This window comes from Heloderma suspectum, chromosome 1 (assembly GCF_057233095.1).
Source record: "Heloderma suspectum isolate Gila_16-S chromosome 1, 16-S_ref, whole genome shotgun sequence".
NCBI classification, from domain to species: Eukaryota; Metazoa; Chordata; class Lepidosauria; order Squamata; family Helodermatidae; genus Heloderma; species Heloderma suspectum.
Window position 1 is genome coordinate 326,076,021 of NC_139458.1, and position 72,089 is coordinate 326,148,109.

The following is a 72,089-nucleotide window of genomic DNA, read 5'->3' on the forward strand; positions in this document are numbered from 1 at the left end:
TGAGTGGGCGGGAAGCTTCAGTCTGTTTCCCGCCTCCCAGCTGAGCAGAGCAGAGCAGAGCAAGCTGCTCCAGCTGGTCCAGGGACTACAGAAGCAAGCAAGCTCCCAGAGAGCGAGCATCCAGAGCGAGCGCACAGGGGGAGCAAACAGGAGTTGGCCAGGGGAGTTCGGCAGGGGAGGCCCAAGGGGAGGCCCCTAACATTTTTTTTTCATTTTTCATCTTATTTTATTTTTTAACTAACTTTTTCCCATTTATTTGTCTTGTAACACACACTTTCACACAAGTGGGACTCTGCTTTTAACCTCTACTGAGTAGAGGAGCAGGCACAGGCTAGTCTAGAACAATCACAAAGCTAGACACAAAAAGGGGAAAGAGGCTATGGAAGGACAAGACTCTCCAGTGGTGGTGACCTGCAAGGTGTGTGCAATGTTTGTTTTCTTGCCTGAGAACAACATGGCCTACACCTGCAACAAGTGCAAGTTGATCACACTGCTGGAAGAAAAAGTAAGTGGACTGGAGCGGCGACTGTCGACCCTCCGGGGAATAAGAGAACACGAAGGATTCTTGGACAGAATGGGGGAACTACAGCAGCAAAGGAAAGACCAGAAGCTTGAAGAGCAACAGCAAGATGAGGCAGTGGGAAATGCTGAGGTGAAGAAAAATGGACTGGAGGATACTCCTTGGAAAAGGGTGACAGTTAGGAGAAGAAGAGCTAGACGCCACTCTGCACCAGTGGAAGCAGTGGAACTGTGGAACTGATTCCAGGTACTTGCGGATGAGACTGGAGACAGCCTGCAGAGGAAGAATCACAAGGGAACCTACATGAGAGTGAGCAATAGGGATGGGGGAGAATTTCTCCCCGAAACTTCGGGGGGCCGAGTGCCAACGTATTCTCCACCCCTCCGCCCCCTGCCCCCCCCGGGATGGGACTTACCTTTCCCGAATGTCCCTCCTGGCGGCGGGTCCCAGCAGCGGTTCGGCAGGTCTTCGACAGGGGCAGAGACGGCAGCCGGTCTTTCGACCGGCTGCCGCCGCCGCCATTCCAATAAAAGTAAAAAAAAACAAAACGCCCCCGTGATAGGCTACGTGACGATTAATGTAGCCTATCACGGCTAGATTTGCAAAGTCAGCCGTGATAGGCTACGTAAATCGTCACGTAGCCTATCACGGGTGACTTAAAAAAAAAAAGCGCGTACGGCTAATGGCGGCCCCCATAGGGAGCCGCCATTCGCGTTCCTTATTTGGTCGCCGTAGTCTACGTAAAGATTTACGTAGACTACAGCGACCAAATAAGGAACGCGAATGGTGGCTCCCTATGGGGGCTGCCATTTGCGTACGCGCTTTTTTTTTTTTTTAAGTCACCCGTGATAGGCTACGTGATGATTAACGTAGCCTATCACGGCTGACTTTGCAGATCTAGCCGTGATAGGCTACGTTAATCGTCACGTAGCCTATCACGGGGGCGTTTTTTTTTTTAACTTTTTATTTCGCGGCCGGGCAAGGCGAGGAGCCTCCCCCCCGGCCTGAATTTCGGCCGGGCGAGGAGGGAAGCCTCCCCCCCCGGCCTGAACTTCGGGGGGAGCAGCGAAGCACCTCCCCCCCACCGCGAAGCAAGCTGCGAGACTAGGTAAGTGGCTTTCGTGCACCCCTAGTGAGCAAGAGGCTGAAGGTCAGTCAGACAGAGGCGATGAAACCCAGGCCTACAGCAACAGGAAGAGAAGAGTGGTAGTAGTGGGAGACTCCTTGCTGCGTGGGATCGAGACCTAAGTATGTCGCGAAGACCCGTGGACTCGCCAGGTATATTGTCTCCTGGGAGGACGAATTAGAGATGTGACTGAAAGGTTGCCTGCACTCATAAAGCCCACTGACAGGTATCCCTTTCTTCTCATCCATGTGGGAACAAATGATACCGCCAAGCGGAGCTACGAAGAAATCATGTCAGACTTTGAAGCTTTGGGAAGGAAACTCAAGAACTTTGGGGCCCAAATAGTTTTCTCAGTAGTTAGAAGAGGGATAGAAAGGGAACGAAAAATACTCCGGGTGAATGGCTACGAAGGTGGTGCCGACGAGAGAGATTTGGATTCTGGGACCATGGGCTATACTTCCTGGAAGATGGGCTGTTGGCAAGGGACGGGTTGCACCTCACAAAGGATGGGAAGCATGTGTTTGGCCACAGCATGAAGAACTTCATCAGGAGGGCTTTAAACTGAATCCTATGGGGAAGGGAGATGTAATGTTGGGGGTAACAATGGACATAGGTGCATGCACTGCAACGGAGAGAACAGCTCTGATAGCACCCAATAATAGTCTTCAGACACATGTAGGAAGAAAGCCAGACTATGAAGCACATGGTCTTCGATGTCTATATACTAATGCCCAGAGTATGGGAAACAAACAGAACGAACTTGAACTCTTAATACAGGAGGGAAATTATGACTTGATAGGTATAACTGAGACTTGGTGGGATGACTCTCATGACTGGAATACAGCAACTGAAGGATATAACTTGTTCAAAAAGAACAGGAGGAACAGAAAGGGAGGTGGGGTTGCACTGTATGTGAAAAATACGTATCTCTGCACAGAAATACAGGAGGATGAGCTTGGTAACCCCATTGAGAGCATCTGGATCAAAATAAATGGAGCAAAGAATAAAAGGAACCTGTTGGTCGGAGTCTACTACCAGCCACCCAACCAAAGAGAAGACGAGGATGAAACGTTTGAAAAGCAAATAGCCAATGTTTTAAGGAAGCATGATGTAGTAGTAATGGGGGACTTCAATTTCCCCGATATTTGTTGGGAGACAAATTCTGCAAAACATGGCCCCTCCAGGAAATTCCTGACTTGTGTGGCAGATAACTTCCTCCTACAGAAAGTAGAGGAAGGAACTAGAGGATCAGCTATCCTTGACTTGATCCCAACCAACAGAGATGACTTAGTGGATAAAGTAGCAGTTACAGGAACTCTGGGGGAAAGCGGCCATATTGCACTTGAGTTCTTGGTTCTAAGGGAAGCAAAAGCCGAGGGTAGTCAAACGCGTACCCTGGATTTTAGGAAAGCTGATTTTAATAAACTCAGAATAATGATCAGTAAGGTCCCATGGCAAGCGATGCTAATGAGAAAAGGAGTCCAAGATGGGTGGGAGCTTTTAAAAAAGGAAATTCTCAAGGCACAATCACAAACAATTCCAACAAGAAGAAAAGGTGGAAGACAACAGAAGAAGCCAATGTGGCTTCACAAAAAACTTAGGGGTGACCTGAAAACAAAAAAGGACACATATAGGAAGTGGAAAGAAGGCCAAGTAACAAAGGAAGAGTACAGGCAGGTAGCACAGAATTGCAGGGATGGTGTCAGGAAGGCTAAAGCTGAGAATGAGCTGAGGTTAGCGAGGGATGCTAAAAACAACAAAAAGGCTTTCTTCAGCTATGTGCATAGTAAAAGGCAGAGGAAAGAAATGGTGGTTCAGCTATTAAATAAGGATGGCAAAACGATAACAGATGACAAAGAAAAGGCAGAGGTGCTCAATTCCTACTTTGGCTCAGTCTTCTCCCAAAAGAGGGTCTATGACCCCCCTGGCAAAGGCGAAGTACAGGCTGAAGGGGCAGGATTGCAGCTTGAGATCGACAGGCATATGGTCAAGGAACACCTAATTACTTTGAATGAGTTCAAATCTCCAGGGCCTGATGAACTGCATCCTAGAGTCATAAAGGAACTGGCAGAAGAACTCTCAGAACCGCTGTCTATTCTCATTGAGAAATCATGAAGGATGGGGGAAGTGCCAGAGGACTGGAGGAGGGCTAATGTTGTCCCTATCTTCAAAAAGGGTAAGAAGGAGGAACCTGGGAAATACAGACCAGTCAGTCTGACATCAATCCCAGGGAAAATTCTGGAGCAGATGATAAAGCAATCCATCTGGAAGCACCTTGAAAACAATGTCGTGATTACTCGAAGCCAACATGGATTTGTCAAAAACAAGTCCTGCCAGACAAATCTGATCTCATTTTTTGATCAAGTAAACTCCCTTGTAGACCGTGGGAATGCTGTAGACATCATATCTCGACTTCAGCAAAGCTTTCGACAAAGTGCCCCATGATATCCTGATGAGCAAACTAGCTCAAAGTGGGCTAGATGAAACAACAATCTGGTGGATCCACAGTTGGCTACAGAATCGGACTCAAAGAGTGCTTATCAGTGGGACCTTCTCAAACTGGGGAGAGGTAACGAGTGGGGTACCGCAGGGCTCAGTCCTGGGCCCAGTGCTCTTCAACATTTTTATTAATGACTTGAAGGAGGAGGTGCAGGGAATGCTGATCAGATTTGCAGATGACACAAAATTGGGCGGGATAGCTAATACTTTGGAAGACAGAAACAAAATTCAAAGTGATCTGGATAGACTGGAGTGCTGGGCAGAAAACAACAGAATGACATTTAATAGGGACAAATGCCAAGTTCTGCACCTAGGATAAAGAAACCAAATGCACAGTTACAAGATGGGGGATATGTGGCTCAACAACACTACAAGCGAGAAAGATCTTGGAATTGTTGTCGATCACCAGCTGAATATGAGCCAACAATGTGATGTGGCTGCAAAAAAGGCAAATGCTATTTTGGGCTGCATTCATAGAAGCATAGCTTCCAAATCCCGGGAAGTACTAGTTCCCCTCTATTCAGCACTGGTTAGGCCTCATCTGGAGTACTATGTCCAGTTCTGGGCACCACACTTTAAGAAGGATGCAGACAAACTGGAGAGAGTTCAGAGGAGGGCAATGAAGATGATCAGAGGACTGGAAACAAAGCCCTATGAAGAGAGACTGAAAGAACTGGGCATGTTTAGCCTTGAGAAGAGAAGACTGAGGGGAGATATGATAGCACTCTTCAAGTACTTGAAAGGTTGTCACAGAGAAGAAGGCCAGGATCTCTTCTTGATCATCCCAGAGTGCAGGACATGGAATAATGGGCTCAAGTTACAGGAAGCCAGATTCCGGCTGAACATCAGGAAAAACTTCCTAACTGTTAGAGCAATACGACAATGGAACCAATTCCCTAGGGAGGTGGTGGGCTCTCCCACACTGGAGGCATTCAAGATGAGCCATCTGTCAGGGATGCTCTGACTTGGATTCCTGCAATGAGCAGGGGGTTGGACTTGATGGCCTTGTAGGCCCCTTCCAACCCTACTATTCTATGATTCTATGAAAGACTTACCCCTCTGTTCTATATTACTGTGATGATGCTGGCTACAACCTTGCTTTTTGTTTGTTCCTGCTTGGGAATGCCCCAGACTAGTGTTTCCAATTGGGGCTCCAGGTTTGTTTTGGGGCTGCTGTCAATAAGGGGGGGGGGAACCTTCCACAGTGCCCCCTCTTATTTTTTGATTGCAGGGTTGGTGGCATGGCTTAGTCAGATGTTGGGCAGGGTAATTCAAGATAACTTTGTCAGGCTTCCTGTCGAGGGAGACCTAGCCCTGCAGTTTCTGCTTTTTACTGAAGAAGATGTGCCTCTAGAGAGTTTGAGTTTCTCCCCCCTGCTCAACTGATGCTAGGGAGGGAGCTTTGGGGCTCATTAGATTTGTTAAGGGCTAGGTTGCTTTCCTCTCCTCACTGTTATTCACGCAGCTGTGCCAACTATGGGAATTGGCTAAGGACCATCACACTGTGACCTTTTTCTGGCCTGACCGAGCCTCAGATTCAGTCCTGATCAAGAACCTTTTTGTGAACCACCCAGAGAGCTTCGGCTATTGGGCAGTATAGAAATGAAATAAATAAATAAAATAAAACCTTATGTTTTTGTTTTGATTTTGGCCCAGTAGACCTCTTTTTGTTGTGTGTTAGAGCAAAATGTTTCTTTTAATCTGGAGAAACTCTAGTTATTACTAAGGGAGAGTTTTAGTTAAAATGGTTTTTTTTCCCCCTTCCCCTTAGGTTGGTTAAAGAAATAAAATATTTTTTATTGAACTAAGAAAGGAATGATTTTAACTAGTGTGTTCATGAAAAACTGTAATGTTAGTGATTGGTGTATGCCTTGTACATGTTTTTCATTTTTATTGTTGTTTTATTGTTTTATTAGTTTTAGTTGGTTTAAGTTTTGGGGTTGAGCTTATTTAGATGAAGATGGAAAAACTGGGGTACGCACCCCAAGATTTCATCTTCCTAAATGGGAGGGTGTCAAGGATAACGGCCTGCTTTCCGCCATAAGATCAGGTCGGGCTGTCACAGCGGATGTAACCACTTGGAATTGTTTGTAATCTAGAGGCTCCTCGGCCCTTTGCCCAAGGCCAGACGCAGCCCCTGCTCACTAGAAAATGCCAACAGCTGGAGGTGGTGGGGACTTCCAGCCTCTCGAAGGCCAGGGCGGCCCACCTCTGGGTTGCCAGAGCTGGGCTTTAAAAGTGGCCCTTCATCCTGGTGGTCCTGGACCTGCAGATGGCTGGTTGCTATCCAGGGAGATCCATACTTAGGTATGCAAGGATAGGCCAGGTAGATTTATTATTTTGCTTGGGTGCGCATTCATGAAGCTCTCTGTATATGGTTAAGTGATTTAGCTTTGTACCCTCTGTGTAACTTGCTATTTCCATTCTTCCCTTTCCTTCTACCCCTTTATTTTGATCTTGGTAAACCTTGATCCAACTTTTAGTTGGTGTGAGCTCTCTGCATAACCTCAGGGCTAATTCCAGTGCGTCTTGGCTTAAGAGGGTGGCTACTGGGTATTTTGGGGGACTGAAAGGCCAGGTTTGGCCAGTCCTGTTTTGGGGAAAGGGGTCCCAGGATTGGGTCCTGGGCAGTCCTCCCTCACAAGGAGGTTGGGGCCAGTCCCGGCAGCTGGGATCCCCCTTCCATCTCCTTCCTTGACAGTGCTATTTCGCAATAGAGTGATAGCAAGACACTGAGATAGGGGGTATGCATACTGATGGCAAAAATGTGCAATATTGTAATGAGATAGTGGAGGGTGGGTAGATGTGCTGCTGGAGAACTGGGACTTTTTTCATTGTGAAGTAGGGATATCAGAGAATTCCGCGACGGATCTCAGTGAGGCCGAATGCCAGTGCATTCAGCCCCCTGAAATCCGTCGCAGAACGAAGCCCCCACCCCACCAACCCATGAAAGGCGCACGGGACAAAGTCCCCGCCGCCCCCACCACACGAAAGGCGCATGAAACGGAGCACTTACCTGCTCCCATCCACGCTGCTTTGTGAATGGCGGCCGTCCTGCGGCCGCCATTCGCTTCCTCCTCTTCATAGCTGTGATAGGCTACGTAAATACTTACGTAGCCTATCAAGGCTAATGCAGGGATGCCATTTTCGTCCCTGCGGAGGCCATGATAGGCTATGTAAGTATTTACGTAGCCTATCACGGCGGGGGGGGGGGGACCCAGCATGCGCAAATGGCAGAGGCTACAGCCATTTGCGTATGCTGAGGTTTTCCTCCCTGCCGTGATAGACTATGTAAATATTTACGTAGTCTATCATGGCTCAATACAGGGACGCAAATGGCAGCGGCTACGACAGCCACCATTTGTGTCCCTGCAGGGCTGCCCAGCGGCTGGATGTCCAGCTGCGGGCGGCTGGAGCCGGCTGGCGGCTCCGCGGCTTGGCCGTGGAGCGGAGCCGGCCGGGCAGGATTCCGGGGGGAAGGACGGAGCGCCTCCCCCCTATCGAGGATTCCAGGGGGAGGGACGGAGTGCCTCCCCCCCACTGCGGATTGCCCGGCGCGGAGCCAGGTAGGTGTTTCGTACATCCCTACTGTGAAGTAATAGTGATGCCTTCTAAATGCGCAACTGATGGTTCAGCAGTAACTACCTCTAGCTGTAGACCTGCAACCTGGCCAGGAACTTCGATATGCACTCCTCACCCAACAGCTCTTTTAGTAGTGTAAGCCTCAGCCCCTGATAGAGTAATGACTTTAAATGTTCAACATCAGTTCTGTTGGTGGTGGCTGGCGGGTGAGCGGGGAGTGCTTGCTTCTGGTTCGCAACATAGCGCTAAAGCACTGTTTCATTTTAATCCTTTACTGTTTAAAAAAAGAACTCTGGTGGCCAGCAGGGAAATGGCAGAAACATCAGGAAACGCAGGTGGCGAAAACACTAGGGAAACACCCCCTGACTAGGGTCACGGTGAAGGGCACACCCCTGGGCAAAGCTAGCATATGCGGGAGTTGGGGCACACAGCAACTATCTTGGGGAGACCCCGACTTGAGGAAAAGAATCTGACTTTAAGCAGTCTTAGAAAATCCATTTTTTCCACGATAAACTCCGAGGTGGCTGCTGGATGGCCACAATGTCATGTATCCCTAACAACCTCCACATGCAGCCAGTTCGGGGTAAATGGAAACATGACCTAGGATGAAGTCACAGTCAATACATTTTCAAAATGAATAAATAAAACAGGCCTGAATTCTATACACACTTTCCGGAGAGTGAAAACCATTAAACTCTGCAAGACCTATTTCTAATTAAACATGCATAAAATTGGTCTGTCCAGGTATTACAGCTCTTGTCTCCCACCTCCCCTAATGCCTGGCCTTTTATGCTGGACACTAGATACAATTTATCTGCCTATTGATAATCAAATGGTCCTCCATAATTGCTTGTCAAGAAGTTAGCAAGCTAGTAATGTAACACCACTGCAGAATAGATGGTTGTTATTGGCTGCTCACATTTCCTTTGTCAACAGTATTGATGTTCCAGTGTTTTCTTGGTCTTCACTCCTTCACTAATGCATTTTCTAAGTTAAAAATTGAAGCACAGAAATGCCTTGCTCATCCAAAGCTCACTTAAGGAGAAAAAAATAATCCTTTGCTTCAGACAAAATCAATGGAGGAGGAGAATATTACTGAGGCTTAAAGAAAAACAATGAAGTAATGCACAAAGGGCGGGGGGGGGGATTGAGATTTTAAAATCATAGAAAAGTTCTGTGAATCATACTGAATGCCTGGTACAGACAAATATTATCAAAAAAGTTGCCAGTATTTCAAGACTGGTGACCAACACTGAACTGTGGTGCTGTAGAAGACTCTTACGAGTCCCCTGGACTGCAAGGAGGTCAAATCAGTCCATCCTAAAGGAAATCAACCCTGAGTGCTCATTGGAAGGACAGATACTGAAGCTGAGGCTCAAATATTTTGGCCACCTAATGCAAAGAGAAAACTCCCTGGAAAAGACCCTGATGCTGGGCAAGATTGAAGGCAAAAGGAGAAGGGGACGGCAGAGGATGAGATGGCTAGATAGCATCACCGATGCAATGAATATGAATTTGAGCACCCTCTGGGAGAGAGCGGAGGACAGGAAGGCCTGGCGTGCTATGGCCCATGGGATCACGAAGAGTCGGACACGACTTAACGACTGAACAATAACAAACCAACATTGAAGAATATTGCTGTTGAGGGGAGATTTGGCAATACTCCAGTCCAATACTCCAAAGGCTTTCTATTTGTGGTCTGGGGAGGTTGAGGATGCTTTCCACTGTTTGTTTGTTTATAGCATTTTTACCCCACTCTTTGGCCGAAAAAGGTTCCCAGAGTGGCTTACAAAGGCTAATATTAAGACAGTCCCTGTCCTCAGGCTTACAATCTAAAAGACAAGATACAAAAGGAAAAGGGATTGGGAGGGAAGAGGGGACTAAGATGTTCCCTCAATGAACATGCTAGGCATACATTTCTTGCTATTATTCTCTGGTCCCTGTCAAACAGACCTCTCTTAGACCAGATATGTGCTCTCCTTTCTGGCACTGATGTTTTTACCACTGTCCAGGTAGAAAAAATTGCCTTGGCAGCAAGGAAAATATATGCCAAATCCCAAATGGCATGGGGGGGGGGGTGTTTCTGTTGGATATGTGTATGTATGTTTATATACATATGTGGTTTTGCTGTTGTTATTCTTTTTCTGTATATTGCGGTGGCCTATGGCTCCAAGCAATAAAGTTGATCTGACATGAATGTTGTTGTACTGCACTCAGTTCCCTTGAATACTGCTCTTTTCCACTAATTATACAGGTAGGGATGCACCTATGGAGTTAAGCCATATAGGTCCAACTGCATGTGACCATTATTAAAACTGCACACTGTAAGTGTTAATAAAATGAAGATGATTTCTCCAAAACCCCTGAAAATTAGCACAGAATATAGACACAATGGGCACCATAACTGGACCAAATGTCATACCCATATATTGCAAAATGACTGTTACAGCTGCTTTAAGAATTTTCCTCCTTGCACAAATTTCTGTGGCTTACATCTGTCCCTCCTGCCCCACCCTATATCTTCCTCCTTTTTTTATGCCCCTGAGATGCATACAGACGTTTCAAGACATAGCAACGGTCTTGCCTTCTCTATCTTTGTGAAAGTATAATGGCTTGTCTCGCTGGAGAGTTTGTATTTCAGGTGAACTTGGGACTTACATCATTCAAATGCTAAGTCACTGCACTAGCCTTGTTCCCATATTTATATTTATCCTATTGGATATTCTCTTTAAGACTTCACTACTAAGCATATTTAGTAGGGGAATAAATTCTGTTGGAAAAATATTGGATTAACTTCCAAATTAAAAGGTGTAGGTTTGTGCTGTTCTTTACTTATTTGCCATTGACCTTCGGAGACTGTAAATACAATTAGAGTGGCAAAGCGTGATTTAATCTAAACATTAAAGGGAAGAAAGTTTGCAAGGGGGCAAACGGTTCATCTGAGTGCATTTAAACAAATCATTCAATGGGAGAACTTCTTTGAACTCCCATTTAAAGTCCCCTCCCAAAAACATTTTAAATGGCAACAGATTATTAATTGCAATTCCAGAACTTGGCTTATTGTAGAAAAGTATGTTAATGATCTGCTCTTATATACTGCATGAAATATCAAGGCCATTTAATTTGACAACAGCTTCAACCTATTCTGGTAGGGGCTACAACCCCCCTGAAGGCACAGGTCTGTAGTTTGGGAATGTTGCTTCATCCTACACTGTCCTTGGATCTTCAGATGGGGGCAGTGGCAAAGAATGCATAACTGAATCAGGCCGATTTGGCAACAGTTGCCTTGCTTACATCACATATAGACTACTGAAGTGTGCTCTACATGAAGCTACCCCTGAAGGGTGTCCAGAAGCTTTAATTGGTTCAAAATGCAGCAGCTAGCCTGCTAGTCAGTGCAAGATATCAGGACCACATGACACCTGTCCTGAAAGACCTGCACTGGCTGCCAATTGCTTTTGGGCACAATTCAAGAAGTTGGAGTTTTAAAACCCCGAACAGCTTAGGACCTGGGTATCTAAGCAGACTACCTGTATTGCTTTGAACCTGCCTGGGTATTCAGATCTACAGCAGAGACCATTTTGATGGTACCATTATCTACAGATGCCCGTTTGTTGGGCACTCGTGAAAGGGCTTTTTTTCTGTGCTGCGCCCAAATTATGGAATGTGCTCCTTCAAGAACTATGATTAACCTGCATTTCTTGGCTTTTAGAAAGGATGTGAAGACCCTATTGGTAGGTGGAAAATTTGACTTAGGATTGGATGTGTTTGCCAAAATGGCATTTCCCTAGAAGACGAGGATTGTAGATCAGGGGTACTCCTTGACCTAGCTAAATGATGTTGGTAACCAGGGCTGTGTTTCCACCAGCGATTTACTCCAACCTGGTTGCGTGGTGAGGTCTCTGTGTTTCCATGATATCGTGGCCATTCAGCACCAGCCCCGCATTTTATCACTGGAAAACCATTTCTTCAGAGACTGCTTATAGTCCGACTTTTCCAGCTTACCACGGCTCCATTACTTACTGGGTCCGGTATCACAGTCGTGCCCATGGGGCATGTAGCCCAGCCTTTGTGGGTGTGTTGCTCTGACCTCAGTGACCGAACCCTTTCCTTTCCTGTTTTCTGGAAGTTTCATCGCCATTTTGGAGCAGGATGCTGAAGGACCAACTTTTAAAACATAATTGAAAATAAGCACCAGAACAGTCCATGACACCAGTCAGGCCAGTCGGGTGTGTGTATGTGTGTGTGTGTGTGTGTGTGTGTGTGTGTCTCCCATTGTGCTGAATGAGGCTTTCCCTCTCAATGACCACAGAAATAACAGAGAAGCCCCTCAATTGACACGGCACATATCAAAGCCCAATTCCTTAAATGCTATTAAGAATGATCAAGGCTTCAGTCCATTGCCTGAGGACTTACAGCTTCCATGTAGAGATCCTGTGTGTTAAAATGGGGGCTGGTTTCGCTCTCTTTCCCACAACAAATCCATTAGTGTCTTGTCAGAAGTAATTCCCATTGTGGTCAATGAGTCCTCTGGGTTAAAATGGGGACTTGTTTCCCTCTTTGTGTCCCCCCCTTTCCCAGCACAAGCATGTGTATTTCTACTCGGAAGTAACTCCCATTGTGCTCAATGAGGCTTGCTCCTGAAATGCAGGTGCATCTAGACTTTCATGGGAAAGGAGAAAGGGGGGAAGAGGGGGAGAGCCTCTCTTCACAGCAAAGCTGATTCCTTTTTTAAAATCCCATACTCCTCCATTAGCTTCTCCTTCCATTGTCCTGGTAACACGCCCAAGGAGGGGGGAACACTGATGAGGTAATCAGACCCAACCTAGACTCCACCCAGCCATCAAGAAAATAATTTGATTAGAGCTCAGTGGAAACAGCACAGAGCCCCATGCTACAGCAATGATAAGCCAAGACTTTAAGCACTGTGGAAACTGGAAAAGGAGAAGATGCAATTGGGAAAACATTGCAACAAAGTTGCAAACAAAGTGAAGCCGAGAGCGTGGAAACACGCCCCTGCAGCACCTTTTTCCAACTTCCACCTACAACCCTTCCTGACAAAATTGAACCTTGCTATAGACATTCATGCTCTGGTTGCTGTTACCAGTCTATTGGCTGATCTGAAACTTGCATTGATTGACTGACTGTTTAAACATTTGATTGGACCTCAGTGACACTGAGTTGTATACAACACTGGCTGTCCACCAGCAGAATGGAAACTGCTAGCGGAACAGATTTCTCTTCCCAGCTGCAGTCCTCTGTGCATGCCGCAGATCTGCTCTGGATGGGCCTTCTGGAGCAGATTTGGGGGTGCGCCAGGGGCTGCAAGCGGGAGGAAAGACATGGGAAATCTACTCACACGACGGGTGGATTTAACACACTGTCTGTAAGTGAATAAAGTTAGCTATATTACTGGATGGGCTTCTTTAATATCCAGGAATGTGGACTGAGGTGCCATCGAGATGCTGATGACACCCAACTCTACGTCTCCTTTTCATCAAACCCAGGGGAGGCAGTGGATGTCCTGAACTGGTGCCTGAGCAGGGAAATGGACTGGATGAGGGCCTGAAGTTCAATCCAGACAAGATGGAGGTACTGTTAGCACCCTTAGTGGTTTGTCTGCCTGGTTGAATGGCATTCAGCATGCCCTGGAGGGGGTTGCACTCCCCCTGAAAGATCAGGCACACAGCTTGGGGGTGCTCCTGGATTCATCACTGTCACCTGAGGCCTAGGTGGCCTCAGTGGCCAGGAAAGCCTTTTATCAGTTTAGGGTGATATTCCAGCTATGTCCCTATCTGGACAGAGATAGCCTGACAACAGTTATCCATGTTCTGCTAACCTCCTGATTGATTACTGCAATGCATTGTATGTGGAACTATCTTTGAAGATGGTTCAGAAACGTCAGTGAGTGCAAAACAGAGCTTCTAGGTTACTAACTGGGACTGGCTGATTCAGCAGTGTGATGCCAGTGCTTTATGAGTTGCACTGGCTTCCAGTCCATTTCCAAGCACAATTTGAAATGTTGGTGTTGACCTTTAAAGCCCTAAATACTTGGGACCAGAGTATCTTAGGTACAGGTACCTGCATGTACCTGCTCAGACCCCTAGGTCATCTTGAGGGGCCCTCCTCCATTTGCCCCCACCAAAGGAAGCTAGGCAGGTGACTACAAGAGAGAAGGCCTTCTCAGAACTCCCAAAGAAGTTCACCTGGTACCTACATTTTCTTTTTGGCACCATGCAAATACCTTTCTTTTCTCACAGACATTTTAGAGACCAGGTTCTAGGTTATTATGGTTGTTTTATCAATTCCTGTGCTGTCTATTGTTTATTATATTGTATTTTATTCTTTTAAATATTTGTATTGTATTTTATATTTTAACTGCTTTTTAAAATAGCATTTTAGTTTTTAACTGTTTGTAATCTATCAGAGAACATTAGTTATTGAGCGGATTAGAAGTGTACTCAATAAATATAATAACCAGCTCTGGTTGCATATTGATTTGTCTTTGTGTGACCCTTCAGGCTTCCACTGTTGAATCTCAGCTCTCTTCCCATTTCTACCCATTTTCTACACGTGGTTCTGAGCAGGCTTAATATGGTAGTTTTTCAGTTTGAAGGGTAGTGTTGATGATGTGGCCTATATGAAAGCTCATACTCTGCTTCAAGATTATTTCATAGCTGATGTACATGTTCCATCTCTCCATCAATTCCTTGTATTGCAGGGACAAACACTATCAGTCAACAGCAGATGATGCCATTGACTAAAGGTCAGCCTGCCATTTTACTGTTTCAGTGCTGTGCAAATATTAATATCAAATGAGAAAGTACTATAAATAAGTACCCTTTTTAGAGGAGCTATCTCTAAACATCAGCCTTGATCGTTAAGGTGAACTATTCCATGGACAGAAGAGTTCTTCTCTGACTCTTTTAAAAACAAACTCAGAAGGTAAGCTCTCTGTTGAGAGAACTCTCTGGGTAGAGATGGCTTACTGGGTGACAAAAATTATTCCAAGTCTACCTTTTGTGGCATGGGTTTGGGGGGGCATCATCCAACTTTGTCAGAGGCATGAAAACTCATGTTCTCATAAAGGTTGTTCCTTAATGGTACCAGAGGGTGCACTATTTTTTACTATAACAGACAAATGCAACTATTCTTTGAGAACTGAAAGACAAGAATTCCAAGTAAACTAGTTCCTCTACTGAGACCTTGATTTATTCTTTGGAAAAGCAAATGGAATACTGTTCCTGTTAATATTTATATTATTGTTGGGATTGTACATTCAAAGTGTTCTGCCATATGGTTGTTGCAGTTCTTAGTAGTTGTGCTGGCCTTCTACGTAACTGATAGAGAATTCAATAGAAGTGATTGCCTGTCTGGGTTAATACTTTAGTTCTGTTATCAATAGAAATGTGACACATCTTCACTAGTCTCAGGTACTCTATCCTTCCCATCTGGATTTGTACCTGAAAAAGTAAGGAAAAGTGTGGGTGCATGGCGATTAAGTTGTAAGTAAGAACAATTAATTACTTCACAACATCATTACTGATCACCGGGCATACCTGTTAAGGCATCAACCTTTGCTTCCAGTTTCCTAACTTTGTGGAGACTACATGAGATAGCCTTAAACCTGGTCTTAAACTGGCAGGCTTTTCTTTTTAATCACTGAGTTTCCTGGGTATTAAAAAAAGAAAATGTATCATTACAGTGGGCAATTTCATCTCCTACCAATGTATTTGCTTCTGCTTTCTTGAAAGACAACCTGTTTGATACATGGGATTATAAATTCTTAACTAATGGTAATCATACATTCATTTCAAAGTGCACACTTAACCTTAGCTTAACTCAATCATCAACTGCAGGTAACCATTATTTGCTACGTAGAATAAATAAAAATAATAACGGTAGAGTAATATGTTGGTTAGAAATAACCAAATGACACAAACCAATAGCCAATATTTGAGTTATCCTTTAGACTTGTTTGTGCAGGATTAAAAGCAAAAGGGTCTAGTGCTGTTTATAAACTCTCAAGCAGTTTATAAGGAAGAATATGGATTACAAATGGAGTCTACAATTGTATTCTTGCTTACTAAACAGTACATCCCATTAAACAAAATCCAACGTACATTTGAATAAGAAAATATGGGGTGGGAGGCAGCTCCACAAACTTATTTATCCCTGTCAAATCCTTACAGCTGAGTAACCTACATAGGACTATAATTTCTTGCAACTCCAGTTCTAACCTCCCATCCTTTTATCCCAATATATGTCATTCCCACATATATTTTTTAACAAGGGCATGTGATGGCATATATCACTCCTCTAGTGTCACAGATAAAGAAACCTCATATGGATATTGTACACTATCTATAGGGTTAACAAAGCTTCTGCCTCTATAGCAGTTGACACAAATCCTGCAATGGCCACAGGGAAAGTTCCCTTTTATTTCTTTCCCTAAAACTGTTCTATCTTTAACTACAATACTAGAGGTGTGATATATGCCATTACATGCTGTTCAACATCTATATGAAGCCATTGGGAGAGGTCATTAGGAGTTCTGGGGCGGGGTGTCACCAGTACGCTGATGATAGTTAGCTCTATTTCTCCTTGTTGTCGGAGTCGGCTGAGGCAGTGAAGGTGCTGGACCTGTGCCGGGAGGCTATAATAGGCTGGATGAGGGCCAGTAAACTGAAGCTAAATCCTGACAAGACGGATACTCTGTAATTGGTGATTCCTGAGTCTGGGAATTGGGTAAGCGACCTGTTCTGGACGGGGTTGCACTACCCCTGAAGGAGCAGGTGCATAGCTTGGGACTCTGAGATCCATCCCTGTCACTGGAGTCCCAGGTGGACTCCTTGGCCCGGAGTACTTGGGGCCAGCTTTGGCTGATCTGCCAGCTATGGCCTTTCCTGGACAGGGATAACCTAGCCACAGTAGTACATGTGCTGGTAACTTCCCGATTAGACTATCGCAATGCAATTTACGTGGGGCTGCCCTTGAAGATGACTTGGAAGTTGCAGCTAGTGCAAAATGCAGCAGCTACATTGCTGACCGGAACACCTCATAAAAAACATATAACACCGGTTTTAAAGGAATTGCACTGGCTGCCAATACGCTTCTGGTTGGAACTCAAGGTTTTGGTGATAACATTTAAAGCCTTAAGCGGCTTGGGATCTCAATATTTGAGAGAGCGCCTCTCCCGTTATATGCCTGCCTGAGAACTGAGATCTGTTGGAGGGGCCCTACTCTGCATCCCACCAGTACAAGACATACACTATGTCTCGTACTGCTATTCTTCTGAAACCAAATCCAATACAGTGGGCCCTGGTGATATCACAGGGGCTCACTGGAGGTGGACGCAAGGACATCTATTTTGCTATACACAAATCTTTTGCTACGCAGTTCAACCTACCAATCCCTGCTCTCAGAGATTTCTCCAGAATAACTACATAGAGACAGCAATTTGTGCCAGAGCCCACCTATTGAAAGCAACTGGTGGGGGGGAAGAAACCCATTTCACACACAGGCAGACTGAGGCAGCAGACAATTAAAGTCAATGACTGAGAGAGAGAGAGAAAGAGAGAGAGAGAGAGAGAGAGTTTGGGTTATATAATTGCAGCATACTAAGTTCACAGAACCAACAAAAAGCAGGCTTCTTTCTTTTTTAAAAAGTAGCTTAAAAAACCCCTCAATTTATCTTGAGTATGTCACAACACAGACAAAGGCATTTGTAGACAAGCCTACTTCTCCAAGATTTAAATGAAAGGGAGATGGGAGACCAGGAAACCTATTTCACCCACAAGCAAACTGAGGCAGCAAGCAGTTAAGAGTCAATTACTGTAAGTGAGAGGGTTTGGGTTACATAATCACAGGGGTTTTGTTTTGTTTTGTTAAGTGTGGCCCAGCAAACATTGAACAGGAAGAATTTAGCCAGAAATATGTGTTAACTTGCACCACCAAAAGGAAAGAAAGGATTGTTAAAACCACATGTTCACAATGTGACTCAGGTGCATTATACAGCAAAACAAAATGGATTTCAGGCCCACATTTAGAAACAGTTCAAGCCAGCAACCTCATCACCTGCAAATGTATCCAGAGTAACAACACAGATAAAGCAATTTCTAGCAGAGCTGGCTTCCCCAACATTGAAAGCAAAGGAGGGGGAGAGAAGGGGGGGGGGACATTTATCACACACATACACATGCTTACATAGGAGTAAGCCCCATCGAATTCAGTGAGACTTACTTCTGAGTAGACCTTCATAGGATTGCTGAAGATATCCCATCAATCAAAAGCATGTGGCACACACAAGCAAATAATGCCAATGTATATTCTGTCACATTATTATTATTATTAATAATAATTGTGATGTTAAGCTGCAGCACCATAAATTAAAAAGGATTTATACTAAGGATAGAATCCACCCACAATTCATATATGCCATTATTGCTAAAGTGTATTAAGTGACACAGCCCTCAAGTCATTATTCCAGCAGCTCCGGCTGGGAGATCCAGGCAAGGTCCTCTCTCTGTCACAGATGCAGCAGGAGAGAACCCACCATGTCATTTATTTTTTAAAAGGGTGCCAGGTCACTCAAGCTTTTCTGGATAAAAGCCAGCCTGTCATCTGGAAACCCTTCATCTTGAAGTAGTAGTAGGTGAGGCTGCAGTTGGGGGGGGGGTAGTTGAAGGGAGGAAGCCTTCTGTTCTCAGAGACATGCTGGAGGGATTTCTGCTTTCCTTGTGGCTTCCCATGAACGATGCTAAGCTCTGTCCTTGAAAAAACAAGAGCTGGGGCTCAACGGTCTCTCAAAATGAACTCTGGAGGGTAGCCTTCCTGGGCCTCGTCCTGGCCATTTTTTCTCGTTGTGTCTTCCACCCTTTTCTTCCTCCCACTCTTGCTTTTTTCTCCGTTTTCCCTACTTCCCTTCCCCGCTCTTTTTTTTCCTCTTTCTCTCGCTCTTTCCTTCCTGCTCTTTCCCTTCCTGCTCTTCCCTTTCTCTCCATCCCCAGCTTTATTGCTGAATGACCCAGGCCAGGTCAGGCCAAGCCAGGCCCCACTTTAACTTTGCCACGGCCCTGCTGTGGTTCCTGGCTTTCCCTTTCGCCCCATCACAATCCCGGGCCACCCTCCCCACGACCGAGACTGGAGTGGCAAGAGGAAGGTGCATTCCTGTAGATGCTCTCAGCAGGGATGAGACAGGAGGAGAATGGAGAGGAGCTGCCATCCCCCTTTCTCACCTTGTGCAGCCCTCCCTCCATTCCCTTTTAAGGTACTGGTGCCTCCTCCTGCTCGGAAAAAACTCAGCACCTGGCGGAGAGCTCTCGCATGGAGATTTCCCCCATTCCTGCCCAGAGACTCAGGGCGAGGCCTGGAGACCTGGCAAGCCTACAGCGATAGGTTTTCGTGGACCAGAAAACCCTTACTAACTTCTGGACCACTGCTCAGAACATCACCGAACTGATAAAAGTGTTGCTTTCCTCAACAAGCCTGAATAAAGAACATCAGTAGTTTTCACTAGAATTCCAAACAAATGTATGATAGGCCCCTTTGAATATTGGAGTAAGAAGGGTAAATGTGTTAATTTTCAGAACTTTTTAGCATCAAGTAGATCATGGATGCCATGGTTCCAGTTATTAGCTGAACAGGCATCTTTTTATAAACAGTAAAATTTGGAGGCTTAGAATAGCAGAACTTCTGTGTGTGTGTGTGACTCAAGTTAACTAAAGGGGCTCTACTGTGCTATTTAAATAATATGTTCATTTCCTGCTTTGCACTTCTCCTTCTCCCCGTGGCACATTATCACATTATCGTTATTACTGTGGAAAAGCTGTATTATTACTGTGGATCATGGAAAAGCTACAGGATTTCATCAAGTGTTCTAAATCAATTAATTACTTTCTGTATATATTGGCACAGCTTATTTATTTGTGACTCACCTCACTTTTAATAATTTTCTGCTTGGCACTTCTTCTTTTCCTTCTCTGTTTCCCCCTGCTTGGAACATGACCATTATTATATTGTTATTTGTTGTTATCACTGGAGGATTGGAGAAGCAGCAGGAACGTGTGCATTCACAAAGTGTATTAAACAGCTGAATTAATTTCTATATATTACTCCGTTGTGTCTCATTGTACTATAATAGTGGGAACTGATATGAATTTCCATATTGTGCCAGCAGTGCCAGCAATGGAGCCATCAGAGAAACACCTGTTTGAACACAAAGGATTCTATTTCTTAGCCGATGTGGTTACACTAGAATACCTAGATTCACTGGAGGGTTTTGAAATCAGAGACAGTGATGCATTTGTAGTCACTTATCCTAAATCAAGTAAGATTTGAAGTGTTTTCCTAGCAAAAGCCTTTTATCAGACTTAAGTATTCATGCTTTTAGTATTAACTTGTCACAACTGAACAGTAGCAGGATTTTAGCTCATTATTTCATGAATTAGCAGGAGGACATAAAGGACAGAGGGATATTGTTTGGGAGGAAATGTAGCAATGAAAAAACATCAGATAATGCTATTGGGACGTATGTGTATTAACCGCCCCCATTGGCATGTTTACGGAGCTGCTTTGGGTATTCTCCATTTCTGAGAAACTGCCTTGAATAAACGGCCAGTAGAAGACTACAGTCCAGCGAAACTAAATTTACCACTGAAGAAGTGTTTCACTCGTTATTCAAGTACACTCAAGGTTGCACTTCTAATTTTGTTGATTATAGAAATTCATCCCTGTCTTCCAATACTGCATTTGATGTATTACTAAAACATTTGTAGCCTGAGCTGAACATCTTAGCACAATAGTGCCCTTGTAGTGGGATACAAGTTTGTTGTGTGGATCACAACAAACTGGCAAATTCTGAAAGAGATGGGAGTACCAGACCACCTTACCTATCTCCTGAGAAACCTGTACGAGGGTCAAGAAGCAACAGTAAGAACCAGACATGGTTCAATAACATGGTTAAACCAGACATGGTTCAATAACCAGTCTGTTTCCCGCCTCCCAGCTGAGCAGAGCAGAGCAGAGCAAGCTGCTCCAGCTGGTCCAGGGACTACAGAAGCAGGCAAGCTCCCAGAGAGCGAGCGAACAGAGCGAGCGAACAGGGGGAGCAAACAGGAGTTGGCCAGGGGAGTTGCAGTGGTTGAAGAGACAAAGGAGACAAAGGAGACAGAGGCTAAGAGGTAAGTGGGTTGCAGGAAGCCCAGGGCGCTGCCCTTTATCCTTCTGACTGGCTGTGAGCTCACCAGGAGCTTCTGAGAGCTCCAACTGAATTGGAGGGGTGTGGCCTGAGTACTCCCAGCAGCTGACTGGGCGGGAAGCTTCAGTCTGTTTCCCGCCTCCCAGCTGAGCAGAGCAGAGCAGAGCAAGCTGCTCCAGCTGGTCCAGGGACTACAGAAGCAGGCAAGCTCCCAGAGAGCGAGCGAACAGAGCGAGCGAACAGGGGGAGCAAACAGGAGTTGGCCAGGGGAGTTGCAGTGGTTGAAGAGACAAAGGAGACAAAGGAGACAGAGGCTAAGAGGTAAGTGGGTTGCAGGAAGCCCAGGGCGCTGCCCTTTATCCTTCTGACTGGCTGTGAGCTCACCAGGAGCTTCTGAGAGCTCCAACTGAATTGGAGGGGTGTGGCCTGAGTACTCCCAGCAGCTGACTGGGCGGGAAGCTTCAGTCTGTTTCCCGCCTCCCAGCTGAGCAGAGCAGAGCAGAGCAAGCTGCTCCAGCTGGTCCAGGGACTACAGAAGCAAGCAAGCTCCCAGAGAGCAAGCGACCAGAGCGAGCGAACAGGGGGAGCAAACAGGAGTTGGCCAGGGGAGTTCGGCAGGGGAGGTCAAGGGGGAGGCCCCTAACATTTTTTTTTTAACTAACTTTTTCCCATTTATTTGTCTTGTAACACACACTTCCACACCAGTGGGACTCTGCTTTTAACCTCTACTGAGTAGAGGAGCAGGCACAGGCTAGTCTAGAACAATCACAAAGCTAGACACAAAAAGGGAAAAGGGGCTATGGAAGGACAAGAATCTCCAGTGGTGGTGACCTGCAAGGTGTGTGCCATGTTTGTTTTCTTGCCTGAGAACAACATGGCCTACACCTGCAACAAGTGCAAGTTGATCACGCTGCTGGAGGAAAAAGTAAGTGGACTGGAGCGGCGACTGTCAACCCTCTGGGGAATAAGAGAACACGAAGAGTTCTTGGACAGAATGGGGGAACTACAGCAGCAAAGGGCAGACCAGAAGCTTGAAGAGCAACAGCAAGATGAGGCAGTGGGAAATGCTGAGGAGAAGAAAAATGGAGTAGAGGATACTCCTTGGAAAACGGTGACAGTTAGGAGAAGAAGAACTAGACGCCACTCTGCACCAGTGGAAGCGGTGGAGCTGTGGAACCGATTCCAGGTACTTGCAGATGAGACTGGAGGACAGCCTGCAGAGGAAGAATCACAGGGGAACCTGCATGAGAGTGAGCAAGAGGCTAAAGGTCAGTCAAACAGAGGCGATGAAACCCAGGCCTACAAGAAGAAGAAGAGAAGAGTGGTAGTAGTGGGAGACTCCTTGCTGCGTGGGATCGAGACCCAAGTATGTCGCGAAGACCCGTGGACTCGCCAGGTATGTTGTCTCCCGGGAGGACAGATTAGAGACGTGACTGAAAGGTTGCCTGCACTCATAAAGCCCACTGACAGGTATCCCTTTCTTCTCATCCATGTGGGAACAAATGATACCGCCAAGCGGAGCTACGAAGAGATCACGTCAGACTTTGAAGCTTTGGGAAGGAAACTCAAGAACTTTGGGGCCCAGATAGTTTTCTCATCCATCCTTCCAGTAGTTAGAAGAGGGATAGAAAGGGAACGAAAAATACTCCGGGTGAATGACTGGCTACGAAGGTGGTGCCGACGAGAGAGATTTGGATTCTGGGACCACGGGCTATACTTCCTGGAAGATGGGCTGTTGGCTAGGGATGGGTTGCACCTCACAAAGGATGGGAAGAATGTGTTTGGCCACAGCATGAAGAACTTCATCAGGAGGGCTTTAAACTGAATCCTACGGGAAAGGGAGATGTAATGTTGGGGGTAACAATGGACGTAGGCGCATGCACTGCAATGGAGAGAACAGCGCTGATAGCGCCCAATAATAGTCTTCAGACACATGTAGGAAGAAAGCCAGACTATGAAGCACATGGTCTTCGATGTCTATATACTAATGCCCAGAGTATGGGAAACAAACAGAACGAACTTGAACTCTTAATACAGGAGGGAAATTATGACTTAATAGGTATAACTGAGACTTGGTGGGATGACTCTCATGACTGGAATACAGCAGTTGAAGGATATAACTTGTTCAAAAAGAACAGGAGGAACAGAAAGGGAGGCGGGGTTGCACTGTATGTGAAAAATACATATCTCTGCACAGAAATACAGGAGGAGGAGCTTGGTAGCCCCATCGAGAGCATCTGGGTTGAAATAAATGGAGCAAAGAATAAAAGGAACCTGGTGGTCGGAGTCTACTACCGGCCACCCAATCAAGGAGAAGCCAAGGATGAAACTTTTGAAAAGCAAATAGCCAATGTTTTAAGGAAGCATGATGTAGTAGTAATGGGGGACTTCAATTTCCCCGATATTTGTTGGGAGACAAATTCTGCAAAACATGGCCCCTCCAGGAAATTCCTGACTTGTGTGGCGGATAACTTCCTCCTACAGAAAGTAGAGGAAGGAACTAGAGGATCGGCTATCCTTGACTTGATCCTAACCAACAGAGATGACTTAGTGGATAAAGTAGCAGTTACAGGAACTCTGGGGGAAAGCGACCATGTTGTACTTGAGTTCTTGGTTCTAAGGGAAGCAAAAGCCGAGTGTACTCAAACGCGTACCCTGGATTTTAGGAAAGCTGATTTTAATAAACTCAGAACAATGATCAGTAAGGTCCCATGGCAAACAATGCTAGCGAGAAAAGGAGTCCAAGATGGGTGGGAACTTTTAAAAAAGGAAATTCTCAAGGCACAATCACAAACAATTCCAACAAGAAGAAAAGGTGGAAGACAACAGAAGAAGCCAATGTGGCTTCACAAAAAGCTTAGGGATGACCTGAAAACAAAAAAGGACACATATAGGAAGTGGAAAGAAGGCCAAGTAACAAAGGAAGAGTACAGGCAGGTAGCACAGAATTGCAGGGATGGCGTCAGGAAGGCTAAAGCGGAGAACGAGGTGAGGTTAGCGAGGGATGCTAAAAACAACAAAAAGGCTTTCTTCAGCTACGTGCATAGTAAAAGGCAGAGGAAAGAAATGGTTGTTCAGCTATTAAATAAGGATGGCAAAATGATAACAGATGACAAAGAAAAGGCAGAGGTGCTCAATTCCTACTTTGGCTCAGTCTTCTCCCAAAAGAGGGTCTATGACCCCCCTGGCAAAGGCGAAGTACAGGCTGAAGGGGCAGGATTGCAGCTTGAGATCGACAGGCATATGGTCAAGGAACACCTCATTACTGTGAATGAGTTCAAATCTCCAGGGCCAGATGAACTGCATCCTAGAGTAATAAAGGAACTGGCAGAAGAACTCTCAGAACCGCTGTCTATTCTCTTTGAGAAATCATGGAGGACGGGGGAAGTGCCAGATGACTGGAGGAGGGCTAACGTTGTCCCTATCTTCAAAAAGGGTAAAAAGGAGGAACCTGGGAACTACAGACCAGTCAGTCTGACATCAATCCCTGGGAAAATTCTGGAGCAGATCATAAAGCAATCCATCTGGAAGCACCTTGACAACAATGCCGTGATTACTCGAAGCCAACATGGATTTGTCAAAAACAAGTCCTGCCAGACAAATCTGATCTCATTTTTTGATCAAGTCACCTCCCTTGTAGACCGTGGGAATGCTGTAGACATCATATACCTCGACTTCAGCAAAGCTTTCGACAAAGTGCCCCATGATATCCTGATGAGCAAACTTGCTCGAAGTGGGCTAGATGAAACAACGATCCGGTGGATCCACAGTTGGCTACAGAATCGGACTCAAAGAGTGCTTATCAATGGGACCTTCTCAAGCTGGGGAGAGGTAACGAGTGGGGTACCGCAGGGCTCAGTCCTGGGCCCAGTGCTCTTCAACATTTTTATTAATGACTTGGAGGAGGAGGTGCAGGGAATGCTGATCAAATTTGCAGATGACACAAAATTGGGAGGGATAGCTAATACTTTGGAAGACAGAAACAAAATTCAAAGTGATTGGATAGACTGGAGTGCTGGGCAGAAAACAACAGAATGGCATTTAATAGGGACAAATGCCAAGTTCTGCACCTAGGAAAAAGAAACCAAATGCACAGTTACAAGATGGGGGATACGTGGCTCAACCACACTACGAGCGAGAAGGATCTTGGAATTGTCATCGATCACAAGCTGAATATGAGCCAACAATGTGATGTGGCTGCAAAAAAAGGCAAATGCTATTTTGGGCTGCATTAATAGAAGCATCGCTTCCAAATCCCGGGAAGTACTAGTTCCCCTCTACTCAGCACTGGTTAGGCCTCATCTGGAGTACTGTGTCCAGTTCTGGGCACCACACTTTAAGAAGGATGCAGACAAGCTGGAGAGGGTTCAAAGGAGGGCAACAAAGATGATCAGGGGACTGGAAACAAAGCCCTATGAAGAGAGACTGAAAGAACTGGGCATGTTTAGCCTTGAGAAGAGAAGACTGAGGGGAGATATGATAGCACTCTTCAAGTACTTGAAAGGTTGTCACAGAGAAGAAGGCCAGGATCTCTTCTTGATCATCCCAGAGTGCAGGACACGGAATAATGGGCTCAAGTTACAGGAAGCCAGATTCCGGCTGAACATCAGGAAAAAACTTCCTGAGTGTCAGAGCAATACGGCAATGGAACCAATTACCTGGGGAGGTGGTGGGCTCTCCCACACTGGAGGCCTTTAAGACGAGGCTGGACAGCCATTTGTCAGGGATGCTCTGACTTGGATTCCTGCGTTGAGCAGGGGGTTGGACTCGATGGCCTTGTAGGCCCCTTCCAACCCTACTATTCTATGATTCTATGATTCTATGATTCTATGGAACAACCGATTGGTTCAACATTGGGAAAGGAGTACGACAAGGCTGCATATTGTCGCCCTGTTTATTTAACTTATATGCATCATGAGAAACGCTGGGTTGGATGAACCACAGGTCGGAATTAAGATTGCTGGGAGAATTATCAACAACCTCAGATATGCAGACGATACCACCCTAATGGCAGAAAGCGAAGAGGATCTAAAGAGCCTCTTGTTGAGGGTGAAAGAGGAGAGTGCAAAAGCTGGTTTGAAACTCAACATTAAAAAAACAAAGATCATGGCATCTGGCCCCATCACTTCCTGGCATATAGAAGGGGAAGAAATGGAAGCAGTGACAGATTTTATTTTCTTGGGCTCCAAGATCACCGCAGACGGTGACTGTAGCCATGAAATTAAAAGACGCTTGCTCCTTGGGAGGAAAGCTATGGGAAACCTAGACAGCATAGTAAGAAGCAGAGACATCACCTTGCCGACAAGGTCAGTATAATCAAAGCTATGGTTTTCCCAGTAGCAATGTATGGCTGTGAGAGCTGGACTATAGGGAAGGCTGAGCACCGAAGAATTGATGCCTTCAAACTGAGGTGCTGGAGAAGACTCTTACGAGTCCCCTGGACTGCAAGGAGGTCAAATCAGTCCATCCTAAAGGAAATCAACCCTGAGTGCTCATTGGAAGGACAGATACTGAAGCTGAAGCTCAAATATTTTGGCTACCTAATGCAAAGAGAAAAACTCCCTGGAAAAGACCCTGATGCTGGGAAAGACTGAAGGCAAAAGGAGAAGGGGACGGCAGAGGATGAAATGGCTAGATAGCATCACCAATGCAATGAATATGGACTTGAGCACACTGGGGGAGAGAGCGCAGGACAGGAAGGCCTGGCGTGCTATGGTCCATGGGGTCACGAAGAGTTGGACACAATTGAGTGACTGAACAACACACAAGTGGGATACAGATAAAAAAAACTCAGACTAAATAAAAGTGCCTCTTCTTTTCTCACAACCAGTACACCAAGTGTCCAAGTCAAGGTCATTTGCGGCAGTAAAAAACTGGAGCCAGATCTCAGTTCCATCCTTGCGCTTCATAAACTGTACATGAAGGAATGTCAAGGAAGAGTGGACAAGCACAGATATACTCAGTAGCTCACTCACAAGAACAGGTTCTTGCTAAAGCTGAGCAACAAAGGGTAAAATCCAACATAAGTCCGATTTAAAGTAGACCAATTGAAATGAATGGAATTTAAGTTAGTCATGACTAATATAACTCTTAAGTAGGACTCATGTTGGATTTGACCCCAAATCTACAATTCACTGTATGCCCTCAAATTCACTAATTCACTGGTACATCAGCAGAATCAGGGAAATCTCAAACTCCGGCATGTATATAGCATAGCAGCAACCTCTTCAGTAATCAGCCTCCAATCTTCTGTTACTCAGGGTCCCCCCTCTGCCAAAAACCAGGTGTAGCAAAATCAACTTCTGCTTTTCGAGTTCATCCATCTACCTCCACCACCCAATTACCAATAGCTCCCTTGTACAATTGAGCCCGGATAGCTGCAGTTGTCAGCCATGGTGTAGAAACGCCTTCCCCAACCTGTTTCCTCCAGATGTTTTACACAACTCCCAGCACTTCTGTCCATTGGCCATGCTGGTTAGGGCTGATGGAACATTGAAGTCCAAAACATATGGAGGGCACCCTGTTGTGGAAAACTATTGTAGAACAATCACGTAAGCTTATGACAGTCCAGAAGCCTAAAAAAATGGGGAATACATAACTGTAAGTATTGTAATAAGGTTTGTGCCAAGCCCAGCATCCTCTTAAAGGGCATCTGCACTTACACAAATGAACAACCATATCCTTGTAAGTCAGCATTTTGTAGGAGTTGGAGACTTAGGCAATATGAAGAAAAGCTGCTACATCTGGATTGAGTCCAGGATCTGCCTTACATAGGTGGAACAGCTCAATTCCCAGACGGTCCTCAGACCAATTTTTAGGGATGCCTGTTTCTACTCGCCACCAGAGCTCACCCCATTCAGCAGGGTCCTCAGTCCTTAACTTTTCCAGGGGCAAGAGGGGCTGCTGTGGAAGGATGGGGCAGGGAAGTCTACTTCAACCAGCCCAGTTACATGCACCTAAATCTGGATCCAACCTTCTGTATGTTGCCTATTTTATTTACCTCATTGCAGCTTATTATTATCTCAACCATCAGCTGTCAAAAACCCTATTCCCAGAATAAAGCAATGCAAATAATCATGACAAGAAGTGAAACAGCTTAATCAAAGTTCTTTGGAGGGCTGACTTATTTGTATTTTTCTCTGAATTTTTACCATTATCTGTATTTATTCTGCGGTGGGAAGAATTTACAATACATTTTTTGGTAGCATTGTTTCAGAAATGAAGCATCCCCGTGGTGTTTGAAACATTTTTCTCCTTCCAAATCACTCCTCTGCAGTCACCATTTCTAAAACATTTTTGGCTAAGGGCGGAATCCTATGGCCGCTAGACAGCATCTAGATAGCCATAGGGGTTTTCATTTTCTGGGAACCGAGGTTGGACCCAGGGCTCCGAACTTGGTTCCCGGAAACCTCGCTCCCGCCCCCTCAACTGCCGCCTCGTAGGTAGCGCAGTTTGTCCCCATCTCCGTGCTTGTAAAAGCAGCAGGGAGCAGGCCAAAAGGGCATGTTTCCGGGGGAGGCAAGGAGACCACAGAAGCGTTATTACTATGCTTCCTTTGTGCCATCTGGCCTCCCCACACCCGAAGTGCCCCAGTTAGACAGCTGAAATCGGCTATCTAGCTGCAAATGCAGGGCAACAAGAGTGTGGAGGAGAGGATCCCCTCTGTGCTCTGCCCACACTGCATTGGATAGTTGGCCACCTCTTCAGAGGCGGCCAACTATTCCTATAGAAATTGTGCCTTAAACCTCCTATTCCTTATTCACAACTGACAGAAGCCTAAGTACATCTTTTCAAATACATACATACATACATACATACAATTAGAAATACAAAGACACTAAATATTACGTAAATAATACAAAATGTTTAAAAATTGAGCTCTCAATATAGAAGTGTTCCTAAATTTACTTCTTTCCAAATCCACGTATCAAATCACATTACTTCCACAGCCTCTATCTTCACATTTTGATAAGTAATTCTCCTGTTCCAGTTTTCTAAAATTCTGGTAAAAGAGTCCTTTTCCACTTGCTGAACAGTTCACTTTTTTAAATAATAAGTTTTATTATACATTAACAATCTATACCAAATGTTGTTCTTCCAATCCTCTGTAGAAGGTGGCTGTTGTTTCTTCCAGATCTTAGCAACCCGAATATGTGCAGCTATTAACATATTTCCTACCAATTTAACTAACATGGAGTGCAATCCTATGCTTGTTTAGAGTAGACAGAAAAAACTCCTACAATTCCCAGCATGTCCTAGCCAGCATGGCTAGCTGGAGGGATGCTTGGAGTTGTATGCCCTTTTGCTGTCTAAACATGCATAGAATTGTACCCTTATTAGGTTTTATTGTTTCAAGTCCTGCTAAGAGGAGAACTAAAGGATCAAAAGGTAATTTATATCATGGGTTCTCTTCAGTAATATCAAAGTTTGCCGAAAACTTTCCAGTAGGTTTACATGCCTACCAGATATGCCTGAAGTCTGCTTTATCATACATACATCTCTAAGAGTAAGCATGTGTCAAATGATACTGCTTTTGTAATTTATAAGCAGCATGAATTCCTTAAGCAGTGATATCCAAAGCATAATTTGGGCCTTCCAGACAACTTCCCTTCCATCGTTCTCAAATATTAATCTCCAACATTTCCACCACCTATTCTTAATACCTCCTTCCAACTCTTGTACAACAGATAATTATTGGTGCATCTTTGGAAATAACCCCCTTTGACCCTTATAATTAATTTATATTCAAATTTTGTGACTGATCTAAACAAATCACCTCCTATTCCTCATTCACAACTGGAATGGAGCCTAAGTACCGCTTAATTTTGGTGGGTCTCATTCAATCCTTCTTGCCCTTGCCTTGCAATTCCATCCCCTTTGCTGTCTCCACCATCCTTTGTTCATCCTTTGCTGTCTCCACCAATGCTGCCATTTAAGTGGTAAGCTTCTCAAGAAAGAGACATGATTTATTTTGCCATGTTCAAGTTGATTTCACTGAATGAATTAAATCAGGTTGTTCATATTCACAGGCACTATATGGACTCAGCAAATTCTGAGCTTGATTTATCATGAAGGTCATCGCGATGGAACTGAAAACACAGAATTAATAGACAGAGTTCCATGGCTGGAGTACAATCTCTTGAATAGGGATTACACTAACCGCACATCACCACGTCTGTTTGCGACCCATCTGCCCTGCTATTTTTTTAAAAAAATTATTTATTTATTTATTTATTTCTACACTGCCCAATAGCCGAAGCTCTCTAGGTGGTTCACAAAATTAAAACCAAACAACACACAATAAAACAATTTAAAATATATAGAACATTAAAACCACAATATAACAATACAACCACAATAAAACCTAGCAGCAGTGCAGGAGTTTAAAATACAGATTTAAAACAGCAAAGATAAAAATTTAGAAAGCTAAAATGCTAAAATGCCTGGGAAAATAAAAAGGTCTTCACCTGGCGCCGAAAGGAATACAATGTAGGTGCCAGGCAAACCTCACTAGGGATCTCATTCCAGAGCCGGGTTGCCACAGCAGAAAAAGCCCTCCTCCTAGTAGCCACCCTAGTAGCCACTATTTAGTGCCGAAGGGGTTAAGAAATGGAAGAACAAAGGTAGGAGCTGCCACTTTTATAACTTTTCATTGAATCAATTTTGTCTTATTCTAAGTTAACACTTCAATTTCATAGACAATACTGTTTGCAGGAAAAGGAGAACCAGCAAACCTGAAGCTAGCACATTTAAAGGATGCCTATGATTCAAAGAGTGTGAGAACCATAGAATCATAGAATAGTAGGGTTGGAAGGGGCCTACAAGGCCATCGAGTCCAACCCCCTGCTCAATGCAGGAATCCAAGTCAGAGCATCCCTGACAAATGGCTGTCCAGCCTCGTCTTGAAAGCCTCCAGTGTGGGAGAGCCCACCACCTCCCCAGGTAATTGGTTCCATTGTCGTATTGCTCTTACAGTCAGGAAGTTTTTCCTGACGTTCAGCCGGAATCTGGCTTCCTGTAACTTGAGCCCATTATTCCGTGTCCCGCACTCTGGGATGATCAAGAAGAGATCCTGGCCTTCTTCTCTGTGACAACCTTTCAAGTACTTGAAGAGTGCTATCATATCTCCCCTCAGTCTTCTCTTCTCAAGGCTAAACATGCCCAGTTCTTTCAGTCTCTCTTCAGAGGGCTTTGTTTCCAGTCCCCTGATCATCTTTGTTCAGAGCAATAAGATCAAAGCCAGATAAAGGTGGTGGGGTTGTTGTTGTTTTAAAATCTGTAGATATTTAAGAGGTAAGAATGAAAGAAAACTATGATATGAAAGTCTTATAGGAGTGTGTTTCTGCAGCAAAAATGGAGGATCATAGTTAACTGGGGAAGAAAAATGAGAGGAGGTCTTACACAACAGAAGAAATTAGATTACTTTTTACATTGTAAAAGTCTCTGACATACATGTTGCAAATCTTTATATGGGAGAAGGGCACTAGGACTATGAACCAACTATGCAGAACATTTTTAAAAATTCCATTATCAATGAATTATTTATTTCATTTATGTACCTCCCTTCATTAATTGGTTCTAAATGTTGTTCATTTGGAAAAACAATAAATACAATACAAAATGATAATTAAAAAATACTAAGCAATTAAAAGCAGCAGATTTAAAAGTTCAAGCTGTGACATTAGAAGGCCTGGGAAAATTATGTGCTGGCACCAAGAAGATGGCAAAGTAGGGACCAGGCAAGGCTTCCTGAGGAAGGAGTTTCAAAAACGGGGTGCCACCATTGCAAAGGTCCTTTGCCTGGTTGCCACCCACCATATCTCTGGGTATAACTAATCTAAAAGGATGTTGACCATAAACTAGAGATAAAGTCAGACGTATTATGAGTAATACTACACTAGAGAGAACAATCCTATTGCTAAGCACTTTTTTCAGCTTTACAGAAGACTTTGACCAGCTAGACATAATCAATATTATTGTTCCTGCAGCTTATTTATGTGGCCAGAAACCCAAAGGATGTCTTGGTCTCCTTATATAAGTTTTCCAGATTTACAGTCCTATTGGGAGAAATAAAAGACTTCACCGTTTTCATGGAACTATTTTTGTCTGGCAAAGGTAATGCTTACCTTATACTGTAATATGAATCATTTTTGCCCTACAGCATGTTTCCCCACGAAAACAAACTGAAACAAGAGAGATCCCTATGGCAAGTTTCAACGCATATCAAATAATTCACCCTCTCCTCATAAATAGAAAGATAAGAAAAAAGTACACATTCAGTAACGTACGTAACCACCCTTTCTCCATAAGAAACCCCTTGTAGAGGGAACTATGGGACCTGGGTTCAAACTCAAGTGAAATGAGGACAGGAAATAATGTCATGGCCTTAAAATAGTGCACAGTGGCTCCCACCCACTAGAAGCCATGTTTCCTGAAAAGAGGTAGCACAGAAACATGAAGTGAGGAACTTATTAGAAGACAGAAAAACAAAAACTAGCATTTATTTAACAAGGAAGGGGAAAAGAAGGCAAAAGCAGGATGAACTATTCCAATACAGTTCAATGTAAGTCTCTAAGCAAGAGAACAGGAGTGGATGAAGGCCAACAATGGACTCCAACCTCAGATCCATGAATCTGAACTATCCTGAGCTCCCACATGCTGTCTAGGGGCCACAGGATTGCTCTCTAAATGTCTTAGAAACTGGTTGCACACATGGGATTATTTTTCCTAATTATATTTTTTGCTACATGATTTATTTTATATATACTGTAATTATATTCAGTTTATTCAATATTTATTTTAATTTTAATATAAAGGGTTTGATCCAGACTTACTTAGAGAAGACCCATTTAAATCAGTGGGACTGAAGGTAGTTATGACTAACATAAATACCATTGCTTTCAAGTAATTAAAATATTTATTAATTTTGAAAATTAATTTTAGTAAAGGGAAAAATCCACATCAGCATACAAAGCAGCCAGATTATTCCAACATTTCCTCTTCCTTATATCAAGAAAAATGGGCTACCAATCATTGGAATTTGTTAGCTATTCCAAAAAATATAAATTGTTGTCCTTCCACAGGCAGGGAAAGACATGTTTATTCAGGCAGGCCTTCGGCATATAAATTGTTCTGTGTCTGAAAAGGTTTTTAATTGATGCTGTTTATTTCTTTTATTGTTGTTGTTTTAATTGTGCATCATTTTACCCCAAAGATGGGGTAAAATAAATAAAATAGTAGGTGGTGGTGATGGTGGTGGTGGTGGTAGCAGAAGAGGGAGGGTTTGTTGTTTATTCGGTCAGTCGCTTCCGACTCTTCTTGACTTCATGGACCAGCCCATGCCAGAGCTTCCTGTTGGCCGTCACCACCCCCAGCTCCCCCAAGGTCGAGTCCGTCACCTCCAGAATATCATCCATCCACCTTGCCCTTGGTTGGCCCCTCTTCCTTTTGCCTTCCACTTTCCCTAGCATCAGCATCTTCTCCAGGGTATCCTGTCTTCTCATTATGTGGCCAAAGTACTTCAGTTTTGCCTTTAATATCCTTCCCTCAAGTGAGCAGTCTGGCTTTATTTCCTGGAGTATGGACTGGTTTGATCTTCTTGCAGTCCAAGGCACTCTCAGAATTTTCCTCCAGCACCACAGTTCAAAAGCATCTATCTTCCTTCGCTCAGCCTTCCTTATGGTCCAGCTCTCGCAGCCATAGGTTACTACAGGGAATACCATTGCTTTAACTATGTAGACCTTTGTTGTCAGTGTGATGTCTCTGCTCTTCACTATTTTATCAAGATTTGTCATTGCTGTCCTCCCAATAAGTAAACGTCTTCTGATTTCCTGGCTGCAGTCAGCGTCTGCAGTAATCTTTGCGCCTAGAAAGACAAAGTCTGTCACTGCCTCCACATTTTCTCCCTCTATTTGCCAGTTATCAATCAAGCTGGTTGCCATAATCTTGGTTTTTTTGAGGTTTAACTGCAATCCAGCTTTTGCACTTTCTTCGTTCACCCTCGTCATGAGGTTCCTCAGCTCCTCCTCGCTTTCAGCCATCAAAGTAGTATCATCTGCATATCTGAGATTGTTAATGTTTCTTCCAGCGATTTTAACTCCAGCCTTGACTTCATCAAGCCCAGCACGTCTCATGATATGTTCTGCGTACAGGTTGAATAGGTAGGGTGAGAGTCTACAACCCTGCCGTACTCCTTTCCCAATCTTAAACCAGTCCATTGTTCCATGGTCTGTTCTTACCGTTGCTACTTGGTCATTATACAGATTCCTCAGTGTCAGGGTGGACACTGAGCCCATAGAATCCCAGAGTATTTCTGATTCTGAGGAAGAGGAGTCGCTCCTGGGAGAGGAGCACGCTCCTCTTTCCCAGGGCCAACAGCTGATGGAGATTCCTCCCACCGGCATTCCTGGCATAGATAGCAGTCCTGGGTAGGGGTGAACGAAAGTCACTTACCTTTTCTCGCAGCTTTTTCGCGGTGGGGGGGAGCACTTCGCTGCTCCCCCCGCGAAGTTCAGGCCGGGGGGGGAGGCTTCCCGCCTCGCCCGGCCGAAATTCAGGCCGGGGGGGGAGGCTTCCCGCCTTGCCCGGCCGAAATTCAGGCCGGGGAGGAGGCTTCCCGCCTCGCCCGGCCGTGAACACGAAAGTTAAAAAAAAAAAAAAAAAAGTCCCCTGATAGGCTACGTGACGATTCACGTAGCCTATCACGGCTAGATCTGGAAAGTCAGCCGTGATAGGCTACGTGAATCGTCACGTAGCCTATCACGGGTGACTTTAAAAAAAAGAAAAAAAGCGCGTACGCGAATGGCGGCCCCCATAGGGAGCCGCCATTCGCGTTCCTTATTTAGTTGCTGTAGTCTACGTCAATGTTTATGTAGACTACGGCGAAAATAAGGGCAACGCAAATAGCGTTGCCCTTATTTTCGCCGTAGTCTATGTAAACATTGACGTAGACTACAGCGACCAAATAAGGAAGGGGAATGGCGGCTCCCTATGGGGGCCGCCATTATCCGTACACACTTTTTTTTTTTTTTTAAAGTCACCCGTGATAGGCTACGTGACGATTCACGTAGCCTATCACGGCTGACTTTGCAAATCTTGCCGTGATAGGCTACGTGAATCGTCACGTAGCCTATCAGGGGACGTTTTTTTTTTTTCTTTCATTGCAATGGCGGGGGCGGCAGCCGGTCAAAAGACCGGCTGCCGCTCCCGCCCCGCTCGAACACCGGACGAACCGCCAGCCGGACCCGCCGCCGGGAGGGACATTCAGGGAAGGTAAGTCCCGTCCCGGGGGGGGGCGGGGGGCGGGGGGGCGGAGGATTTCTCCCCGAAACTTGTTCGGGGGGCCGAACACGTTGGCGCTCGGCCCCCCGAAGTTTCGGGGAGAAATTCTCTGCCAGCCCTAGTCCTGGGAGTGACAGAGCGTGGGAAGCAGACTTGATGGATGCGCGACACCGACGCAGAGAGTGGCGCCAAATGGAGGGCACGGAAAGGAGGCGTAGTGCCCGGTTGGCGTGCAAACAACGGCTGCACCCAGAGGATCCAAGGGAAAAGGGGAGGGACTCTCCCTAGCCCTTAAGTTCAGGGGTCTGCCAGTGATTCCCTTTCAAACGGGGACCAACTGTTCCAACTTAAAGCATAGGTACTCTGCTGCTCATATCTAGTTGCTAACAGTAGCGTTGTTAAGTTGTAAAAGAGGAATAAAGCTTTGAAAAGAATCCCTTTGTCTGTGTCTGGACTTGGCTACTGGATTAGACTGAGAGAGGCCTCCAAGGAGCCCTTGACATTCAGGAGGCAGACAAGATGACTTGGTATCCCCATACCACCAAGGACTTGCCACAATTTGTTATGATCCACACAGTCAAAGGCTTTAGAATAGTCAATAAAACAGAAATAGAAATAGTTTTTCTGAAACTCCCTGGCTTTCTCCATTATCCAGTGGATATTGGCAATTTGGTCTCTAGTTCCTCTGTCTTTTCTAAACCCAGCTTGTACATCTGGCAATTCTCGTTCCATGAATTGCTGGAGTCTACCTTGCAAGATCTGGAGCATTACCTTACTGGCATGTGAAATAAATGCCACTGTTCGATAGTTTGAACATTCTTTCCTTTTTTGGTATGGGGATATAGGTTGATTTTTTCCAATCTGTTGGCCATTCTTGTGTTTTCCAAATTTGCTGGCATATGGCATGCATCACCTTGAGAGCATCATCTTGCAAGATTTTAAACAGTTCCGCTGGGATACCATCATCTCCTGCTGCCTTGTTATTAGCAATGCTTCTTAAGGCCCATTCAACCTCACTCTTCAGGATGTCTGGCTCTAGCTCACTGACCACACCATAGGGATGTACAAAAGTGACTTACCTTTCCACGGATTATGTTGATGTTGGGGGGGAGGCATTCCGTCCCTCCTCCTGGAATCCTGGCTGGGGGGGGAGGTGCTCCGTTCTTCCCCCCCGGAATCCTGGCTGGCCGGCTGTGCTCCACAGCGATTCTGCAGAGCCGCCGGCCGGCTCCACCAGCAGCTGGACAGCCAGCCGCTGGCTAGCAGGGATGCAAATGGCGGCAGCTGTAGCCGCCGCCATTTGCATCCCTGCAGTCAGCCGTGATAGGCTACGTAAATGTTTATGTAGCCTACCACGGCTGATTTAAAAAAAAAAACAAAAACGCACGTACGCAAATGGTGGCGGCCATGGCCGCCACCATTTGAGTTCCTTATTTTGGCACATCTTAGTCTACGTAAACATTTACGTAGACTAAGACAGCGAAAATAAGGGGAATGCAAATAGCGTAGCATCTACGCTATTTGTGTTCCCCTTATTTTCGCTGTCTTAGTCTATGTAAATGTTTACGTGGACTAAGACGTGCCAAAATAAGGAACACAAATGGCGGCGGCCATGGCCGCCGCCATTTGCATACGCATGTTTTTGTTTTGTTTTTTAAGTTAGCCGTGATAGGCTACGTAAACATTTACGTAGCCTATCACGGTGTTTTTTTAAAATCTAGCTGTGATAGGCTACGTAAATCTTTACGTAGCCTATCACGTTTTTTTTGTGTGTTTTTTTACTTGATCTCTTCTGCTTCTGTTAGGTCTTTGCCATCTTTGTTTTTGATCATACCCATTTTTGCCTGGAATTTACCTCCGATGTTTCTAATTTTCTGGAAGAGGTCTCTTGTCCTTCCCATTCTATTACCTTCTTCCACTTCCGCGCATTGCATGTTTAAAAATAATTCCTTATCTCTTCTGGCTAACCTCTGGAATTTTGCATTTAATTGGGCATATCTCCCACTTTCACTGTTGCCTTTTGCTTTCCTTCTTTCTTGGGCTGCTTCCAGTGTCTCAGCAGACAGCCATCTTGCCTTCTTGGTTTTCTTTTTCTTTGGGACGTTTTTTGTTGCCGCCTCCTGAACAATGTTGCGAACTTCTGTCCATAGTTCTTCCGGGACCCTACCTACTAAATCTAGTCCCTTAAATCTATTCTTCACCTCCACTGCATATTCATGAGGAATATTCGTGAGCTCATATCTAACTGATCTGTGGGTCTTCCCTATTCTCTTTAGTCTGATTCTAAATTGTGCAATAAGAAGTTCGTGATCTGAACTACAATCAGCTCCAGGTCTTGTTTTTACTGACTGCATAGATGTCCGCCACCTTTGGCTACAAAGGATGTAGTCAATCTGATTTCGGTGTTGACCGTCTGGTGAAGTCCACGTATAACGTCATCTCTTAGGTTGTTGGAAGAGAGTGTTTGTTATGCACAGTGAGTTGTCTTGGCAAAATTCTATCAGCCTATGTCCTGTTTCATTTTGTTCTCCCAGACCATGCTTGCCTGTAATTCCAGGTGTCATTTGACTACCCACCTTAGCATTCCAGTCTCCTGTAATGAAAATAACATCTTTTTTTGGTGTACTATCCAGTAGGTGCTGCAGATCCTCATAGAACTGATCTACTTCTGCTTCTTCAGCATCTGTGGTTGGGGCGTATCACTGTGATGTTAAATGGCTTACCCTGAATTCCAATTGAGATCATTCTGTCATTTTTTGGATTGTATCCAAGCACTGCTTTAGCCACTTTATTATTAATTATGAAGGCCCTGAAGAAGGAGAGCAAGACACTGGAGGATAAAACAAGGAGATGGGGCAGAGACAAGACAAGAGGGGAGAAATGCGAGAGGAGGCTCTTCACAGTGTGGAGAAGGCAGGAAGCAGTAGTAGGTGGTAGGTGGTGGTAGCTGAGCAGGGAGGGTGGCCAGAACTGCCAAAGCAGGGAGGAAAGCAGGAGGCTGAGCAAGGGGATGAAGAAGGAGTTGGGAGAGAGGAAGGACAAGAGGGGAGAATTGTGGGAGGAGAGAAGAAAAATTAAATATACATAGCAAGGCATAGAGGAGCATACAAGGAGAAAGGGAATGGAAGGCTGCAGAGGGACTGAAGAAGGGGGAACCAGAAGCAGAGAAAGGCACCAAGAAACATAAGCATGGGAGGTGGGGTGCCAGGCCTGGCAGATTCCCCTGCTCTCCTCTTAGCTGGAAGGAAGTACGGGACAATCCTCAGTGCTGATGCTGAAGCAGGGATACGGTGCAACATACTGTTGCATGTCACACTTGCTCCCTCTAATAGCCAGCTCAGGTGGACAACAGTGCCTATCGGTTTGGAAGCTGAAGTGGGCCACCCCAAATAAGGGAGCATGATGTCAACACAATTGGGGACACCCTTGGAACATAGTAATAAGTTTGTAAATTGAAAGAAGAGTTTTGCTTTTGTTTTTTGAATCCATCATAATAAGAACAGCTGTGTCAGCTGAAAAGAAAAACAGGAAACTGAATTGGGAGTGGGATCTGGCCTGCCTGAGCCCCAAACAGTTTACAATATGCTGGAGAAGGTATAGATGGCTGTCAGGAACCCTGAAGGAAGCACTTCTGTTAAAGGGTGAAGGTAAACAGCAACATTTTGTTGCAAAGTCACCCTTGTTCCCTTCTATTTTTATGCCTAAAAGAATAGACACGTTGTTGTTTTATTAGGTTGGATCATCAGCCTAGTTATGGTTTTATGTGTGTGACTCCCATACTGAAGTTGGCAGGGGAGAAGAAGAGAACTGAAACATTGTAAATTTGTGGCTGAGGCAACATCTGAACTGGAAGTGTGCAGCGCAACTAACTGCACTGTGTGCCCTTTATATGTGCTCTAAGACTTATGCCAAACTAAATTCTCTCCTACCAGTGGTAGCTAGTTCATGGCTAGACCACATAGAAGGCTGGTCTGCTCACAGGGATGACTTCAACATTCTATTCCTTACCTATGAAGAAATGAGGAAGGTAAGACATAATAGTGCTAGTCAGTCTGATATTATAAACAGCCAACAAAACCCAACTAACTTTTTTGTAGCATTTTCACTTTTGGACCTCAGACAGCTTTACATAATGCAGCAAGGAAGCAATCTGCAGAGTAAACAGTTATTCAACAGTCCTTATGGAAGCAGTTTCTGTGCCTCCCCTGCACAGGGGGGAATTCTTCTTCATTAGGTGCTCAAGTAGCTTGTGGCATATCTCCACTGTTAGTGTTCTGCCATCGAACTATTCGTGGACTTTCTCACATCCCGCCACAAATAGCAAACATTTCTTTTTCCACTTGTACGTAATAGCACTGTCTTGGATACAATGAGCATGATGCATATGCAACAGGTTTTTGTTCGTGCAGTATTACTGCTCCTACTGCAGACTGTGATGCATCCACTTGTATTGTCACTTAGGGGTGCTGGAGAAATCCACCGTGGACTCAAACAGAGTCTGCGGTGGACCGGCTGCACTCACCTCCGCATCTGCAAGAGTTCTCGTGGGGCGGCTCCAGCTTTCTAAAAAACACAGTAGGCTAATGGTGGCTGTCTTTAGCTTATTGCAAGAAAACTACAGCTGCAAATGGTGTATTGTACACCATTTATGGACATAAAGCACTTACTTTTACATAAATGTAGCCATAAACACCTGCAATTTATGTAAAAGTAAGTCCTTTACGGCTGCAAATGGCATAAAATATGCCATTTACGGCTGTAATTTCCCTGTGATAGGCTAACAGCAGTTGCCATTAGCCTATCATGTCTTTTAGAAAGCTGGAGAGCCACTTTGCCAACTCCAGCGGATGCGGCAGGGCTCTGGAGAAATCTGCAGGGCTCAAAGCGACCAAATTGCCCCGTGGCAGACCCCCCCCCCCCGGAATGGACATTGGGGAATTCGCCCTTCCCTACTGTCACTTCTTTTTCTGCATCAAAACACTGAAGGGCTGGTCCTCATGTTCTTGTTATGAATTGTTCTGTTTCTTGGAAGGTTCTGTAATAGGATTCATTCCAAACCCATTCCATGTCCTTCCTAAACAGATTCCTCAATGGTGTAATCACTTATGTCAATCACGGAAGCTGTCACACTTCCAGACTCTGTGCCTAGCAGTTGCAGGTTCAAAGGTCCAAGAGTTCCAAGGTGGTCAGCACAAACAGGGAACAGGCAAAATCTCAACACTCCAGGTATCAGGCAACAAGGTCCCAAGGAAACACAGCAGACAAGGAGCAGGCAGGTGTGTTAGAGTTCAGACCAGGGTACTCACACCAGGAATCAGTCAAGAAAGCAGTCTAGAGTCAAGGCAAGGAAAAACCGGATTCAGGAAGGTCTGGTCAACGTTGTTTCCAGCAACTCTCTCACCTTACCTGCTGTTTTTATGCAGAGGCTGTTAGAGCTACACCCAAGCCTCAGCTGTGAGCTGTTCATGACTGCAGCTGAAAAGGTCCTCCTTGTGAGCAAGCCTCCTACATGTGGATAGACCTTTTCTCACTAGGAGGCCTCTGGGTTAGTCTAGCACTCCATCTGAGTTCCTGTCTTTTCAGACAACATCTCTCCTGAGCGCTTGGGAGTTTCTCTGCCTCCACCTCTGACGCAAGAGTCCTTATCCTCCACAGGTGATGCCCTCATGGTGGTCACTCTGTGGGCCCGGCCTTCTCCTGGTCTACTGGCAGATCCTGGGCATTGCTGGTGGAGGGTGATTCCTTGGCTTCCAGCTCTTCCGAGGAGGAGTCTTCCAGTGGAGGCATGAGAGAAACCCTATTCAGGCATTCCTGGAAGCATATTGTTTAAACACCTGAGGAAGGGGAGCGCTCAAGCCCTGCCCCTTCTGTCATCACTCTCATCACCCTGTACGTGTGGAGGGTGACTTGTCTAAAGACGGGAGCCTCCTCAAGCCATGGGGGCTCTCCGTGTGATCCAGAACTGGCCTAAGAGGTCAGCAAACTTTGGTGCCATGATTCCACTTTCAAACTTGTGTGTATGTACATATGCATACATAATTATTTAATCTAATACATTTTTTCAACCTGCCTTTTAGGGAGTTCACCCTCCCAAGGTGGCTTAGAGAGCAATTGGTAAAACAATAAGTTATGATTACAAGCTACACAGACTTTAAAAGTAAAAAGAATTAAAATAACATCAGCTGATACAGCAATCATTAAAATACAGTACCATATTACCACAGTACCATAATGTTCTAGCAGAATAGAATAAAACAGTTTTTAGAGCTCCTCTAAAAGCCAACAAAGAGGGCACCATACATTATCTCCCTCAGGATGGTATTCCAAAGACTGAGGTGGGGGGGGGACATGTCTTATACATTTCTTATTATCCTGCCTGCTGTATTATTTTTAGCTGCTAAGCTGTGTGGTTCTCAATTGTACATGCACTCAATTGTCAAAACTGCGTCCAATTTCAGGATCTCAGAAGCTCCGTATTAAAAATATGCAACTTTCTAGGAAAGAGGCTGACTGAAAAGGTGGATGATGTCGTGGATAAGGCTACATTTGATAAAATGAGAGCGGATCCCAGAGCAAACTATGACAGCCTTTCTTTTAATGATGAAAATGTAAGAGAGAGATACTTTCTTCACAAAGGTAAATCAGTTGCAAATCAGATTCAGTGGCGGTGTTGCACAATGGCCCACTTGGCATCTATCTCCTCTGATGTCTTTTAGACACCATGCAATATGGTTTTTTTTTATTTTCACAGGATTTTAAAATTTCAGTTTTATTGTGCTGATTTATGCGGCTTTGTGGGCTTTCTTGATGTTATTGTGTTTTCTTATGGTCTCTAGTTATATGTTATTGTTTCATTTGCAAATATTTCAATCAAAGGGTGTTACATAAATTTTTCATAAATATTAATCAGTGGCAAAACCTACGGTAGTTTGTGAGTTATGGTTGAACTGAATACACAAAAGCTGGGAAATCATTTTTTCAACCATAATGCCACCCCCCTTTCAAACCACAATGCATCTTGCAAACTACAGTGCACAATGCATGAGCCCATTGAGATGCACACGTGACTGTTGAACCACAGGGCTCTGGGACCTATCAGTCAACAGCCTGAGCCTAACCCTAACCCTTTTTAGTTTAGTTTTAGAAGTTTATTTTTTGTAGGAAGGTGTTTGGTGTGCTCCCAAGGGGCAGCATGGACATTTTTGTTTGTTGTTTTGTTTTGTTTGTTTTTCTTTTGGAAGGAGTGGTTGCTGCAGGTTTAATTGTTAGCTTAATGGTTAAATTCAGCTTAGTTGGGAAAAGGGGAGGGTTTTTTTCAGTGGACAGGAGAATTTCACCCAGAAAGACATTAAAAAAGAAACCTGAGAAAGGAAAAAGAATATTCAAAAAGTTATGCAATTCATAGGGCTGATTTAAAAACAGTCTCATTCAACATTAAAAGGTTAGGCAGTACCATAAAAAGTCCAGGATGTTTAAATTGATTAAGGATCTGAAGCCAAAAATAATGATGTTACGGGAAACACATAAGGCAACGGAAAAGGATGGTATATTTGATAGTAAGCACTGGGGGTGTGTGTGGATTTATAGCTAAAGGATCTTGCAAAGCTAGAGGGGTGGCAATTTTAATCAAGACCAAAATTTATTTCAAAGAGACAACATCATGAAAGATAAGGAAGATTTATTTTTGTGGAAGGAATTTTGAATGGACTCACAAAAATTACACTAGCGTCAATATATAGCCCAAACACAAACCAACTAACATTTTTAGACAGAACCCTAAGAAAATTATGTAAATTTACAGAAACAGAATTATTGATAGGAGGGGATATAAATTTGAATTTACAAGGGGCAACAGTAACCATAGCAGGAAACATCATTAAACAAATAAGAAAGGAATCTCAACACCACAAGCAAGTAATGAAATGTATGAAAATATTACAAAAATATGAACTTCATGGAACGTTGGCAGAATTGCATTCCAAAGACTATACAGATTCATTTTACTCATGACCCCACAGTTCATTCTCAAGGCTTGAGAAAATAATGGTTAACAAAGGGTCTATTGCCATGGATAGTCAAAATAGACATAGGCCAAATAAACATATCTGACCATGCCCTAGTGCTCCTAGAGATGGCAATGTGTGCCAAGGAAAAAACAATACCAATATGGCGGTTACACCCTACTTTAATAGCACAACAGGAATGTAAAAGTAGAATACAGAAGGGGTTAGTAAACTACTTCAGAGAAAATCACATTAAAGACACTTCAGAAAAGATAAGGTGGGATTGTATGAAAGCAATAATAAGAGGACAATATATTAAGGAAATGGTCATAATTTGGAATAACACAAAAAAACAGAAACTAGAATTAGAAAAAAATTGTAGAAGTCCTAACAGCACAATATAGACATACTGGATCACAAGCAATTAGACATAAAATGGGAAGGAAAAGAATGGAACTAAATTTGCTAGATTTTGATAAAACAATGGTAGACCTGGTGTATGTTAAACAAAGATATTACAAATTTGACAGAAAAGGATCAAGAATGCCAGCAAACAGGGTTTAAAAAAAGGAAAAACTGTAATAGAATTGTAACTTTAACAATTGAGGAAGGGACAAAAATTTACTGTGCAAATGAAATGGCGAAAATATTAACCAATATTATGAAAAGTTGTACAAAGGAACAAATATAGAGAGGGAACTTAAAACAATACCGACAAGAAAATAAGAGTATTGGCTTAACAAGGGAGCAGATGATATATTTAGAACAACCTATAGCACCAGAAGAAATGAAAAATGCTATAAAAAACCTGAAGTCTAATAAAGCCCCAGCCACAGATGGCTTTACACCTGAATTTTATAATGCATACGCTGAACTATTGATCCCACAACTTTTAAAGTCTTTCATGTGATACTACAGGGAACACAATCATCAGATACATGGAAACAATCAAGGATAACTCTTTTATTAAAACCGGCTAAGACTCCAGAATTTGCTGATTCATATTGGCCCATTTCATTATTAAATGTGGACTATAAAATTTTTGCTACTGTATGGCAAAAAAGACTAAAGAAACTGATAGGTGAAATAATCCACCCAGACCAGTTTGGATTTATTCCAAAAAGGTATATAGTGGATCCTATGAGAAGATTATATAATTTAGGGCACATTCCTAACTAGATAGGCGGCCGCCTCTGACTGGGAGGCGACCACCTATCCAAAGCAAGGCAGGAATGGCACGGGGCGATCGTTCCCGCTGCACCTCTCCTTCCTTGCTATTTTTCACTAGACAGCTGTTTTCAGCTGTCTAGAGGCGGCGGGGGGGGGGAACCAAGAAAGGAAGCTGCCGCACGACACACAGGATGTGTCATACGTGCAGCTCCGCTCTCCCCGCCCCGGAACTCCCCCCGGAATGCCCCTTTGCAGTCACTCCATGCTCCTCTTCCAAGCGCAGAGGATGGGGCTTCTCCACGCTGTCTCGGAGGCAGCGTGGACGAGGGGGGAGGTTGGTTTTCTGGGAACCAACCTCAGAGCGTGGGCTGTGAGGTTGGTTCCCGGAAAAGAACATATCCTATGGCCCTATAGACAGTATCTAGTGGCCATAGGATTGCTCCCTTAATCCCTTATGCAACAGAATGGCGGAGTTTTATCACATATACAAGCAAAACAACAGCATCAACATAGGTCCCAACTGCCTTTAATAACCTATCATTGCAATAACATTTAACTTAAAGAATACTTTCTCTGGAGATAAAATAACAGACAAATAATTTCAGACCTGTTGTTATTATAGTTTAAAGAGAGTATAAAGTCAGTCGAACTGTAAGTGATAAAGTTAAGAAGACAAGAGCCCACTTACACATGTATTTGTATGGAGAATATCGGCTGATTGAATTATGTATTATGCTTTATGCTGAAATAGAAAATTAATAAAATTATTTTTTTAAAAAAAACCTAAAGTGAAGCCATTTCAGTACTGTTAAAATAAAGTGGGGTTCTTTGCATTTTGCATACAGAGTTTCTAAATTCGCCAAGGAGTAGGAAATTCCAGGGGTAGTCACTACAGAGCACTGGAATGTATGGCATTTCTATTAGATCTCCTTATTTATAAAGATGCACAATGAGCATTGGAGACTACTGCATGCAAGTCCACAGACTGTGCTAGTGCATAAAGCAGCATCAGTTCCCTAGAGCAAAGCATATGGCTTTGGGACCCCATCCCCTCCAATATGAGTAATGGATGCTGCTGCAGCAAGACTACTGGCACTGGGGTCTTCTCCTGGCTCCTGTAAAAGTGTGCCTGTTGTGGCTTTCTGATACTTCCAGTCCCCACATACTCAAATGAGAACTGGGCCGAAGAGTTTGGTCTAGCTTTTTTCTTTTGTCGGCCCCAACAGTTGGGGTATACCAACAGTTAGATGAGAAGGTCAAGATAGCCCCCCCATCCTATTTTTTTTTACAATTTAAGAAAAACACAAGCTGTGACTTGTCTGTGCTTGGCAGCCTGGCTGCTGAGTGATTTGAAAGTCTAGTTGCAAATATTCCTGGGAATGAAACTACATCATCATGTAGCTTCATTCCCAGGGGCATTTACAGCTCCACTGAACACAGCCAAGCTGCAGTTTGGCTTTTTTTAGATGTAAAATAACATGGCAAAAAATACCCAGACCACCTTGTCTAAGCACCCCCCAGCAAAGAGCATACAGTTTCACCACTCCTGCCCCCCAAATCCTGGAACTCTCCCCACCACAGTCATGGGGAAGAAAGCCCAGCAAAGGTGGGGGAACAAAAGAGTACCCAGCCCTAACTTAAACTACAGAAATTAGTTATAGGAATCCATTTGATGCTCTATCTTTCCTTCTGCTTCTTGTATCAGGTACTATTGGAGACTGGAAAAACATTATGATGGTTGTGCAGAGTGAAAGGTTTGACAGTGTTTTTAAGGAGAGGATGGAAAAGCTGCCCTTCAAATTCTGCTGGGACATCAGTGACACATTATGAATCCACTTCCAGCTTGAAAGAGGAAAATCATACGCAATGTACAAATTTCATCCAGACCTGTTTAAAACAGAGACGACAAAACACCTACTTAGAACAGTCCTTCTGCAGCACCATAGCCACCGAATTTTGAAATATACAGAATACGTTTATTCAGTACTAGCTGAAGTATCTGACGTTGCCCTGATTAATTTAAGTAGAACATCCATTTCACTTTTTGTTTACTAATTGCTACTAATTGTCTTTGGCTTTTTTGTATACCCGGGCAATGCTGCATATTTAGTCTATTGTAATCAAATACATTTAACAGTCAATTTCCTTTTTTGGATCACTACAAACAAATTAAAATTTAGAGAGCTTCTTTGTACACTATGTTGGCTGTTCTTCCATTGGGTACTAAAATAAACAAATGGTGAGGTGAACTTACACAGGAACATGCAATGTAAAACTGTCCATGAGAAAAGTATTCAGTCTGCAAGGCCAAACTGGCAGATTTCGGTGACTGTCTGTGTAATTTGTTAATAGTCATAGCAAAGCAGGGTTTAACTGGAAATGGAAAGTTGGACTTACTATGAAGTTGTGTTCTGGTCAGCAAGAGATGGAGCAGTCAGGAAAGAGTTATCTCTCACCTCCATGAAAGTCAGGGCCAATCAAACAGACTTCTTGCCATCCGGAAGGGGAGGAACCCCTCTCAGTTGTCAGGCTTGCCTCAGCTTAGGAAAAATCTTGTCGAACTTTAACAGAGAAAATTAACCAACAACTTTGAAGAAGAGAGAAAAAATCAGAGGACTGTCCAGTTGAGTCCCATAGTAGCTATGGGGCACTATGCAAACGCATGTCTTGCAACCAACACTGTATGCATAACAAACCCAGGTGAGACTGCCTGCTCCATCCCTCCCTGACCAGAACACCACTTCATGCTAAGTCCAACTTTCTGTTCTCAGTGAGTGAGAGTGGAGCAGGCATGAAAAGGATGTCCCAAAGCAGTATCCTTTCATGGATATATCAACTGCATACTACAGAACTTGTTGCAAGACCCTGTGCCCAAATGATGCTTCAGTCAAAGCATACGTATCAATTTTATAGTGGCATATGAACGTGGAGGAATAAGTCCACATGGGCTCCCAACAAATTTTTTCCAATGATACCAGAGACTGTAGTGCTGTGGAGATTGCTGCACTGAGCACCAAGTGAGCAGAAATTCCTAGGGGGGCAGGGAGACTTGGACTGAGCTGAGTAACCTAAAGCACTCCCTTACCCACTTACTAATGGTATATCTAAGAACTTTCCTTCCTTCGTCCCTCTTAGGAGACAAATATGGAATCTGACTTCCTAGTTTCCTGCGTGCATTTAAGGTAAATCCGCAGAGCTCTACACACATCTAGTTTATTCCACTGTTTCTCTCTAGGATGCATAGGAATAGGGCAAAATTCAGGAAGGGTGATTTCCTGACTCCTATGGAATATGGAAGTCACCTTAGGGATAAACCCTGGATCTATCCTTAGTACCACTCTGGTTGGACATGCATAGATCCTAAAGAACAGGCAGGGCCCTTAGTTTACCTATTCTCCTGGAAGATGAAAATGCAACAAGAAAACCCACTTTCTATGTGCATTTTTTAATAGGGACTGAGCAAAGAGGCTCAAAAGAAGGATAAGTGAGAGCCTTCAGCACCAGGGAAAGGTCCCAGGATGGAAACCTGTGGACTACCAGTGGAGAGATGATGGCTTCTCCATGTGGAAACCTCTTTGACCTGGGGATGACATGGCATGGAAATCATGTCGCTGATCTTTAGAATACTTCCTAGCACTACCCCATGTCTCTTGAGGGTAGCCAGAACAAGGCTCTTATCCAGACCTGCCTGCAGAAAACTAAGTATGAAATAGACATCCTGAAGGATGCCAAGATAGTTGCCACCACCTCCACTGAAAGGCCTTGCCCTAGGAGTTGCTGCCTTTCAATCTCCTGGCATATAACTGGAGCCAGAGTGGATCCCGGTATAGAACTGGACCTTGCAATAACGGATCAGTTGAAAAGAGAAAATCTAGGGAGGACTCACACTGCACTCCTCTAGGTCCAAAAAAGCAGGGCTGTCTGGGACATCTTGGGGCTATCGTCACACATTGCCTTTTAGGTTCCTGATCTTTCTCAGTGTTCTTACCATCATAGGAAGAGGAGGGAAGGTATAAAGTAGTCCTTGAGGCCAGTCCAACTGAAGTGCATCTATTGCCTTTGCCTCTGGGTCCTGGTATGGAGAGAAGAAACTCTCTACTTTCCTGATGGCCCTTGTGGCAAAAAGGTCAAGGATCAGCTGGCCCCATCGCTTCACTGTTAGTCTAGATGAAATACTTAAATTTCACCTAATGGGGAAGCTATTGAGGGTGAAGCTTCCATCTTCTGTGAAAAAACAACAGTGCTAGCCTGATTGCCCTCAGCTCTAGCCAACTGATGGGATATATCAATTGGCTAGAGCTGACCACACACCCTGGACATTCTTTGAAAGGCAAAGTGCCCCCACCCCCAGGACGGAGAGACTGGCACCTGTTGTTATTTCTAGCCAAACAGGATCTCTGAGGGAACAGCCTCAGTTCAGGTGCTGCGGACTTCACCATCATGTCAGAGAATTCAAAACTGCTGAAGGCACTTTCACCTTCCTGGGACTCTTTTCCAAGATCTGCAGCTGGGAATTTCACAGGAACCACTGCAGATTCCTTGAATGGAATCTTGCCAATGGCACAGAGACTATACATACTATCATTATTCCCTGTAGCTGAGCTATCCTCATACGTGCAGGCTGAGGAGATGGCCTGACTGGAGTCTTCCATGCTGTTGTGCACTCTGTCTGGAGAAAAGAAAATTCTCTCTTTCACCATATCCAGGAAGACTTCTAGATGTTGCAGGCGCCATGTGGTTCTGGCTCTTTGCCTGACTGACTACAAACCTGTGTTACTCAGGCAGGTCATGGTCTCTTTGATATCCCTGTCCTTCCTAGAGAGTAAGAGTGATCTGAACAATAGATTGTCCAAATATGGGTAAATATGTATATTATTTATTTATTTTTCTCAGGGTGACCATAACCCTAGTAAACACCCTAGGGGCAGAGGAAAGACTACAAGGCCAGGCCTTGTATTGCTACTGGAGTGTACTGCAGGCAAAATGAAGATAGTGATGATGAGCAGATCATATTGGAATATGTAGATATGCTTCCATAAAATCAATGGATGCCATGATGTCCGCAGGCTGAAGAGCTGCTGAGACTGACTTGAGTGACAGGATAACTCGATCTGTCAGGAGGAGTGATCAGAATTCTAAGGTATATCCCTATTTTTTCCAGTACCCACTTGTTTGTTGTCGAGAGCCACCAGGTTGGACTGAACAACCGAAGCCGGCTCCCCACCAAACTGTTGATAGTGTCAGGACAAGGAGAACTTGCCCTGATGCTTTCCACCTTGATTACTCTTGTTGTATGCCAGTTTGGAAGACTGGTGACCAGCCCAGGAGCTGTTGAAGGGTCTGCAGTTTTGCAGACAGTAAAAGGCCTGGAGAGAAAGGGCTGGCTGCTTATTTTCCTCTGCTTGCTGTCATCCTTTTGGGAAACAGAGGGTAAGGCTTTCTTTTATTTTTTAAACCAGAACTGATTCAAGAGACCCTTGAAATAACTTGCCTCCTTTAAAAAGAATGGTCAATAAATTAGCCTTAGACCATCAACCTCCCCTTCTGTGCCGGAGATTATGGTGGACCACCACTCCTGAGGCCATGGCTCTTACAGACAGAGCATTGGATGCCATTCAATGAAGAATCTACCAAAAATTCTTCTGCCTGAGCTAATTTATAGACCCTCTCCCTAAGATGTTTTGCAGTACAGCTGTCAACTGCTACTACTCCTAATGGCTATGTGCTACCTCCATTATCAGAAGCAGTATGCCTATGTACACCAGTTGCTGAGGAATATGGGCAGGAAGATGCTGTTGCGCTCGTGTCCTGCTTGTGGGTTTCCTGGTCGACAGCTGGTTGGCCACTGTGTGAACAGAATGCTGGACAAGATGGACCCTTGGTCTGATCCAGCATGGCTCTTCTTATGTTCTTAGAGGGTACTTCTGACAGAAGATCCCTGGTCCACATCACTGAGGCTTGTACCACCACTGAATTAGCCATTGCTGCCCTAATGGAGAGCCTTCAAAGTCTTGTCATTCTTGCAAACCCCTGCATCAGACAGCAACTCACCTCCCTCCCTACGAAATATGGTTTAGGTGGAAAGTAACACCACAGGTGCTTCTACTGCTGGTACATGAAGGGATTCCATAAGTGGTGGCATAGAATATAATCTTTGATGAAGTTTATGGGAAGTTCTAACTTTCCCTGGATCCTTCCACTCAGTGTGAAGTATTCTGGAAAACATAGAGGGAAAGGGAACAATGGGCACCAAGGGACTCTCTCTTGGGAAAAAAAAACCCTCTACAGCTCCTTCCAACCTCCCTTCAGCCATAGCAGGTCCTGCTGGCTGAACTGGAGGAATTTTTAGTTTCATGGTCTTTATTGCCTTGCTGATTATGATGGGAAAGCCGCTAATGGAAAGAACTGCCTCTGGGATGGGGCAGTTTCTGGAGTATTCTCTTCAGAGAATTGCCCTTCCTCACTTTCTCTTAATCTGCTTGAGAAATCACTTCCAAATCAGATTTTAACTCCCTCTCCCCTCTCCCACTGCTTGGGATAGAGTTCCATGTGCCTGTGATGCCAGCAGGGACTGTGAACATCTCTACACCAGCCTAAAATCTCACATTTAAAACGGGGCTTTCTGCTTCCATTTTAAATGCAGGATCACGACAGACTCCCTTTACACGCGCTTCTTCCCCCTTTCTTTCCCCCCTTCTCTGAGTCTTCCATTTGTTTCACTGGTATAGATCCTCTTATTGCAGCTTTTCCTTTTTCATGGAGAGAACTCAAGCGGGGTAGTTTGATAGCTCATTATCTCTGATCTTTTAAAAAATGGAATAAAGGTCATTTAGTGCGGGAGACACTCTGGAGGTCAATGACATCATCTAAAGGACCCGCAAACTTCCATGAGTAACCAATCTCAAAAGCAGGATCAAAGATCTGTGTGAAGAAGCCCTGCCTCTGAGACTGTTAGTGATGAATATCTGGTGAGACACTGAAACATTAGCTTCCCCAATGTGAATGTCAGTAGGAATAGCAGGAGCCTTTACTGTGAAGTCGCCTAGTACCATGGCCAGAATGTTTATGCTGGTGCTGGGCTTTACCCCAGCTCTTTCCTGAAGATATGTTATAATCTGGTGAGGAAGAATCTGAAGGTGAGTGGAATGAGGGGATGGGAGGAAGGATAGGAATACCTTCCCAATGACTATGATGCCCTTACCGTGCTTGCCCTGCTCCTGTCTGAGAGAAAAAAGGGTTGTGTAATGGCACCTCCACTTTTACTGCATCCTCCTGCCTGCGACTGAAAAAAGGGGAGAAAAAGGGGCTACTTCTTTGTGCTGCCCCCTTCCTTACCTGGCCTGTGAAACAGTGTGGATTGAGGGAGAGAGTGTTCTGAGGTAAATTTCTTGGTTGCACTGCTCACCTGGGTGAAACCATGGAAAAAAATTTACCTCAGAGTAAAAGCACTCTGAGGTAAATTTCTTAGACTGTGTCTCCATGATAACGGAAGGAGAAGTGAATGGAGGAGTACTGGATTTTTTAAAAAGGAATCAGCTTTGCTGCGCTTTGGTCCATGCAGGGCTCCACAAGCGAGTGCTCCGCACCAGCAAAAATTGCTTCACAGAACATACTTCCTGGTAGGGATGGGAGTTGGAGTGAACTTCATCTGACTGGCAGGGGCTGCTCAACCAATAAGAGAGGCTTCCTCTTCTCCCCCTTCTCCTTTCCCCTGAAAACTCCAGATGTGCCTGAATTTTAGGAGCACACCTCATTGAGCACAATGGGAGTAGACACACAATATGCTTGTGCTGGGAAAGAGGGGGGGACATAGGGATGGGAAACCAGCCTCCTTTATAACTGCAGGATCTCTATAACAAAGGTGTGAAGTAGTTCCTTCCTAAGGCAATAAAACAAGCCACGGAGAATCGCAGGTTTGGAAAAGTGCTTTACAAGCTTCAGGGAATCAGTGCTTTAAACTCTGTATTCAATTCAGGGCGATCTCTGTAAATTCTGATGTGGGCATTCAGAGGGCAAGCTTCATTCAGTGCAATGGGAGTTACTTCTGAGGAGACACTAATGGGTTTGTTGTGGGAAAGAAAACTGTAAACACAAGACCCCATTGTAACCCAGTGCTGCGCAGGATCTCTATAATGAAGGGTCGAAGTAGTTACTTCCTAAGGCAATAAACCAAACAACAGAGAATTGGAGCCTCAAGATTGTGCTTTACAGCACTTAGGGAACTGGGCTTTAAACTGTGCCATTTTAATTTAGGTGGATCTCTGTAAATTCTGATGTGGTCATTCAAGGGACAAGCCTCACTGAGCACAATGGGAGTTATTTCCGAGTAGACACACACATGCTGCTGCCAGGAAAGAAGGGTGGGGGAGAACACAGGGATAGGAAACCAGCTCCCTTTCTAACCCGATGCTGCCCAGGATCTCTATAATGAAGCTGTGAAGTAGTTACTTCCTAAGGCAATAAACCAAACATTGGAGAATCGGCGCCTCGAGAGTGCGCTTTACAGCACTTTGGGAATTGGGCTTTAAACTATGCCATTTCAGTTGAAGAGTTCTCTGTAAATTCTGATGCAGGCATTCAGGGGAGAAGCCTCATTGACCATGATGGGAGTTACTTCTGAATAGGCACTAACTGGTTTGTGCAGGGACAGGAAACACACAGGAAACACCCCTTGACTGGGGTCATGGTGAAAGGCGCACCCCTGGGCAGTGATAGCATACCTGAGATAAATGCGGGGTTTGGGGCACACAGCATCTATACTGGGGAGAACCTGACTTAAGGAAAAGAATTGGACTTCAAGCAGTCTCAGGAAATCTGGTTTTTCCCTGATAAGCTCCGGGATGGCTGCTGGACAGCCACAATGTTATATATCCCTAACTACCTCCAAATGCGGCAGCTTGGAGTAAATCGCTCATGGAGACACCCCCTTGGTTGCACGGCTTGCCCAAGATGAAACCACGGGACTTCTAGTAAAAGTGCTCTGAAGTAAATTTCTTGGTTGTGCTGCTTGCCCAAGGTGAAACCACAGGACTTCTAGCCTAGCAATTCCTTTAAGCATGACTATTTAGCTTTCAGGGCCACAACAAGCTCTCCTCACTTGTTTTAAAAAAAATGGCAATTGAAGTGAGGGAGGGACCCCGCCCCCCGCCCCCCGCCCCCCGCCCCCCGCCCCCCGCCAAGGGAAGATAAGGGAGGGACTTCCACTTAACCCTGCAAAGGACAAATTAACAAATAACAAATTAACCCTACTGCCTTATCTAAGAACTAACAGAGGGAACAGAAAAGATAGAAGTTGCTGCTCCGAGTTTAACTCAGTAGCAAATGTAAACCGCCCAGACAGCTTTGGCTATTGGGCAGTATAGAAATGAAATGAATGAATGAATGAATGAATGAACAAAAAAAATGATTAACCCTGCACTTCTGATGAAGGCAGAGCCAAGACTGGGAGAGGTTCCTCCCCTTCCAGGTGGCAAGAAATCTGTTTGATTGACCCTGCCTTCTATGGAGATAAGAGATAGTCCTTTCCTGCCTGCTCTGCTCCCTCACTGACCGAGAACAGTATTCATTTGAAATCAGATCTGAAGGAATTATTGGAATTCAAGGGATGAATACAATTTCACCCCACTGAGCTGACAGGGATAGCAGTTAATGAGATCACAAAAGTTAGGTTAAGCTATTAGAAACATTACTTATTATTCTTTATCAGATGGCTACTTGTTCTGGATGTGGTTTGATACAGTGAAGCCTTCAAGCAGTTATGCAGCTGCCAGAGTTGCACACATTATGACTGCCCAGGCCCCTAGGCACAGCTCCTGCTATGGTTCCCCCCATAGCCCCTTGAGGGAGGGTATGTCCACTTCATTCCTCCAAGGGGGGGGGGGCTGCCCAGCGAAGAGGGGAGGGGGCAGCCATATAACTCTTTCCCTCAGGCTACTTTCTCCTGGCTTCAAACTGTCTGAGCTGCAGCCTGCAAAACTATGTCCTGGTTGAGAAAGTCTGCCACATAGTGCCTGAATATGGTACTGCAGGCTTCAACCTCACAGAGACATTTAAATTAATTAAAAGTAATGTGTTTTAAGAAACAAATAACCCTGCATATGCCCTGGTTCAGAGATTGTCTCAAACTATATTGTCAGTATGTTGGCAAGCAGTGATTACCTGTCTTCTGTGTGTACAGTCAGATTTCTCTTAAAACCAGATACCATCTAGAGCCAACTTAATACTTCACCCTTGATATGGGTAATACAGAATTCTATTTCTTAAGGAACACTCTCTCAGACAAGATTTGTCTTTTTGTCTTTTACTACAAAGTATTAGCAAAACAGTACTAAATACAAGAACTTATGCATGCAATGAAACACATGAAACATCTAACATCATTCTAAACAAGTACATTGTTTACTACATTTGCCAGTTCTCAATGATAATCAATATCAAGCTTAAGAGGCTGATTCTACAGGCAACAGGTTAGGGGTAGCTGATCCAAAAGGACAGTGACCACTGTTGTGTGGTCTGACCGTCTGAATCTCCTTTATATTCTTTTTGGATGCTATAAAATATGTTCAAGCTACAATTGTTATGTTTCTTATTGAAGAATTACAAAGATAACTTTTCTACTTTAAATCTTCATACATCTAAATTAGATTACTGAATGTTGAAGCTTCTTATCGAGATTAACGAGCATAACAACATATTGTACTTACCCAGACATTTTAGCTGTCTTTGACAGGTATGTTAGATATGTTTTTGACACAAACATATTTCTTTGATATCATGCTGTCTTGTAAGCTCGTTATCTTATACATATTTCATTAGATTTACAATCTGGGATGAGGCTAGTGGTCAGTTATCTGATGGTTTATCTGGCCTCATTAGGTAACTACTTGTTTTGTAGTTCCCTGTTAAGTGAAAGTCATAACCCTAAATTTAACATTGGCACCTCCTTATATGGATTCTTTTCTAATCAGAAAAGGGTGCTAATAATCTATCTCTAATGGCCTGGTACTACTGCCTCTTCTATATGCTTACTAATTTTATATTTAATAATGCCTTCAACCAATTTACCTGGAACAAGCTAACCAGCTAAGCTAACCAGCCTGTAATTTCTTGGATCCGCCCAGATCCCTTTTTAAAAATTGGTGTTACGTTGGGCACCTTCCAGACCTCTGGTATAGAGGGTGATCTTAGGAACATGTTATATGCTTTGATTAGAAGATCAGCAATTTCATATTTGAGTTCTTTGAGAACTCTAGGATGGTGATTTATTTGCTTTCAGTTTCTCAATAAGGTTGAGAACTTCATTTTTTGTCACAACTATTACCTCAGTTCCTCAGACTCCCTTCCAGAAAACATCAGTTCAGGCACAGGTATCTGTCCTATATCTTCTGCAATGAAGACGGATAAAACAAATTCATTCAGCTTCTCTGCAATCTCCTTGTCCTCCTTGAGTACTCCTTTAACTCCATTGTCATCCAATGGATCACCACACATATGGATTGTATGGATCACCATATGGTTGTGTGGGGATGCCATGATCAAAAGATATCTCGGGGGATGTCAGAAAAGCAGTTATTACAGCTCATCAGTCTAGAAAGGGTTACAAAACCATTTCTAAGGATTTGGAGCCCCACCAATCCACTGTCAGACAGATAGTCTATAAATTGAGAAGGTTCAAGACCACAGTCACTCTACCCAGGAGTAGTTGTCCTACCAAAACCTCTCCAAGAACAAACCGGTGCATCATCCGAGAAGTCAAAAATAACCTTAGAGTAACATCCAAGGATTTGCAGGCCACTCTTGCCTTGGCAAATGTGAGTGTTCATGACTCAATAATCAGAAAAAGACTGGACAAGAATGGGGTTCATGGGAGGATAGCCAGGAGGAAACCACTGCTCTCTAAAAAGAACATTGCTGCCCATCTGAAGATTGCTAAAGATCACACAGATGATCCCCAAGACTTCTGGAACAATGTTCTCTGGACAGACGAGTCAAAGGTAGAATTTTTGGCCTCAGTGAGAAACATTATGCTTGGCGAAAAAAAAACACCGAGTTTGAACAAAGAACTTCATTCCAACTGTCAAGCATGGTGGTGTAAATGTGATGGTTTGGGCCTGCTTTGATGCCTCTGGACCTGGACGGCTTGCCATCATTAACACAACCATGAATTCTGCAGTGTATCAGAAGATTCTAGAGGAGAATGTCAGGCTATCTGTCTGTGAACTGAAGCTGAACCAAAAGCGGGTCATGCAACACGACAATTAAACTAAACATACAAGCAGATCTACAAAAGAATGGCTGCAGAAGAAGAAATTTCGTGTTTTAGAATGGCCTTGTCAAAGTCCAGACCTAAACCCCATCAAAATGTTGTGGTAGGAATACCTGAAGCGAGCTGTTCATGCAAAGAAGCCTTCAAATGCCACTGAGTTGAAGCAGTTCTGTAAGGACAAATGAGACAAAATTGCTCAAAACCGATGTGAGAGGCTGACCAACAGTTGCAAGAAATGCTTACTTGAAGTCATTGCTGTTCAAGGGGGTGCCACCAGGTACCAAAACTAAAGGTTCACATACTTTTTCACACATGGATATTGAATGCTGGATCAGTTGTGGATAAATGTTGAAAAAGCATCTTGTTTGTGTGTCATTTGTTTAATCAGGTTATCTATTATTCTTTGTCTAGGATTATGGGGTTAGATTACGATCTAATAACATTTTAGGTTGGAAATATGTGACAATCTTAAGGGTTTACAAACTTTTTCTCACCACTGTATATGGTAGATGATAGCGGAAATAATGGACCATATTCATATCTGTAGGTCTGGAAAACAACTTCACAGCCAATTATCATCTATCTATCTATCTATCTATCTATCTATCTCATAGTGTCCAAAAAAAGAATTTGAGATGTACTAGGTTGACTAGTAAATTTCATATTTGGATGTAATTCATTAATCCATGAAACAAAGTCTGAGAAAAAAAGGTGCCACTCTAAAGATCAGAAAAACATCATCAAATGTATTGCCAATTTGCCATCCCTTGAATTTGAAGATAAAAGTAATTTTTAAACGTAAAGTAATTCTTCTCTAAAACAATATCAAGAAGGGTCAATAATACATTAGTGGGAAGTGACAACACTTCACGTGTCCTCAAAAATATTAGCAACTTCTTGAGCCTCCTCATGAGTTATACTGGTATACTACTCACATCCATATCCACTTTATACCTGAGGCAAATTGGAACTTTGGATGGGGGATTCTCACTAGGAACATAGATCAGGGAGAATGTTTTTTTAAAAAATCCTCTCCATGAGGGCTGCGGTCTCATTCTAGATTGAAAGCTTCCACAGCCATTATTTCAAATACACGCATAAACATGAAGACGTATTTAATGTAACATGTAGTTGGTTTAAAGAGAGCAGCCCGTTTTATACATGTTGATAACCTACTGTATAAACAGTGTCCTGGTTTTCAAATCAGTGGAAAACAGGTTATTGCATAGTGAAAAGCATACAACATACAAAGAGAACTGCTTGGGCTATGAGTTTTGATAATGGGGATATTACTATAGTTGTATACTTTTACTTGTGAATTGTTGCAAAATGAGTCCAAATATTGCCTCTACATTGTAGATGGGGGTGAGAGCTGAGGCAAATGCTCTTGGGAGAGTTTGTGGCCCAGATCAGCTTTAAACCAGCGGCCGTTCACACGTCACGCCTGCTCACTCACTGCACCGACCTAGCTCTCGTATTTACATTTATGCTTTTAAGGCTTCAAACCTAAGCCTACTTAGGGCGCAATCCTATGCATGTTTAGACAGAAAAAAATCCTACAACTCCCAGCATTTCCCAGCCATTGTCTTTTTTCCGTCTAAACATGCATAGGATTGCGCCCTAAATATCCTGGAACTTTTACCCCTGATAGACTAGTTTTCTACAGGCGGGGGGACGAACCTAAAGAACAAAGACAAGCCACTAAAACAGGCTCAGCGGCTGCTGCAGAAAAGAAGCAGCAGCGCGCACGCCCACCCTAGAAAGCGACTCTCGAAAATTACTCCGGAGCCGTGAGAATTCCTTCCGCGCCCCGCGTCCAGCCCCGCCAAAGAGCCGAAGCTCAGCGCTACGCAACCAGAGCTACGCGAGGCAGAAGGGGCTCAAGGTGATCGCTTCCGACGTCTTCGGGCAGACGCGATCAATCAACGCGAGAACAACGGATTCCCTTTCAAGGCCGGGGAGTTGCGACTGTGCGAGCGGCAAAAGGAGGCCAAGGCGGCGGCGCAGCGCATTGCGCGTGCGCGAAGTGGCCTGGGCTATGTCCTCCCCCCCCCCCCCCTTCTGCTCCTTGGGTTCTCCGGGTTCCCTCTGCTGGCGGAGGCAATTGGGAGATCTGAGCATTCCATGGCCGGCAACGGGGGACCATGACTGATTACGGGGAGGAGCAGCGCAACGAGCTCGAGGCCCTGGAGTCCATTTACCCGGACTCCTTTACAGGTATCTGGCTGGCTGGCGCGTGGAACTCCGCATGGGCTTGCAGGGCGGCGGCAGCTGTTGCTGCAACTTTCCAACATGTGGCACAACTGAGGACGATTATTTCTTCTCCTTCCCCCTCCCCCCGATTGCATTCCTTCTGCCTGGTCTTCCTAAGCCTCGATCCGTGAAACGCGGCTTCCCAGCACGCCCCTCCCTTGCATTTTCAGCCCCTTCTGAACTCCGAGCTTTCAAAGCGACACAGACCCCCATCTTCTTTCCTGGGCTTCGCATGATCTGACTGCGAGTTAAGGGAAGAAGCTGTTTGAAAACAGCCGTTGCCTTGTTTTCTTTCTTTGGGATGGGGTTGGGGTGGGAATTGTCCCCAGCCACTCCTCGCTAAGGGCGGAGGTTTCTTTCCCTGCTGATTTGCAGGCCTGTGAACCGTAGACTGCACAAACCAAACCATGTACGCCGAAGTCGTCTCAGTAAAAGTTATTCCTGATCGGCACCTCATTCAGGCCTTGTACCCAGAGATGACCTGTCGCACCCTCTGATGCTGTGAATGTAAAAGCTATGGATTTATTCATACATACGTTCGTAATGCGGTCTTTTGGCCCTAAAAAAAAGGACCCTAAGGTGGTTTACAAGCATTTAACATCTCACAGTGAAGCACCAAAGAGCATTAAAACAAGGCAAAAGAGAACATTATTATGTGGACACAAATTCTCGCTTTGGTTAAATAAATTGAAATAGTAATAACTAATACTAAAATCATTCATGCCCTGGAATGTGTTTGGTGTGGTGCTGGAGCTGCTTTGTGTAGTGACCAAAGGCATGGCATCTTCGTATATAAAGCATGTGTTCTCATTCTCCAGCCACACAATTCTGGGATTGGGTCAGCCCAGCTCATTGACTTGATGGCTGTCTTCAGTTTCCTATGCTAGAATAAGCCCCTATGACAGATGGTTATGGTCTGTGATACTGGATCGCTTTAGGTTATTAATGGCCAACTTGAGAGTTTGTAGCCCTCCCAGACTATCATGAGGGCCATGATATGAAATTGGGCCTTCACTCCTGCCTCCCTCTTTCTCTGATGCTGTGCTACTCCCAACTCCCTGGGTAAGATAAAAATGTAAAAAAAAAAAAAAAAGAGTAACAATTTGTGACACTCTTGCCAAAAAGGTTGGCATCCACTGCTGTGAGTTTCCATTGCCCCAAATGAAAACTGCCTCAGATCACCTTTTTCAGCATTGTATGAGGCACATTCTTTAGATCTGTATGTGTTCACTGTAGCCCCAGGTAAGTGAGATAGAATATGGCCTATTTAAATAAAATGCCCTATTGTAGAACATAATGGTATCTGAGCATAATGGTAGGTAATGGATATCCCTTATATTAATGCCACTCTCCTCTCAAAACTGAGTAACAACAGCACAGCATCTGTATAGTGTAGCCACCCCCAACTTGGTTCTCTCCAGATGTTTTGGCCCAACTCCCATTATCTCCTGCCAGTATGGCCAATTATCAGGAATGCTGGACGTTGTCGCCCAAAACATCGGGAGGGTGCTAGGCTGGTGGAAGGCTAGTGTGGTGCTTTTGAGTGTCAGAGTGCCTCATGTGTATAGTCATGCTCTAACTCATGCCAAAACCTGTATGTTTGTTGAGTGGTGTTACCTCCATATTTCAGATTAGGGCAGCCTTCCACAACCTGGTCCAGATGTGTTGGACTGCAGCTCCCATAACTCCCAACCAGCATGGCCATTGGCTGGAAATTACAGGAGATGCAGTCCAACAACTGGAGGGCACCAGGAGGGGGGAGGCTTGATTAGGGGCTGATATACCCACAGGTCACCATGTAGTGGTATTAGCCTGTGTAGATTTGCCTCCCATCCAAAGGCTGGCTAGGGTCATCGTAATCCAATATGGGCTACTCAGACTATTGGTCCATCTAGGTACGTCTTTCCAAATGGAGGGCTCCTAGCTCTACCAGTCAGAAGGCATTGTGCAACTTTTCCATCTTTCTTCCTTAACGGATTTCTTCTGGTAAAACAAAAGATGGAAGAAGTGATGGGAAAACACAGGAGTGCTACAAGTTGAAGATGATGCTGAGCAGGGGGTTGGACTTGATGGTCTTATAGGCCCTTCCAACCCTACTATTCTGTGATTCTATGTTATCTAGACTCCCTGTAAAAATTCCATGAATGAGGCAGTGCAATTGAACACCAAGGGTTAGATCCAACATCATGCTAGCAGATTCTGCTAGTGTGATGGGACTTTCTACCTCTCTCCTACCTCTTGCAGTATTCCATGCTGTCCAAAAATCAACTCTGGAGAGTTTCCCAGCCCTCCGGAGCAGATTTTGAGGGTGTGCAGGGTGTTGCTGCGGCAAGGGGGGCATTTTTGCCCCCCTCCTGGTTCTGCTGCCCGAACTGCTTCCATCAGTGGAAAGGCAGTGGTGGATCTGATTGTCTGGAAGTGATGTGACTGACTGGCAGCCCTACCTGGAGATTCCAGAGGTTGTGCCTGGACCATTTGTATGCAAAACATGTGCTCTGCCACTGAGTTACATCTGTTCCTCACAGGGTAGAGGCTTCTGAGGGAATGGATATGATTTCTGTCCAGACCCTGGGAAATCAATTGCTGATTGGCAGTCTTGGTGATCTTTGGGCGGCCTTTGAATTTAGAGCCAATTTCCAGTATAAAACCATTTTAGAAAAGAACCGCATTTCAGAGGTTGTTTAACTCTGTGTTACAGCTGAGCAGGTTTGCATGTAAATTTGCAGTGATACAAAAAAGCCAGTCTTATCTGGGAAAGAACTTTTCTAGTCTTTGTTCACTACTTCTTTCTACCACAGTGTTATCAGAAAATCCAACAAGTTTCACTATCACTGTGACATCTGAAGCAGGAGAAAATGATGAAAGTAAGTGGAATGCCATTAAACATTCATATGGAAAAAGACAAAACAATTTTGCATGTACTTGGAAGTAAGACTTAATTGTTTGAAAATGTGATGAGGCTACATTTCAGTGAGGTGGCCATCTGATAAACATGCAACGAGGTGTCCAATTGATGAAGGTGATGGGTGAGACATCTGTACTTTTCTGCATGTTGTTGTATTTAGGGCTTGTATATGGAAAACCCAGGTTGAAATCCCTACTCAGATATGAAGCACTGGGTTGCCTTGGGCATGTCATTCTCTTGGGGTTTCAGTGGCGTTCTATTGTGTTAGAACCTATGTGCAATAAAGAGCAGGATCGTGCCCAGTTTCCACTCCCCCCCCCCCGACACACACACCCCAGAGTGAGCACAAAGTATATCTCCAGATGTTTTGGACTTCAACTTCCAGCATTCCTAACCATTGGCTGTCAGAGGCTTCCGGGAATTGAAATCCCAAATGTCTGGAGATCTGGGAATCATGGTACAGTGGTCTGGGAAATTTTGCTTTAATATATAGAATATAAAACTCCCAGGATTCTTACAAAGCATAGTTCATTAGGCCCAATACACAGCAACATGCAGTATACTGGTAGCTTCTTTCACTGCAAGTGTTGAGAAGCGTGTTTATATTTTCATCACACTGCAAACTACAAAGAGGATGGCTGTGATGGTGTGAGGAAAATTGCTGGATCCATAAGGTGAGGGACTGCATCAGAGGGCTTAGCATGTGGATCAGGTCCATCCTTGTTATGTTTAAAGCAGCCATTGTGTTGCTTGCTTTGCATGCATTGAGCCTTTGTCAAAACTAGTTACTAAAAATATTTATGTATTACATTTCTGTACTGCCCAGAAGCTGGAGGACTCTGGGTCATTCACAAAAAATTGTTTGAGATGTATTTGCTTACAGACAAAATTATGTGATATGTTGGTAGCTACATTTGGAAGCTGGAATTGATTTATCACTGATGTTTTCTGTGGTACTGTAGTTGTTCAGACGACCCTGAAATTTACATATGCAGAGAATTATCCAGATGAAATCCCACTTTATGAACTGCTTTCTCAAGACAATCTTGACGATAATGATGTTACAGCTATACTGAAATTATTGCAAGAACAGGTGAGCAGCATCCAGAGCACACAGATCTTCTTGATATTGATGATTCACTAGTTTCACGTCGAGAGGCAGCAAGTCCACCTATTACTCAGAGTGTAGAAGGATTTATGCTTCACGAGGTTGCCATTTTTTTTGTACTTTCTAGTCATGACAAATCATGGTGTTTTCTCCCTTTTTGTAAATGCAAATACACAGGTTTGCAAGTGGGGTTGACTGATGCTGTAATTGCGGCATCAGTGCTAGGTTTGCCCACACAACAACATTCTGTTATGGGATGTTCCATCGCAGTTGGAAGTACAAAGAAGGCTTTTATGCTGGTTTTGTACCAGTTGGAAATTGAAGTTCGGGGACAACATGAGTCTCACTAAGTACAAATAAAGAGTTAAAAGCCATCCTCTTTGATTGAGTGATTCATCTGAAGGTTGTTACCCAGCTTGGATTTTGCAGTAAATCGCTGATAACCAACATTATGCGAGGATCCTCCCTGCATCCACTAGTGTCTCCCCAAAAGCCTCTCCAGAAAGTTGGAGTGGACCTACGGAACATTATGGGGACTGCAGAAGGGAGCAGGAAGAGGGGAAGGGAAAGATTCATTGCTTGAGCTGCCTCCATTCATGCAACGTTGGATATCACCCCTTTTTTTTAGATTTTCTGCCTACTTTGAAATGCTTTTCAATGCAAATATTTTATTTCCCATGCCACATAATTCTGTTTTCTGTAAATCCGTTTTCTGTTTCAGGCAGAAGAGAACCTGGGTATGGTAATGATCTTCACACTAGTATCAGCTGTGCAAGAGAAATTAAATGAAATCGTTGATCAGATAAAAACAAGAAGAGAAGAGGAAAAGAAAAAGAAGGAAAAAGAGGCAGAGGAGGCAGAAAAGGTGAAAGAAATATGTATCAACATAACATTATAAATATTTGCAGGCTCTCTGGTGGTAAGGTTGGTCTGGCTGTGTGCAGTCTCTAAACATACTAGTCCCTTGAAAGGCAAAGAGAAGATGTAAAGAAAAACATAGTCTTTAAATTAGCAAAGCTGGATATTAATTTTAGGTGGTACACAGTATAAACTCAGTAGAAGCCAGACTAGGTAATACGGTCTAGCTGTTGGATGGATGATTGTTTTCCCTTATGCAAGTCAGCTCCCTCCAGTTCTATGGTTTCTCTCTGCGTGGCTAAAGGTGGTACTCTCTAAAGCAGCTTAAAAATGTAAGTCTCCATATTAATCCATTACACAAAGATCCAAACAGCAGCCATAGCAAAAAAAAAAATCAATTAAAGACTTTTCATTTTCTGAAGGAATCAATTTTGTTTTACATATGTAGTTTCCTGTTTTTTAATGTAACTTCAGTTTCTTCCTTGTAATTATTGCCAATGATGAATTAAACTTGCTTGCCTTTGGCATAGCATCAGACATGTAAATGAATGTTAACTATGTGTATAAGATTTTCATTTTTTCCATATGAGAATCTTAGCTATGACACAGCCTGGCGACATAACTGCATGTGTTGGAGAATCCCACAACATTCAGTCACAAATTTCCAGTTAATTGAAAATTTTCTGTTTGCAGAAGCCACCTTTAAAGTCAAGTAGACCTGGAAGCCCCTTTCATGCATGAATCGTATGAAGATTCATCACGCAATTACTGGGAGGGGGCTATGCTATTGGCCCTGCCTACAGACATGCACACATTGTGGTTCACCGCAGTGAAGTAGCCTAACCATGAACAGCTTCTTGTGCATAGATTTCTTCACCATAGAACATAAGGGCCATATTGGATCAGACCAAGGGTCCATCTAATCCAGCATTCTGTTCACACAATGGCCAACCAACTGCTGACCAGGAACACACAAGCAGGACATAAGCGCAACAACATTCTCCCACCCATGTTCCCCAGCAACTGGTGTACATAGGCTCACTGGCTCTGGTACTGGTAGCACATAGCCATCAAGACAAGTAGCCATTGATAGCCTTTTCCTCCAGGAATTTGTCTAACCCCCTTTTAAAGCCATAAAGTAATGGCCATCACTACTTCCTGTGGTAGCGAATACCATAGTTTAACTATGCGCTGTGTGAAGAAGTACTTCCATTAATCTGTCCTGAATCACCCACCAATCAGCTTCCTAGGATGACCCCGGGTTCTAGTTTTTGAGAGAGGGAGAAAAATGTCTCCCTATCCACATTCTCCACACATTAATGGTTTTGTACACCTCTGTCATGTCTCCCCTTACCCTCCTATTTTCCAAGCTAAACAAGGGCCATGTAAGCCGCCTTGGGTTCCTTGCAATGTAATATAAATATAAATAAATAGAAATAGAAATTAATTTATTACATTTATTAATATAAATGTAATAAATAAATAAATTCATATGAAGTAGAGAAGCTAGCCTCTTAGTTTTTGTTGTCTGATTCCTATTTGGGAGCAGGGTTAACTTGATTGTTCTCACTGCTACATATTAGAATAGTAATTGCATTTCTTAGGTCTTAGGCAGGACCGCCACACCATGATCCCCTTAAGTCTAACCGTTTATGAAGGAACAGAGTTGAATGTTTAGAATGACATGTGTTTTGAATTTGGGAATAAATATACTGATGACATTATTGGAATTTGCTGAATTTTTCTTAATATTTTCCCCCATTTGTTTAGCAATGTTTCCATGGCACCCCTGTCACCATTGAAAACTTTCTAAGCTGGAAAGCAAAATTTGAAGCAGAGATCTTAGAAATTAAAAGAAAAAAGATGAAAGAGGAAGAACAATGTGGAAAAAATAAATTAACAGGTATGATGTGATAGTTGCCCTAAGTCTATGATTTTATTTGATCTTGGTCCCAAAGAGCTATGTCAGGCATGCGCCAGGTCTTGGGTATACCAGAGGAGTATTTTACTTTTTTCTTTTGAACACCATATAAAACCAGTTAGGAAATTTTCTTCAGCTTCAAAAGAAGTTGCCTCTGCAGAACATGGGTAGGTGGGTGCTGTTTAAGGAACACAAGTTAAAGCTGCTCATGGGCATGCAGAAGTAGTCACGTTTCTTTGGATCATGCCATCAAGTAATAAGAGCTTGAATAGAGGCTTCTAGCAGAGATGTTAAGAAATATCATAGTTATTTCACATCTAACAAGGGTTTGAATTTCAGATGTTACAGAGACGGTTTTGGTTTTGCTTTAAGGGAAAGTAAAAGATGATTGACACTGTAATCCTAACCATGGTCCCTCAGAAGTAAAAGATGATTGACAGTGTAATCCTAACCATGGTTCCTCAGAAGTAAGCCCCATTGAATTTAGTAGGACATAATGGGCAGGTACTGACATAATGTTAAACTCTGGTTTCAGATTACTCGCATGCTCCCTGTCCCCTCTCCTCTCATGCAGTCCTGAACAGATTGGAAGCTTCTGCTTTTAAATGAACAAGAGTTCCTTGTTATATGTGGACTTGGGATAACTGATCGTTTTAAACAGAGAAATGAAAGCTTCCAGTCTCCTTCTCATGAGTGTGCCAGAGGAAGAGAAAGGAATATGCAAGCCCAAGGCTCATAGTGTCTTGTGTACACAGTTGTTGTTGTTGTTCAGTCGTTAAGTTGTGTCCGACTCTTCGTGACTCCATGGACCATAGCAGGCCAGGCCTTCCTGTCCTCCGCTCTCTCCCGGAGCGTGCTCAAGTTCATATTCATTGCATCGGTGATGCTATCTAGCCATCTCATCCTCTGCCGTCCCCTTCTCCTTTTGCCATCAATCTTTCCCAGCATCAGGGTCTTTTCCAGGGAGTTTTCTCTTCGCATTAGGTGGCCAAAATATTTGAGCTTCAGCTTCAGTATCTGTCCTTCCAATGAGCACTTAGGGTTGATTTCCATTAGGATGGACTGATTTGACCTCCTTGCAGTCCAGGGGACTCATAAGAGCCTTCTCCACAATTTGAAAGCATCAATTCTTTGGCGCTCAGCCTTCCTTATAAGCCAGGAAGTGATGGGGCCAGATGCCATGATCTTAGTTTTTTTAATGTTGAGTTTCAAACCAGCTTTTGCACTCTCCTCTTTCACCCTCAACAAGAGGCTCTTTAGATTCTCTTTGCTATCTGCCATTAGGGTGGTATCATCTGCGTATCTGAGGTTGTTGATAATTCTCCCAGCAATTTTAATTCCGAACCGTGATTCATCCAACCCGGTGTTTCTCATGATGTACTCTGCATATAAATTAAATAAGCAGGGCGACAATATGCAATATGTCGTACTCCTTTCCCAATTTTGAACCAATCGGTTGTTCCATGTCTGGTTCTTACTGTTGCTTCTTGACCCTCGTACAGGTTTCTCAGGAGACAGGTAAGGTGGTCTGGTACTCCCATCTCTTTAAGAATTTGCCAGAGTTTGTTGTGATCCACACAATCAAAGGCTTTAGCATAGTCAATGAAGCAGAAATAGACGTTTTTCTGGAATTTCTTGCTTTGTCAATGATTCAGCGAATGTTGGCGATTTGATCTCTAGTTCCTCTGCCTCTTCGGAACCCAGCTTGTACTTCCGGTAGTTTTCGGTTCACATGCTGCTGAAGCCTAGCTTGTAGGGTTTTGAGCATAACCTTGCTGGCATGTGAAATGAGTGCAATTGTACGGTAGTTTGAACACTCTTTTGCATTGCCCTTCTTTGGAATTGGAATGTAAACTGACCTTTTCCAGTCTTGTGGCCACTGTTGAGTGTTCCAAATTTGTTGGCATATTGAGTGCAGCACTTTAACAGCATTGTCTTTTAGGATTTTAAATAGCTCCGCTGGAACACTGTCATCTCCACTAGCTTTGTTGTTAATAATGCCTCCTAAGGCCCACTTGACTTCTCTCTCTAGGATGTCCGGCTCGAGTTCAGTGACCGCACTGTCATGGCTGTCAGGGACATTCAGATCTTTCCTGTATAGTTCTTCCGTGTATTCTTTCCACCTCTTCTTAATCTCATCTGCTTCTGTGAGGTCCCTGCCTTCTTTGTCCTTTATCATGCCCGTCTTTGCACAAAACGTTCCCTTGATATCTCCGATTTTCTTGAAAAGATCTCTAGTCTTTCCCATTCTATTGTTTTCCTCGATTTCTTTGCATTGTTCATTTAAGAAGGCCTTCTTGTCTCTCCTTGCTGTTCTCTGGAACTCTGCATTCAGTTGGATATATCTTCCCCTTTCTCTCTTGATTTTCACTTCCCTTCTTTCCTCAGCTACTTGTAAAGCCTCATCAGACAGCCACTTGGCTTTCTTGCATTTTTTTTCTTTGGGATGGATTTAGTTGCTGCCTCCTAAACAGTGTTACGGACCTCTGTCCATAGTTCCCCAGGCACTATAGCTTATGGCTTCACTGAGTTATGCAAGCCCCTCACCACAACAAGGCAGTGATCCATGAAGGGGGTGTACACAGTGCTAAACTATAATTTAGCATTATGTCCAAAATGACCCGCTCTGTAGTACTTAGGATTGTAGCCTTCGCTTACTCCTTATTTATTTATGTATTACATTTTTATAGTGCCCAATAGCTGACGCTCTCCGGGCGGTTCACAGAAATTAAAACCATAAAATACAAGGTGAAAAAATGCAATATAAAAATGTAAAATTTTAAAACTACAGTATAAAAAATTAAAATAATAACCAAACAGAACTTAGCCACAGTGCAAAGATTTAAAATATGGCACCAGATTTAAAAGAGAAACTGAAAAACTAAAATGCCTGGGAAAATAAAAAGGTCTTCACCTGGAGCTGAAAGGAGCAAAATGTAGGCACCAGGCGAGCCTCTCTAGGAAGCTTATTCTACAACCAGGGTGCCACAACAGAAAAGGCCCTCTTCTTAGAAAAGGCAAGGGCTCCCAGAGAAGGACTGCTGAAGACAATCTTAGGGTCCAGGTAGGTGTATACGGGGGGAGATGATCCTTCAGGTAACCTGGCCCCAAGCTGTTTAGGGATTTGAATGTTAATACCAGCACTTTGAATTGGGTCCGGACATGGACTGGCAGACGGTGCAGATGGAAAAGTATTGGCATAATATGATCACACTGGCCAGTTGCTGTTAAAAATCTTGCTGCCCTATTTTGGACCAGCTGAAGTTACCAGACCATTTTCAAAGGCAGCTCCATGTATAAACACATTGCAGTAATCCAGACAAGAGGTTATAGAGCATGGAGAACTGTAGCTAGCCTACCTCTGCCTCAATAAGGCTGTAGTTGGTATATCTGCCTGAGCTGATAAAAGGCGCTCCATGCCACGGAGTCCACCTGTGCCTATGGATGTCAGAGAATTTCTCCACGAATCTCAGGGAGGCTGAATGCCAACGCATTCGGCCCCCTGAAATTGGTGGAGAAACAGTCTGCCCCCCCCCCCCCCCCGGGATGGGACTTACCTTGTGCGAATGTCCCTGGCAGCGGCGGCTCCCAGCGGCAGCCGGTCTTCTGACCGGCTGCCGCCGCCACCATTTCCAAGTAAAACAGCAACAACAACAAACGTGATAGGCTACGTAAAGATTTACGTAGCCTATCACGGCTAGATTTTCAAAAAACACCTAAAGAAAAGAAAAGCTATTTGCGTTGCCCTTATTTTCGCCGTAGTCTACGTAGATATTTATGTAGACTACCCATGCCAAAATAAGGAACACAAATGGCGGCGCCCATGGGCGCCGCCATTTGCGTACGTGTTTTTTTTTCCCCCCCATATTCAGCCATGATAGGCTACGTAAACATTTACATAGCCTATCACAGCTGACTGCAGGCCAGGGACACACGGCGGTGGCTATGGCCGCCGCCATTTTTATCCCGGCAGGAGAAGAGGTTTCGTGGCCAGAGAGACGGGGCGCTCCCCCCCAGCCAGAATTTCGGCGGGGAGGGATGGGGCGCCTCCCCCCCCGGCCAGAATTTTGGCGGGGAGGGACGGTGTGCCTACCCCCCGCCCAGAATTTCGGGGGGGAGGGACGGAGCGCCTCCCCCCCACTGCGAAGCAAGCTTCGGGATCAGGTAAGTGACTTTCGTCCATCCCTACTGTGCCCTGAGTGACAGTGCTGGTTCCAAGAGTCCCCCCCATCCCGCCCCCAACTATGAACCTGATCTAGCATCCTGTGTCTCATTGTTGCTGGCCAGATGCCTCCAGGAAGCCCATAAGCAAGGCATCAAGGCAACAACCTGCTCTACTGTTTTCCAGGAACTGTTATTTGAGGCATTCTGCCTCTGAACACAGCCATCATCAGGACTAATAGCTATGGATTAGACCAAGTGGAGGCTGGCGGCTCCAGTGTCAGTGGGGCAGTGAATCTGCTCTGGATGTTGTACTCCTTGTCAGTGCTCCTAATGTAAGATATAAGAATAAGTAAATGTGTTACAGACCAAAGCTTTGTTATTGGCACAGCTAGTTAAGCCTCTAATAGCACATTCCTGTACATGTCAGCCAAGAAGTACGACCCCCTGAGTTAAATGGTGCTTTATCACAGGTAAGTAAGTATGGGATTGCAGTTTAAAGATTGCATGCTGTCATAATTCTAGTAACTGTGTCCGATATAATTTATCCCTAAATATTTTTTACAGGAAAACAGTTATTCGAAACAGATCATAATCTTGATACATCTGATATTCAGTTCTTGGAAGAAGGTAATTTTATTATTCCTGTTTTCATTGCTATAAATTGTAATTATTCAAACCAAGACCAAAATCTGTATCTAATAATTGGCGAAATGCTGCCTCCTGTACTTATTGAAGGGCATTAAAGTCTTTATATACTACTGAAAGTAAAAGATTGCTTCCCGTTCAGTGTCATGGGAAGACTTGTCGTCCTTATTCCCACCCTCAAATGTTGTAAATGTTCTTGGGGGAAGCAAGAATCTGGCAAAGCATGCATACCTGAGGCCAGGTGAGATGGCAAACACAGACAGAAGCTGAGCAACTGTGAGCCTGACTAGTGCCTAGAATGGGGAGTTTGTCTGGGAACCCCCACTGTTACTACTTCGGGCTACTTGGAGTGAGGGCAAAATACTTAGGTTATGTAATTACTAAAATTAAAATTGGTTCACCCAAACAACCGGTATGGTAGTGAATCCTAACAATGTCGGCAATTTTAAAGTGTGAAATAATCCACCTGATTTTTTTCCTGACTCTTCCAGTGCAATCTTATACATGTTTATGCAGAAGTAAGTCCTAATGTATTCACTGGGAGTGACTCCCAAAGTGTACATAGGATTGCTGCCTTGAAAAAAAAATGGGACAAAGTTTATTCAACACATGTAGCAAATAAAAGCCATTAAAGGTACAAGCCAGAAGATGTCGCAGTTGTGCCATTGTAACATTCTACATTTTGGAATAGGAAAAATGTAATTGCTCCAGTTTGAATAAGCTTAGGCTCAAACTACATGTTATGACAGGGGTCAGCAACAGGTAACCGGCCAGATATTATTGGACTATAATTCCCATCAGCCCTAGCCAGTATAGCCAATGATTAGGGATGATTGGAGCTGGAGTTCAATATCTAAATATGCCCTATTTCTGTGTTATGTAGAGTTTAATGTTTGTTCTTTTAAAACCTACAGTAGCCTGGCCAGGCTGGGAGAGTAGAACAAGGGAGAGCAGAGCCTATGTTGATCCAACCTGCCCAGGGTTGTTGTGGGTTAAAACATGGTTTTAAAGGCAGGGGGAGGACCTAACATGCATTTTGAGTTTGTTGTCCGTATTCCCCCGACAGAATGTACTGGAGGTCTAAATTACATTTAGATCATCACTTTGATATAACTGTATAGAACAGGGGTGGGAAACCTCCCCCCTCCAGATAATGTTGGACTCCAACTCCCATCAGCCCCAGCTAGCATAGCCAATGGCCAGATGATGGGAGTTGGAGTCCAATAACATCTGGAGGGCCATACATCCTCCAGCCATGGTATAGATCACTGGATAGTTTGTGTCTGTATTGGGAATGGACTCTCGATGCCCCTTGATGTGCTTCGATTGTGGGCCACAGCATTTTGCTAAAGCTTCCAAACAGCCATTATGGGCAGCCCATTTGCAATTAGCCTTTTCTACTTTGAAATATCAGTTTCCTCTGTTTTTCCCCCCCTCAGCTGGAAATAGCGTGGAAGTGGATGAATCTTTGTTCCAGGAAATGGACGACTTAGAGTTGGAGGATGAAGAGGATGATCCCGACTACAACCCTGTCCATCTAGATAGTGACTAGATTGAAATTTCTGTACCAGCTCTACCGAGCAACAGGTGTG

The 72,089-nt window shown here is 44.2% G+C and overlaps 2 protein-coding genes across 2 annotated transcripts in view; both read left to right on the forward strand.

Moving 5' to 3' along the window:
* Window positions 1–19,913: 19,913 nt before the first annotated feature.
* Window positions 19,914–46,576, forward strand: LOC146359446 (amine sulfotransferase-like). The gene is made up of 6 exons (XM_084815346.1): window positions 19,914–20,055; window positions 30,640–30,701; window positions 31,914–32,040; window positions 39,138–39,232; window positions 41,664–41,841; window positions 46,084–46,576. The coding sequence occupies exons 1-6, from the start codon at window positions 19,914–19,916 to the stop codon at window positions 46,206–46,208; spliced, it is 729 nt and encodes a 242-aa protein (XP_084671472.1). The 3' UTR covers window positions 46,209–46,576.
* A 12,075-nt stretch (window positions 46,577–58,651) lies between these two features.
* Window positions 58,652–72,089, forward strand: part of RWDD1 (RWD domain containing 1) — a 13,562-nt gene continuing 124 nt past the window's right edge. The window contains exons 1-7 of the mRNA XM_084827356.1: window positions 58,652–58,860; window positions 61,695–61,760; window positions 62,764–62,894; window positions 63,631–63,774; window positions 65,538–65,670; window positions 70,417–70,479; window positions 71,937–72,089. The exon at window positions 71,937–72,089 is cut by the window's right edge and continues 124 nt beyond it. Of these exons, the coding sequence (XP_084683482.1) occupies window positions 58,788–58,860; window positions 61,695–61,760; window positions 62,764–62,894; window positions 63,631–63,774; window positions 65,538–65,670; window positions 70,417–70,479; window positions 71,937–72,049 (723 nt within the window). The 5' untranslated portion in view covers window positions 58,652–58,787 and the 3' untranslated portion in view covers window positions 72,050–72,089. The remainder of the gene's footprint in view (window positions 58,861–61,694; window positions 61,761–62,763; window positions 62,895–63,630; window positions 63,775–65,537; window positions 65,671–70,416; window positions 70,480–71,936) is intronic.

Bases quoted from the DNA above. Each gene is read 5' to 3' on its own strand.
- LOC146359446 (XM_084815346.1), top strand. From the start codon at position 19,914: ATGGAGCCATCAGAGAAACACCTGTTTGAACACAAAGGATTCTATTTC. The intron at 32,041-39,137 runs GTAATGCTTACC...CTCTCCTACCAG, and splicing joins ACTATTTTTGTCTGGCAAAG to TGGTAGCTAGTTCATGGCTA. The intron at 39,233-41,663 runs GTAAGACATAAT...GTCCAATTTCAG, and splicing joins CCTATGAAGAAATGAGGAAG to GATCTCAGAAGCTCCGTATT.